This window comes from Musca vetustissima, unplaced genomic scaffold (assembly GCF_032173495.1).
Source record: "Musca vetustissima isolate MV318-11 ecotype Yass unplaced genomic scaffold, APGP_CSIRO_Mvet_v1 utg7802, whole genome shotgun sequence".
Taxonomy (NCBI): Eukaryota; Metazoa; Arthropoda; class Insecta; order Diptera; family Muscidae; genus Musca; species Musca vetustissima.
Window position 1 is genome coordinate 55140 of NW_026877668.1, and position 65921 is coordinate 121060.

Consider the following 65921-nt stretch of genomic DNA (forward strand, 5'->3'; position numbering starts at 1 on the left):
TCTACGAGCCCAATACTTGGCGTCGAAAGAGCTTATAAAGTTCAAAATCTTTCATCATGATACATACAGACGAATTACTTCAAACCCCTTGGCAAAAACCAGTCTCGGTCAAACATACATTAAATTTAAACACATCTTTGATAGTGTGGTGGTGAAAGACGCTGTTACACCCTCAAACAAAATTTCATTCCTCATGGACATTTTCAAGGCAAACAAAGGCAATAAACCCAAAGAGTTTTTCCGATCCATACTTCAAGAAACCCTAAGTGACATCAAATTTTTTGGCTGCTCGGTATGGGCAACAGATGCATCCATATCTGCACACAGTACCGGATGTGCAGTGTGTAACATATCTTGCAATCACAATTTTCTATTTAAAATTGAGGCAAAACTGTCTTCACTAATGGGTGAACTGACCGCCATTAACAAGGCTGTTGACGTTATTTTAGAGGATGGCATTGAAAAGGCCGTAATTTTAACCGACAGTAAAAATGCTCTTTCACTCTTAAGGAACAACACCTCACAGAACTACCTGGCCAATATTATTATCGAAAAGATAAATATGTCACCAATCACTCTACTCACGTTTATTTGGACTCCTTCGCACATTGGAATACAGGCCAATGAAAAAGCCGACCACTTCGCCAAACTTGCCGCAGATGTTGGATGCATTATTCATTCATATCATGCGGTAAAAGATGCACACACTTTAATATACAATACCCTGTGGGATGAATGGGTCACAATCTTCAAGGAGACTTCTATTTCCAAAGGTACTTACTTTTCACAATTCTTTCCCGAACCCCCAAAACAGCACTGGTTCGCCGGCTCATCAATATCACCTGGAAACATCAAATTAATTAACAGACTGTTTGCTGGGCACACGTATGGAAAAACTTACCTACACCGAATCAACATTGCAAACAACAACCTTTGCGACTCCTGCAACACACCCGAAACCGAAAACCACGTCATTTTCAATTGCTGCAAATACAACTCCCACAGAACTAATTATTCAATATTTAACAATTACACAAACTTACCCAGCTTACTACATAGCCGCTCGATTCCAGCTCTCGAAGAATTATGCAAATTCATTCACTCAATACACATTACCAAGGTAGATATACAAGGTAGCCGCATCGGCGAATTTCTACAACAAACATCGGTTGTTGTATTTTGATATGTCAAAAATATTTTGCCAAAACAAACAGATTGACAACATTTTTTTACACAAATTCTTGTAGAAAATGTTAATAAAAGTATTGCCAAAAAAGCTCTTCGAAATTCGGAGATTTTCATTCATAATTTTGTTTTTTAATTTTTTGGTTCAACATTACAACAACATTTTTGACATTTATTTGTCCAACAGCTGGGCCGATGCGGCTACCTTATTAAATATACCTTGCACATTACGCTATAATTAATGTTAATATAATCGATTATCATGTACACATTTATCGACACCAATAAACATCGATAGTAGTGGTGTATGGTTACTGCGGGTAACCGACCAACACAGCTGAGAATCGGCTACACTACCAAAATCCAAAAAAAAAAAAAAAAAGAGTGTCATTCAAAAATGCTAGTGTGTACACCGCATTACGGAGTACCAAATCAATGTCGAAGTGATGTCGACAAAGAAACGACGACGACATACTGAATAGGGTTGATGGTTCCTTTTTAGAATATGCATAGAAACACTTTCTGAATCGATTTATGCATGTCCGTCTGTCCATGTTGTAAACAAAGTACAGGTCGCATTTATGACCCGAATTGGATGAAATTTGGTAAAGCTCATATATTTCACTCAAGGACAAGCCCTATTGAAATTGGGAAAAATCGGTGCTCCCATATATATATATTCGCCCGATTTAATGTAAATGATGTACCAAAGTCCCTATATAAGTTTCGATTTGAACGAAATGCGTCGTCTGTTAGGATTCATCTGTTGAATATACCCAGTGGTGAAGGGTATCATATAGTCGTTCCGTCCGACTTTACTACTTTCCTTACTGGTTCTTTTTATGAAATTCGAAAACCGCTTTGGTTCTCTCCGCTGAAGAAAATGTACCGCTTGTTTGGGCGTTTAAACTTGACGATGGTGTACCAAAGTTCCTATATAAGTTTCGATTTGAACGAAATGCGTCGTCTGTTAAGATTCATCTGTTGAATATACCCAGTGGTGAAGGGTATCATATAGTCGTTCCGTCCGACTTTACTACTTTCCTTACTGGTTCTTTTTATGAAATTCGAAAACCGCTTTGGTTCTCTCCGCTGAAGAAAATGTACCGCTTGTTTGGGCGTTTAAACTTGACGACAGTTAACTTCAAAATGTCTGAAAAAAATTTATGCCAAAGATTTTTGGGTTCAAAAACATTTATTTCGATGAGAAATATTTTTTTGTCATATCATATTGTATACCTTCCATTATAATGATGTTGGGGTAACGTACAATTAAGTCGGATATATCGGTATCAAATGAATTCAGATCCCCATTACCCAAATAAACTATTCCGACCAGAACTTGACTTGCCCCTACCATAGTTTCGATCGACGATCTGTTTCTCTACAAAGTATATATGCATAGAATCACTTTCTGAGTCGATTTATGCATGTCCGTCCGTCTGTAGATGTTAAATTGTAAACAAAGTACAGGTCGCATTTATGATCCGATTTGGATGAAATTTGGCACAGCTCACTTTTTTTGGCTCAAGGGCGAACCCTATTGAAATTGAAAAAAAATCGGTTCAGATTTGGATATAACACCCATATATATTTTCGTCCGATTTAAGGTAAATGATGCGCTAAAGTCAAAGTCATTTCGATTTGCACGAAATTTAGCACAGCAGAATTAATTAGGTCTCGAATGATGTGTGTTAAGTTTCCTGAAAATCGGTTCAGATTTAGATATAGCTCCCATATATATTTTCGACCGATTTAACGTAAATGGTGCACCAAAGTCCCTAAATATCTTTCGATTTGTGGGAAATTTTGCATAGTGTACTGAATTGAGTCTGGAATGACGTGTGTCAAGTTTCATGAAAATCGGGTCAGATTAAGATATAGCTCCCATATACATTTTCGTCCGATTTAAGGTAAATGTGGCACCAAAGCACCTATTTATCTTTTGAATTGCACGAAATATGGCATAGGGTACTCAATTAGGTCCAGAATGACGTGTGTTAAGTTTCGAGATAATCGGTACAGATTTATGTAAATGATGCATTAAAGATCCTATATATTTTTCATTGTGCGGGAAATTTCGCATGGTGTACTGAATTGAGTCTAGAATGACGTGTATCAAATTTCGAGAAAATCGGGTCTGATTTGTCTATATCTCCTATATATATTTTCGTCCGATTTAAGGTTAATGTGGCTCCCAAGTCCCTATATATCTTTCGATTTGCACGAAATTTGGCATAAGGTACTGAATCAGTTCCAGAATGAAGTGCTAAGTTTCGTGAAAATCGGTTCAGAGCTATAGCTCCCATATATATTTTCGTCCGATTTAATGTAAATTGTGCACTAAAGACCCAAAGTTTGGCCGATCGGCACACAATTTTGTACAATGTACTGAACTAATTATAACTTGTCGTGTGTCAAGTTGTCTTGAAATTGGTTCAGATTTTATTTGAGTGTTTGACTGTTAAGCGGCTCATCAGGTAAATCTGGCTATGTGGTTTTTCCAAAAGTTTTAATATTTTTTTCAGAAGAGACAGATCCTCACACAAAATGTCTGTATTTCGCCTCCAAAATGCATCAAATTGGGCTTCATTCCTTATTGCCTTTATAAATTCCGTGGCAATATTTGATTGAGCATGCCTCGTTATCATTAGGATTCCCTATTGCATTTTTTGTTGTTTTTTTAGTTAAAAATATGCATAAAATCATTTATAATATTCTTAATCGTCATAGAATATGTATTGTGTAGATATTTTTCATAAAAATATTTATAACTTAAGTTTTTGTAGGCGACTTTGCGATTTCATCAAAAGTCGTTTTCGACTTGTTGACTATTCAATAAAAAAATCGATTAATCGATTAGTCAAAAGTCGATTTACTTATCCCTGAGCCAAACAGAGAAAAGACAGAGAATCCAAATAATCATTTCATTGAGAACGACGGTCAACGGTAGAACGAATCGTAAAAGATTAGCGCGCGCGATAAAATAACAACAAATACGAGTGAATAAAAATAAAAAACAACAATGTCATTTACACATACATGGTCATGCCAACATCCATTACAGAAAAAATAAAATTGCAATATTTATTTTGACAACCAACCAGAAGAAGTCCAATTGGAAAACAAAACACGCAGAGAGTTTGCAAAGAGAAAACAAAAATTATGCAAAACAATTTGTGTTTGTGCAAATAATACGTTTCTTCGAGAACAAAAACACATGTGAAGAAGCAAGAAAAAATATCGTTGTTGAAAAAAAAGAATATTTGCGAAATTGTGAAGAAGAAAAAAAGCCTCGAAACAATTATATTGGATGTCAATGTGCTTGCAAGCTAAATAGCTGCTCGTATTTGGTGGCCACACATAACGCAAATTGAGTAGTGAAGAAGAAGAACCACCCATCGTCCATCTGATTAACCAACAGACGACAAGACAGTGCACAACATTTGGTGTGAAGGTGTCAATGAAGAAAAAATACAAATTGTGTGCAAAAAAATTTCCGGGGTAACATCTAACGAAGAAAACGACTATTGTAAAAGATTTTTTTTCGACTATAAAAAAATTACATAACTCGTTGTTGATGATTTTTTTCTTGTTCGGTGAAAAAGAAAAACCAAAATTCTTCATCAGCAATTGAGATTTGTTTTGTTTCTATTTTTGGTGCTTTAAACATTCGAGTGGCGGCAGAATATCTTGCAAGAAAAAAATCATACCCTAACCAATCAACCAACCAACCTCTTGTGTAATAATTTTGAATTATAATCGGAATACTAAGGGTGACGTGCAAATAATAATTGAAACATCAAGTGCCAAACAATTTATGTCCGTTCGATTTGTCCCTCCCATGTAATTGGGAGTAAATTTTCATTTACTGTGCTGCTTTTACTTATTACTTGAACGAACGTGATTTAGCAGAAAACAACATACACACAGGCACAATAGTACTTATCTTGCCCTTTGCCTGCCGTCCCCGCGACTAAATCAGAGCATACAAGTGAATGACAGTTGTGTTATCAGAAAGAAAGGGGTTACTGCGTATTTCGGATAAAAACAAAACAACAAAAATAATCGTAACTCAGATTTTTTACTGTGCACACGAATAACAACAACAAAAATAAATTGTGCATTCAAACCCTCCTTACCTCGCCTGAGAAATCAATTAATTGAAGAAATAAATTTTTGCAATTTTTTTTTCTTTGAAAAAATATTAACAAAAAATTGTCATTTTTATTACGAAAATAAATTTAATAGAAAAAAACGCAGCTAAAAATAGCATCAGAGTGCAAAAAACGAAAACAAACACCCCCTTCGCTCGCTTGCACACCACACAACACCATAACTCGAAAAAATTTACCGGTTTTTTTACTGTGTGTTTTGATTGCATATTCTTCTACACTTTGTTCGTTTTTCATCGTTTCACTCGTTCCATATATTTTGTGCGGCGCAAAGAAGAAGAAGCAGAACACAAAAACAGCCGGTCGGTCGATTGTTTTTTTATTTTCTCGATTTTTGTTTTGCTAGTTGAAAACATAATAAAAATATTACGCATACCATCACCGTCCGCCGCTAAAAGTGCAAAACACACACACACGTAACGCGAACGCATTCATTTTTGACAATTCGTTGTATTTATATAGATTGCGCGTCGAAAAAAAGAAGTTATTAAACCCAGACAATAATAACTTGAGGAATTTTCATTTTGTGCTGGAATTTTTGAATATAAATAATTGATAATAACAAAAATCGTTGAGAATGTCCCAAGGACAAAAGGATACCATCATACATTTGGTAGCTGGCGGGTAAGTTGGAATAATAAAATAATTTAAATATTCTTAAGGAGTAATTTTAATCCAATTTGATTTTTTTAGAAATGAAGTAGGACAGTGGTGTGTAACAAAAAAATAAATCTAGGATATACTACTGAAAATTTTTACTTGTAGTTTCAGAATTCCACAGGCCTTCGAAGGATAAAAGCAGAATAGTGAAATATTTTTAATGTTATAGTTTTCGATTACAGCCTCGCCTTTGGCAAAAAAGGGTCTGTTTTCGGATATTTTGATGTGAAGCTTTTATAAATTAAATTTATTTATATTTGTCGATTCGATTTCGAAAACACATTATATTATTTATAGATACCGTCGATAGGCAAGAGATTAGCTATAGTGATTATTATTTCTCAGTAACACAGTCCAGATATATAATCAATCAATTGCACAAATGTTATCATACGTAGACGGATTTGTGCAATCTACAAGCAAGGACAAATTTCATTGAATGAATCAGAATAATTGGAGTAATGTGATTACATATTTATTTCAATTTAAATGGATTGTGAAAATAATATCAATGATATAATAAGTTTGTAATTTAGTGTAATTCCTAACACATGTAGACTTTTGTAGCCAAATGGAACAAAAAAAATTATGACTTTCCTGTAGTCGGCATATGGGTGAAAAATAAGCACATTTTTGCTAATTTTGGCTCAATTTTAAAAAAATGTTAAATTAGTATTCTAAAAGCCGATTCATTTATAAAAAATTGGTACACTTACCCTATAGGTAAATATTTTCACACAATCCCTATAAAAAGTACTGATTCATATTACTATTATTATAGTAATATATAATAATAGTAATATGAATCGGGACTTTTTTACTATTATTATATCTACTAGTTTTACAAGGAATGCCAACTTCTGATTGGCTGGTTATGCTGATTTTGAAGTATTGCCATCTAATTTTGACATATTTACTAAATTTGCGTTCCCATACTTTTCAAATTATTTTCTACTCACAGAGTGTTTTTGAAGCGATTCCCTTTTTTATTTTATTTTTATTTATTTCAAATTCCTACAAGTCGATTACGAACGAAACGATGTAATTCAAGGTCCTACGTATTAGTGACTCAGGAACGGTAACTATATTTGTTGACAATCAAACGACCCTAAGAGCAATTAAGTCATGGACTACCCCTTCTGTATATTCGTAATTTTGGTAGACTTTGTGGGGTTCCAAGTCACAGCGTCATAAAGGGAAAACCAAGTAGTAGGCGACGAACTTGTGATAAGTCTTACAATGGTCGATAATCTCTAAGCGTAAATCTAAAACATTGATTTCTATGAGTAGAGAAGAGCTAAAGATGCTGTAGAAGTTTATACACTTCTCCACACTATGGTACAGGGTATTATGTCTTTGTGCATATGTTTGCAACAGGCAAAAGGAATCGAAATAGACACATGGTTCCTTTTGAGAATATACATAGAATTACTTTCTGAGTCGATATATGCAAGTCCGCCCGTCTGTCCCGCTGCCCATGTAGTTTTGTGAGCAAAGTACAGGTCGCAATTATGATCCGATTTGAATGAAGGTTGATACAGGTCACTTACTTGGCCCAAGGACGAACCCTATTGAAATTGGAGAAAATCGTTTCAGATTTAGATATAGCTCCCATATATAGTTTCGTCCGATTTTATGTCAATGATGCACTAAACTCCCAATATTTGTTCGATTGAGACAATATTTTGCACAGAGTAATGAATTAGGTCCAGTCTGATGTCTGCACAGTTTTGTTAAAATCGATTCACATTTAGATACAACTCCCATATATAATTTCGTCCGATTTTATGTGAATGGTGCGCCAAACTCCCAATATTTGGCCGATTGAGACAAAATTTTGCTCAGAGTATTGAATTAGGTCCAGACTGATGTCTGCACAGTTTTGTTAAAATCGGTTCAGATTTAGATATAACTCCCATATATATAGTTTTGTCCGATTTTATGTGAATGATGCACCAAAATCCCAATATTTTTCTGATTGAGACAAAAATTTTGTTGGAATCGGTTCAAATTTAGATATAGCTCAAACATATAGTATCCTCCGATTTTATGTAAATGGTGCACCATACTATCGACGTTTGTTCGATTGAGACAAAATTGAGATATTTTGTAAATATTATTCTTGTATAGAAAATTCCAATTGGATTCGGATATATAATGAAGTTGCGATGGGGGTTTACTATTCAAAGGGAATTAAAATAAGCAAAAACTTTTGTGTTCCAGTTTTTTTACTTTCGAAAATGTTCAGTATCATTATGCGGTTTGGTTTTTTATTAAAAAATAAATTCAAATTCGTAAAATTCGATGCTATTTTGGTATGTTCTTACACATTTTTCCAACAGTATTTACCGAATTCGATTGTATTGGACACCATGATGGATGGAATCAATTTTATAGCAGCAATTTTACCGTGCATTACCCCTTACTTACTTATTACCCCGTCCTCCACAATTTTCCAATAAATGCAATGAGTATTCACAAATACCTAAACTTCCTGCCGCAATAATGTAGTTTAAATAGTCCATTCCAAATTACATAACATTTTGTAATTTCAATGATAATTCAGGAAATTTCTGCTGTCGACCGTTGTGTAATTTAAACAATTGTATGTGTTTTGTATAAACAACATTTCGTTTCGAGATATTTTGATATTTGTTTTTATATTTTTTCTTTACCTGAATTAGTTGCACTTTATTGAGACATTCTCTTATCTACATATTTATTTTTGTATTTCTTCTATGGTGGGTAAATATTTATATTAAGGGATTAAGATAAAAAGACATAGAAAATCCCAGGGGATTGAAATATTAACCTTAAATAACAAATAAGGCAATGGGGTAAATAAATATAAAATAAAATTTATCTAAGATAAGGCAATTGTTGTTTTTTGATTTGATTAATTTTTATTTGGTTTATTTTTTTAAAGATTTTCCTCTAAAAAGTAAAGTAAGCTATGATGGGAAATATTTAATGAAAAAGTTGGACGTTTTCAATATTGATGGGTCAACTAGAATGTTAATTTTTGATATATAAGGGACAATTTTAATCGATACTCTTTTTTTAGTCCCAATTGTGATGTATTGGATTTTTCTTTATTCGCAATATGTCGAAGCGTTCAAAGGCATTTCAGCTTTGTTCCCTGTAGACGAATGTTGTTACTGAGCATAATTTTAAAAAAGCTATAAACTGCGAATTCGTATCAGTAAAAATAAAAACAATTTCAAATACATTCAATATCGAATTCTTAAACCAACGAGATTGGTCTTTTCCGAGCATCTTTTCTGTGGGAATTTTAAATTTGTCCCAGTCCCAATTTGCTTACGACAGAGATCTATACTTACGTTTGTGAAATATACGAACTATTCACGTCATCATTAACATAATCTATCACCACCGTAATACCCCATGCGTTCTTCACGTGCGTTTTTCTTGCCATTATTGTTTTTGTTCTTTAGAGCATTCCGTCTGATAATAATCAACCTTTGTAGAATGAAAAAAACAAACAAAATAAAACGTCAACAAACGAAAACAAAACGAATGATCGAACAAGAAATAGAAAAACACTCATGAGATATAATACAAAACCAAAAAAAAAACAATAATTTCAAAAATAGAAAAAATCGATGCGAAACCTAATCATTTTTTCTGAGTTTTTGGCAATGAACTTTAGACAAATTCTTCTGGCTAATACCTGAAAGCGTTCTACATGCTACAAATGTTTTTGTAATACATCTTCGCAATACAAATGTTCATTCGATAACGAGATATTATTGTAATCTCTTTCTTCTTCATGTTTATATGTATGTATGTCAATATATACAAAACGTAAATTGTTGTGCATTGGGATCTGACTGGCTGAATGAACCTTTTGATAAATACTAGATATTTCTCTCGATGGAGATTGTAATTTCCAGAAACAAATAGAAGCGATTTGAAATTGTACGTTTTGTAATATTTGCTGCGTAATCGTTGCGTTACATGTTTGTCTTTTTGGAAATTTGTTCAGAGAGGTGTGGCAATTTCTTATGAATAAATTATAATAAATCAATCCATAGGGAGTAAAATGTAGTTTTTAAAAGAAACCTTGAGTTTGTAACATCCAAAGCTAATCTAATTGATCAAATCTAAAAGAAAAAGAAAATCCTTAGATATGGGTTGAAAAGAAGTATGAAAACAATTTTCTAAATTTTTAAGAACTCATAAGTATTGACACATATCTAAATACTGCAATGATGGCAGGTGCCTCCTTCAATTCTGCATGCGGTTGACAAAAGTGAAGAATGATTCTTCCCTTCTCATAGATAGTGACAGTACTACCTATGCCTTGGACTGTCGACAATTTTTACCAAAACAACACATTCATGGAGTATTTTTTTTATCGGTTCAGAAAATATATAGCTCCCATAAATGTCGGAAATATCATCAAATTTTAGAATAAGTTTAGATTTTTTCGCATTGGTCACCTTTGGCACGAATTATGCCCTTCAAACGGCCAATGAATGTTGCTGACCGAATGTTGCTCTGCGATATTTTGAGCCATTCCTGGCGAAACGCTTGCTTGAGGTGATCGAACTTTGCTTTCCAAAATACTACAGACACAATAGTCCAACGGATTGGAGATCTGAAATGTTGGTGGCCAATGTGCGACAATCGGCTGTTATGGCGGCCCACACCATCACCATGGCGCCGGCCAACCGAAGTTGCACATTTTCAGCTGACCTCTTTGGCAAGAAAACACGATCTCTCTTTTTTTTTTTTTTGTTTACCAACTGCTGGACAACGAATGTTTTCTTATCGGAGAAAACCAAATTCGGCAGTTCACTTTAGCTCTTTTGAGTCTATTTTCTTTCTGTTGAACAAGATAGAGCTTTGGCATACATTAAAACTGCCTAGTTTTTTAACCGAATTAGCTGTAATTCGGTATTTTGAGTTTTCATTGGGTATTGAAATAAATTCATACTAAAAATGTTTATTATTGGTCAACTGATAACCCCTATATAACGGTACTTTCCAAATTTCGGTATTTTGCAAGGTACAGGCATGGTTTTCAACCGAATTATGTGTAATTTTGTACTTTGGGTTCTCACTGGGTAACACATTTTCCTACGAAAAACATATTAATATAGGTCCACTTTTTAGAAGACTCCTCACAATACCAAACTTCGGTAATTTGGTAGTTTTAAGCAGGTTTCAGACTCGCAATTCCTAAGATATAGCTTTGCACATAGAATTGTTACTTCTACTAGGAGGTTTGGTATTGTAAATAGGATATATCGGTTCATGCTTTACTATATACCTCTTCATATAACGTTACCACCGAATATTCGTTATTTTGGGAATATTAGTAAAGACTCAGCTCTAAAAATATCAATATTAGCCCACTCTTTGGGGTGATATTATTTGGATTTTTAGTGTTTTTTGGGTCGTTTTTAAGTAAATTAACTCTAATTTAATATTTGTAAAATGAATAAAATTTAGGCGGTCTTTATTGTAGATTTACATATTGTAGAGAATGCTGCAGTAATGTCCATCATATATAAGTGCTCCCCTCTTATACACCTTGCAAAGCACATGGAACTTACTTTAGAAACATCCAATTTAAAATTTCCCAAAGCAATTCCCATTGACTTAGTCCACATTTCTAACTAAATTTCAAATCGGACTAAAAAAAACAATTCATTTGTTTATTTTATTCAATCACAAACAATTTTATATAATTCGCAATAGGCATACATATATTTTGTTGATTTGTTGTTGTTCCCATAAAAAATAAAAATAACAACAGCAAAAAATTGTTTGGTATTTTTTTATTTGTTTTCCCACCACATTATTGTTTATCATTGTCTGCTGTTTTGACGCCGACGCCAAGTGCATAGCCTATAAACAAAATTAAACATCACCAAAAAATAAAAAAACAAAAATACAAAAACAACAGCCAATAACCACTCAAAATAAATAAGAACAAATAAAAAATTAAATATTCGAATTAAAAATAACTTTAGAATGTCGTGGCATACAAAAAAATAAAATTAAATAAAAAATAACGACAAATAATGCAAAACCGTAATGCATATAGAAGCCATTAACAGTAGTCACTGAATAAAATTGAATACGAACGATTGATTTTATAACTTAATATGAAATTAATATTTAATAAACTTAGCTATTACGAATTATTTTCAGATTCACTTTACCATTTCCTTCATTTGCTGCTCCGCCATCCTGCCTCTAGTTGGTTATGTCTAATTCCAGGAATGTTGTTATTAATAAATAATACACCTACCAGACTTGTGTTAACGTTAAGTGGAAATTTTTTACGTTAATTGAATTGATTGGCTTGGCTAATGGTTTCGTTTGGGGATTATATAAAAAAATAGTAATAACAATAATTCCACTAATTGGATGGAAGAAGGATTCTTGTCGTACTCATCGTTTACAGAAATCCTTTATCACACACACACATCCACTCACATTTAGGACATACATTGTCTTGTTACTTATGTCATAATAGATACATTTGATAATTTCAACATTTATTATAGCCTTTATGTGTATTTTTTTATATAATGAATATTATATATTTTATAGTTATTACGGTCAGGGTTGCCAAAGCAACACATATTGTCACCAATATGAATTAACACAACTGTATCATCCTGAACTTAGTTAATCCAAAACCAGTAAGGAAAGCTCAAAAGTCGGACGGTTCCGACTATATGATACCCTTCACAACTTTGGATGCATACAAGACGTGCGAATATATACACTATCGTGTAGCTAGAACATACGTATAATCTTCAGATTAAAAAATCATGTAGATAGAACAGACATATAATCTTTAGATTAAAAAATCCATACACAACCCATGAAATCTATGAAAAATTTTATGTCAATCGGATTTGTCAATGATTGCCACTTTGTCAGCACCTACCTTGGTTTGTCTGTCGTATGGCTTACGCTGTCTCCGGCTACGAACCTTGGAGTTTGCCTTTCCAGAGGAGGTTGATGCCTTCTCTATACTAGGCTTTTTCTCCGCCGTTTGTTGCCCAGCCGACACAAGATGTGTTGTAGTCAGACTTTTAGTCGGTCGACATGCTCTACCCTTCCTTCGTTAATGCTACACCGTGGGATCACCGTGGTGTCCAGCTCATCATCAGTTAAAGTAAGATTCAGTAGCAGTTCCTCCGGAAGCGTATCCCCACATTGCTCTTACCGTATCAGTCTGTCTAACTGGTCGAAGATTTCTTTACTTTACTCCTCTAGACTATCGCGGATAGCATTTAGAGTCCCGTGTAGGTCGTCCCATCCCAGAACTACAGTCCTGTCAGGCAGAGACTGCTTTTCATCATTTATTCTTTTTGTTCCGTTTACCCATCGTAGTTATTTAATTTAAGGGCACTACCCCGATCCATTTTGGTCCACGGGGGATCCAAAGATCCCCAAAATTTCCATGAAGTGCGGAGAAAAATTGACCTAAATGACCTAGGTCAGTTTCACACTCTGTACATCATGGAGACCCCAAACCCATACGCTACCTGGGAAGACGCGTCTGGTAGGAGATTGGCAGCTTCTGCAGTACAGTATATCGAACAGACGTAGGCTCATCGGTGCATAATTTACAAAACTTCACGGATATCAAACTGGAATTAAGTCAGTACGCTGTGCAAAATTTTGTATCAATCGGACAAACATTGACATGTAAATGGTGCACTAATTTACATGAAATCGGAGGAAACTATATATGGGAGCTATATCTAAATTTAAACCGATTCCAACAAAACTTCGCTTACATTAATCTGGACCTAATTCAGTAACCTGTGCAAAACTTTGTCTCAATCGGACCAATATTGGAAGTATGGTATTCTGTGCTTATTCTCAATTCCTTTTGCGTGTTACAAACATATGCACAAAGACATAATGCCCTGTGATAGAGGGTATAACTATGGATTCCCTATACACTGACGTCCTATAGCTGTCCACAGATCACCTACCTATCGATCAAATTGCAAAAGACCTATAAGGCTTATTTGTCTGCGGCCATCAATACCTATGTGTAACATGTCCCGTTCTTACCTTAGTCTCGTCATACGTTTGACAAAAATAGTTTTCAATCAAAGCTATGAGTACAGCCGACCAAATATCTCTGACTGGAGCCAAAACATATTTGATGCGCTTCTTATAACCTTATCGAACATGTGAAGAGCGAATGACAAATGATGGTCGACTATATAAAAAATCAATTCACCGTAACTATTATCCATCCTCATTTCCGAATAGTCACAAATTGAGGATGGTCAAGCTTCTAAACAATAATTCTTGGGATTTTCCGAGCCTCAGATGCTAAAATTTTGCTTGTTGGCCTAGCCACCGAGGTTGACATAGACTGCATTAGTAAAGTTAACTTTTCAAATGAAAGTCCGGAAGATTTTTAAAGACCCGAGCAGTCACTTCTTCCATTTCCAAACTACACTGATATCACATATCTTACGTCTTGAAAATCTAAATGCTTTTAGTCAGCACAAACATGCTACATACAAACTTATGTATGTAGCGTCTGTCTGTAGCATCGATCAAAGATATTTTCCGATATATTGTCTATTATATCCCTCTAAATGGTAACCCTATTTTCCTGTTGACAAAAACAGATAAAATGTATACGAGTATTTGTTTGTTGTTTTACACATATATGTGAATAGTTTATTTATTTATTTGGTTTGGGCGTACTCACTGGCAGTACATTGCATGTCATTTTCATTTTTATCTCGTAATGCCAAAGAACATTTTTGCCCTTGAAACACTGCCAAGTAGCAAAAAAAAAATCAGCTCATTTGCCATTTAAGTTGTAATGAGGAAAGAAATTAATCTATTGTCGACGACAACATCAGTACCTACCACCAACCATTATTTTTACATCCGATATGTAAGGAAATGTGTGTGTCTGTCTGTGCGTTGAAGGTGGGTGCAAGGATATCTTATCGTTATTGTTAATAATAAATTTATAGATATTAAATAATGTGGTGTAATAAGCACTCTGAGACCGTTGGGACCATTGTGATCATCCATGATAGATATGGAGAGATTAGTAGGGGAGAAAGGGGGGATAGAAAAGATAAGAAGCTAACCAGAAGTATTAGGAGGTAGATGGGAAATAGTTTCGATGGCTATAGAAATTTGACAGAAAACATATTACGTGCGAAGGTTGCACTTTCCCAACCACTTTAGGTTTCTAATGATGCTGTAGATTAAAGAAGGTTCCATAGTTGAAAAGAAGCTTAGAAACCGTGAAAAGTGAGCACCAATTAGTCTGTGCCGTCTGTAGGCCAGGACTGGACAGCGACACAGAAGATGCTCAACGCAGAGTCTGCAGTAATCAATTGCAACAAGAACCCAGTTACTAGTAAAGGGCCTGATATTGCAATGACCAGTAATGACTCATGTCATTACTCTAATTTCAGTTTTGCTCAGATTCAACAGTGAATTTGTTCTCTTGGTTGGCAGAGTCGGCCAAATAGATCTTGACACATTGTATCTAGATTCGTTGTGCCAGAGTTCATTGGCTCGTTCGTCGAAGAACGCCTCAACGTTCCGAAAAAAGATGACACGTGGTTTGATTGAGTCATCGATTGCTAGATCTATAGATTGAGATCTTCGTCTAGTTAATTCATCTCCCTTTTCATTACCCATGATGTCGCGGTGTTTCCAAAACTTCTCCACACTCGAAGATGACCTCAGACTTGATATTACAGGATTTGATGGCTTTAAGAGCCGCTGGAATATCCACAAAGATAGTCACATTTGTATAAACAATCCGATCCATTACTTCATAAATTGTAACGTGGTTTTCTAGCCGGCTGAGGTTAACCCAGTCGTGTCCAAGGTCTCCATATGGACCTTATTGATTAAAAATACTAATGTCTCCCTTTCTGGGGTTAAAATCTGATGTTTATTGATTTTAATACTAGTGTGTTTATATATATAAATATGCGATACAAATAATTGTTTTCAGGTGACTTAATAACCCAAATGAAGGTAACATTGATTCCTTCCAATTGTATCCAAATTGTTGAGAATCGGTTAAGATATTGGTGTAGCTCCCGTATACAAGATGATGCGCCTGAAACCCGACTTTTTCCCAATTGAAGCGAAATTTTTCATTGGGTATCGAATAGAGTCTACAATGACTTTTCATGAGATACAGGCTTGAGATGAGAATAATCCGGATTTTGTTAAAATCGTCATAAATATTGAAATATTTGGACAAAAGCTTTTGCCAGATTTTAAAATTTGTAGGAACTGTCCATATATAATTTCATCAGATTCCATGTTAATATGTAGCAAAATAGTGTGCCACCTTTTTTGCCAACTTTTCAAAAGATTTGTGCCCCTTTTTTCAAAAATGCCACTTTTCGAAAAATGTCTGTATGCCTGGGTGTCAGTACGATGATCGGTAACGACGATTTAACGGTGATCGGGAACGATGTTAGTAGTTGCTTACTGACTAAGTTCTCATACAATCTACTATATCTAACTACGAACAGTAAGCCGAAGCCTTTGTGTGGAACAGTAGACCCAAGTCCCTGTGTGGAACAGTAGACCGAAGCCTCTGTGTGGATGTATTTATGTAGCCGCCAAAAAGAATTGTGAATGATCTAAGTGCAATGAACATCCACAACACAAAATAGCAAGCCTATGCAATGGCAAGCCGCCCTCAGTAGATGAAAGTGAAATACTTCTGTTTGCGGAGTCACAACGTGAATGAGAATTATATGATAGAGTAGCTGACGCGAGCAAATGCCTATGCACTCGTCCCTAGTACTTATGGGGTTGCTATGATAGGTGACGTTTTGTATGTATGTGGCTTTAGGCACGTTATAAAATCTCGTAAATAAATCGAATTCCGTAAAAAAATATGCCAATATCATCATTAACCTCCATGCTTCCCAGTACCTTTGTAATACTGAGACTTGAGCCTTTATTTATTTATTTATTTTTACCTTCACACGGTATTTTGTTTATGTCTGTGTCTTTAATATTAAACTTAATGCCATCTGAGGACATAATATTTTGTGGAAATCAGTTGAGATTTCATGCAAATTGATCGATCTTTAAAATGTTAATATTAACTAACAATCAAGTGTTTAGAGTCATTGGCATATTTTGTAAAATTGTTGGCACAAAATTTCAAGATTGTAGTTTCTACATACAAAACTAATTGTTATTAATTATATTTTCAACAATTTTTCCCGTGCATCATCATCATTCATGCTCATCGAGAAAACAAAAACAACAATTAACATAATCTTAAATTGTATCTACCTTTTGTTAATTAAATTGTTTTTTATATATAGAATATAACGCTTTCGAAATATTTACGAATACACGCAGCTGTTGATCTGCATACGATGGCGCGATGAAGGCTTCTTTGTCAAATTGTTTTTGTTTACATTTAGAAGATGAGGAAATGCCATATTTTATTTTTCCCAGTTTGGTTGTTGTTGTTGTCGTTGTTTTGTTAATTTTAACTCATCAGTGATAAATCGCACCAAGAAAAATGTTTGAAAAAAATACAATTTGCGTTTTAGAAAAAAAAAATAACGAAATATTCTTTTTTTTTCTCGTTCAAAGCAATGAAGTGGAGGATGGTTATCGGGGTGCCATTTTCATACAATAATTAAAATAAATTAAAAATTTTTATGTAATTTCAAAATGTACTTTCCAAACAAATTTGTTATAAATTGATGTTTTGTGTCAGAAATGTATGCTTCAAATGTTGTCAATGTATTTTCATTGCTATATGAAGAATGGTGCACCCAATTTTCGATATTTTGAGTATTTCCGATTACAAAATCTGGAAAAAATAGAGCTCCAGTTTCTTACTATATCCTTAACATAACTATCCCACCCGTTTTTAAATACATCTGAAGCATATGAATCTCAGTATACCTATGGGGTGGAGGTTATAACTATTTAACACCCTCCGAACTTAACACCAATTTATTACTTGTTTATTTTTTGTGATCACTTCCATTCGTTGAGATTTTTTTGTATTCTATATAATTAAATATAATACGTTATTCTTATTATTCATTATTTCCTCCACATCTTCTTCGTCTTCTTGATGCACATTGTTATCATTTCTTTTTTTCGTGAGTTTTTTTCTTGGCAATTGTTTGCATATTGGCTTAAATGTTTCATAGTTTTTATATCTGTTGTTGTTTTTGTTATTGTTTTATATAGTCGCTATTGAAGAAGGCAAGCAAATGCGACACGGCGGACAGCGGCTATAAAAAGAAAAGGTTTACAAACTTTTTCTGGCACACTGACTTATTTCAATGCAATCGATTTGACAGACAACAACATTGAAAGAAACAACAACAACGATAACAGCAGAGCAGCAGCCAAACAACCGCAATATTTGCGCCAACCGTTGGCACCATGTTGTTGCTGCAGCCATTGTCATTCCCCTCTCTCGCACTCTCTCTCCCCATCTCTTTGTGGTTGTTGTCTGTCGCTAATAGAAACAAATATAAAAATAAACAAAATATCGTATCACCATCAACAACAACACCACCAGCAGAAATTGTAAATAATACAATGTATAGTATATATGTATGTATGTACATATCTACATATACTCGTATGTATGTAAATAATAAAAACAAACAAAACAAAAAACAATGTCAACAACATATTTATTGTGTGCGTGTTTTGTTTAAATGAGAGCGGCGTAGGCTTATAACTGTCATTTTCTTCATCAATTACCGGCTAAGGAGAATTTTATACTCTTCAAGATGGAATCTAAAACATCTTTCGTTAACCCTTTGTGGCCCAAAGTTGTCCACAGGCAACAAAATGTTTTATAGCTTATATTTCATACACTGTTAGTATATGTATATTATTTGGATTACATATGTTAAGAGCTGATTATGTACCACACACATCAACAGAAAAATATACAAAATTCAAATTTTTGGCCAAGTTATAAGCATTTCAATATATAGATAAGTGCAAAAATGTGTACAGTACCAATTAGCGTATACAGTACAAATTATTTAAATCGTATCCTCCAAATGTAACCTCCAATTTATTGTTAAGCCTTGTAAAAAAGAACCTAACGAATAATTAAAAGTGATTTTTCGTCGATATTTCATTTGCTTTACTTGATATTGGACTTTTATTTTTCAGAAAGAAGGTACTGTATCTCCCGAATGCAAGAATGTAGCGACGTCAAATTTTGTGCATATCCTATTTAGGATAGATACTTAAAATCTGTGCACAGAAAATACTTCTATAGTCACGGAAAAAAATTCGGGGCTCAAATAGTTAAATATGTTTATACGATCAATGGTCCTAATGAATAACAAAATTTAGATCTATTTTTATGATAGGTCTATAAGAACCGAAGATTGGCAACTATTTAAAAACATTGAAAATCAGGATGCATAGGATGTAATGATCCGACCTTTTGATACTATATGTAACTAGTAGCTTGTACACCAAAAATTTTAGCTATCTGAACTGGATACAAATAAGCTATACAGTATGGGACAAAACATTTGCAACTAACATAAGTAATACATGTTTTGGTTCGTAAAATTAGAATCTTTTTGGCATTTAAACTGGTTTCGCAATTTCCAGTTTTTTGAATATGTCAGTAATAACTTAATAAACTTTTAGTTGCAAAAATATTTTATTTAAATTACTAATTGTATTAATAAGCCACAATTTCGATAAAGATGGCACCAGATAAGTTCGGTAAAGAGTTGCGAAGACGTGGTGTTCACGATTTCAATCAAGGAATTTCTCAAAAAGAACTGTCAATTAAATGCAATGTGCACAAATCATCAGTTTCTCGAATTTTATCACGTTTTAAAAAAACTAAGTCTGTGGAGGTTATCAGCATAGGCGGTCGGTCTCGAAAAACTGACAAAAGAACCGATGCATTACTTGTAAGAGCGAATAAAAAATGTACTTTTAAATCGTCTCCAGCATTGGTAAAAGAATTTAATATTCCAGTAAGCGCGATAACTGTTTAGCGACGTCTTATTGACGCCAATTTGTTAGCTTATCGACCAACTAAGAAGCATCTAATATCAAAGTGTAATCAATTGAAACAAATACAATTTGGTCAAGAACATATTAGCTGGACAGTGAACCAATGGAAAAAGAAGAATCGGTTTACACATTGGTATGCTATTCCACAGGATACTATTATTCATTTAAAACTACTATTATTCATTTCAAAAAATTTAATTTTGTATGTTGATTTAATTCGAACCTACACTAATTCAAGAATGTCCCTATAAATTTTCAAGTAAAAATCTCAACAATTTTTGAAGATATAGCCGATTTATTAGCATCAAATGGAAGCAAGAGGGCTTCTCAAACTTAAAACGCGTTTTTCACCAAACAGCGTTTTTGCGAATGGCGGGCACGAAAACTCAAAAACTAATAACCCAATCGATTTCAAATTTTGGGACGTTTCTCTGTGAGTGTATAGCTCTCGTATGAACCAATCTGTGAAGATCTTCCTTATTTTTTAACTTAGGTTGCGGTCAAAAATTGGCGATTTCCCAAAAAAAAAAATTTAAGTTCCGCCATTTTTGTAATTGTTGTGCGAAGACAATAATCCTAGTTCATACGAGAGCCAGACATGTACTCTTTCTAACATCGGAAAGAGTACATGTCTGTACATGTCACTGGAACATCGAAATTTTCGGATTCCGATGTTCCATTGAGGAGTTATCATGCCCGCCATCATTTTTTTTTTTTTTTTGTTTTTTTGTAAGTTATTTTTCTTTCTTTTTCAATCTTCAAATATATATGTGCAAAGTTACAAACCTTAACAAGCATTGGAATTCATTTACCAGCCCATTTAAAATCTTAAAAATAAAAAATACCCTTCTCTATTTTTGGGTGTTGTTCCCTTAATAGGGTCGATGCCACGAAGATGCAAAGCCGTAATAGATAGTAAGGGTTTCCCTACGAAATATTAATCAAATTAATACTGTACCCTGGAATATTTCTATGTTGCAATTGTTTTGTCTTACTGAAGAAGTGACTTTGTTTAGCTTAAGTTTAAAAATGTTTATCTATAGAAGAAATTATCATATTTTTTATTTAATATCGCAGAAGAGGTTCCTTTTGTTTTATTAGTAATAAAAAATGTTGAATTTGAATATGCCGTTTGTTTTATTTGAGCTTATTATCAAATCCTTATGCAAGTTGCCAATGTTTTGTCCAATACTGTATATATGGCGGATTCAGTGATTTACGTATTTTTAATTACGTAAAATAGAAATTATTTTTATTTTCTAAAGACCGCAGAACACTTTGATATGAACCAAATTGTGACTCATCCAAATATTGATTTTAGACCCTAAATTTTTGAGCAAAATCCATTTCAGCCCTTTTGGAACCCATCTGACCGCCAATTTATAATATCGTCCCAAATTTCCTCTGAAGTGACTGCTATTGGGAATATTTTCACTATGGGTTTATATTCAAGCCTCGATACTTTCCCATAATTTGATGGACCTCATGGCAAAATATTTGCCATATAGGTCATAGCCACCACATAGAGGTCCCTTTTCGCCTGACTATTTACTAATATTGGTTTATGTAATGATGAAACTTCATAAAGTATATATACACATTGAATAAATAACTTGCTTTTTAACTTGTAAACACTAATTGGCCACAATTATGGACCAATCTTCATAAAATTTTGCAAGAAGGATGGGTTCTGGTCGAAGAAGGTCCTTATTTTTATACCCTTCACCACACTGCTAGAGGGTATTATATCTATATACACATGTTTGTAATAGGCAAAAGAAATCGAGATAGACCCATGGTTGCTTTTGAGAATATGCATAGAATCATTTTCTGAGTCAATTTATGCATGTCCGTCCGTCCATGTATTTTTGTGAACAAAGTACAGGGCGCATTTATGATCCGATTTGTAAAAAATTTGTCACATGTCACTTATTTGGCCCAAGGACGAACCCTACTGAAATCGGTTCAGATTTAGATATAGCTCCCATATAATTTCGTCCGATTTTATGTAAATGGTGCACCAAACTTCCAGTATTGCTCTGATTAAGACAAAACTTTGCACAGAGTACTGAATTATGTCTAGATCGATGTATGCCAAGTTTAGTTGAAATCGGTAAAGATTCAGATATACCTCCCATTTATAGTTTCGTCCGACTTTATTTAAATCGTGCACCAAACTTCCAACATTGCTCCGATTAAGACAAAATTTTGCACAGAGTACTGAATTAGGTCTTGATTGATGTATGCAAAGTTTTGCTGAAATCGGTTCAGATTCAGATATACCTCCAATATATAGTTTCGCCCGATTTTATCTACATGGAACATATTGCCAATATTGCTCCGATTAAGACAAAATTTTGAACAGAGTACTAAATTAGGTCTAGATTGATGCATGCCAAGTTGTGTTGGCATCGGTTGAAATTTAGATTCAGCTCCCATATATAGTTTCCTCCGATTTTTTGTAAATGGAGCACCATACTGCCAATATTGGCAGTCCGATTGAGACAACATTTTGCACAGAGTACTGAATTAGGTCTAGATTGATGTATGCCAAGTTTTGTTCGAATCTATAAATTTATGGTGAATGCCATGGTAGTTGAAATACGTCCATTTATATATAGATCTTATATATATTTTGCTCAATGATTGACATTATATTTTTCATACATTTCGATTGGTATATGTATGTGTTGTTTTAATTTAGTTCAGTATCCATTAATTTTACGAAGTTAATCTCGTCCGATTCCATTTCAATGGTTCTCCAAAGATGTTATGTCTATTCAATCTAAAGAATATTATACATATGAGCATATCTTGTATGTACCCAAAGTGTCGAAGGGTATCATATAGTCGGCCCCGTCCGACTTTTGTATTTTCCTTACTGGTTCAATGTGTTTTTGGACTTCTTTTGCGTTGGCCGCCTTCGGTACTAAAAATACAATCCTTGATACTTTATAGGTTTATAGAATTGCTTCCTTGCAAAAGACACAACACATTTTAGAGCAATTCAACGTTGTCTTCAAAACGCATTTGAGTTGGTAAAGATTAAAATTTTTTTATTATTAAAAATTCGAACCCAATTAACTTTTCTTACTAATTTTCACGAGCTTGTTAAAATTATTGCTAAAAAACGTTCATACATTGTTTGCAAATATTCTATTATTGAAATAAGTGACTGAACCTAAACAATAAAATGACTCAATTTTGAAATCAGTGTTAATTACTGACAATATTCCATTTCCTCCTTTATATTAATTGAGAAAGCACAAAAATAAACATTTACAAAAGAAAGTAATCCATTATTTTCAATTTTTTTTCTTTTGTGTAAAAATAAAGATAATTTAAATCAGGAAGCAATGAACCTTTCACACCACCTGCACCTACCCTCCTCTTTATTGCATTCCCTTAATAACTGACTTCCTATACCTATCATCCACCCCATCCATCATCAATTGTAATCATATGATTTTTAACACACTCGTGTAAATTGAATTTTCTATTTAAGTTTACAATTATTGATATTAGAATACCTCGGCAGTAGCAGCAACAACAATAGCTAAGTAATTTAGTAAATTTATTGTGAAATTGCTCCAGTAATTTTATTTAAATTCTATTTTGACGTCATCTTTCATTTACACCATCCATCCACGATTACTACCAGACTTGACTTTATTTCCTACAAAAAAAAACACCAAACAAATATTAGTCACATGCCGCTGCTGCGCCCGGTCGATCACACCATTATCAAGAAAGAGAATTCGAAAACAGAATGCTACGGAAAAAATTAGCACAGTTTCTCTAATATAATACGCAAAAATGTGTCAAGGTTAGGAAAATGGGGGGACGGACGGGGGCAGGTGGGTTATATTGAATGAAGATAAAACAACAGAGCATAGCTTCTTGTTTTGTTACCAACCCATTAGGTGAAATTATTTGCCAGACATTATGGAATAGAAATATTTGATAATTCATTATTTTAATTGAGTTATCTGGTTAAGATATGCGCATACTCATGCATACAAAACATATGAATTAAATATGAGTTATATATACATGATTGTGTTTTTTTATTTTTTATTTATTTTTTATTTTTTTGACTACCTCACTATGGTGAACATTTTGACGCGTATTCGAGTCGTATAGTTAGTTGGAACTGACGAAGGATACATAACAGAACAATTGAAAAATCGTGGTGTTAACTTTTCACTTCCTCGACGCAAAATGTCAAGTTAACCTTCCTGTCGAAGATATTCACACTGTCCATAATGATTATGGATTAGGGCATAATCCATAAATTCTTGTAGTTATTTGCAATAAACTTAACCCTTTGAGTCCCGAATTTTTTCCGTAATCATTGAACAATTTTCTGTTTACAGATTTAATCCTAAAGATGATATGAAAAAAATTTGACATCGCTACATCCTCGCATTTGGGAGATACAGTACATTCTTTTTGAAAAATAAGAGTCCAATATCAGGAAACCCAAATGGAAAATCGACGAAAAATTCATTTTAAATTTTTCTCTATATACTTTTTTACTAGAATCAAAAATAATTCTGATGGCAGAAGTCGTACAATTCGAATATGAAGCGATTTAAATAATTTGGAATGCATACACAAATTAGTACTGTCCGCATTTTTGCCCTCTTCTCTATATTGAAAAGCTCATAACTTTGATACAAATTTGAATTTTTTAGATATTTCATTTGATATGTGTCGTTTATAATCAGGTCTTGACATATAAAATCCAGAGAATATATATCTACTATTAAATATAAGCTCTAAAGCAACTCCTGCAACATTTTCAATAACTTTAATGGCAAGAAAGTTCTAAAGCACCTCCTGGAACATTCATAAGAAAACGTGTGGTATAAAGTCATCGTTAGTTTGTCAGGCCATCGGAAAACTGTCCACAGCGGACTCTAGCATCAACAGGTAGTAACATCCTAAACTAAATATAATTCTTTCATATTTGGGAAGTAAGCGGCTTTTTCCTTGGCAAACTCGCTCTATTCTGACAGTACTAAGTTTCGAATGTTGAAATGCTCTTAATTATAATTCTACCTGCCTGCAAAGTCCTCACCACACACTTCATTTATTCAAGTGTCCATCCGAAACAACAAATCTTCATCGAATAGACTTACAGCTAAAGACAATTCCGTTCATACATAAATTAATGTAATTATCAAAAATATTAATTAATAGATTTATTTAAAATATTCAAGGTAGGATGACTATTGTCAGCTGAGATGCGGAACTGTCTTTGCCAAGAGACATTCATATTTTGAGAACCCGAAATTATCACTTCCACTTATGTAGATATGAATCGATGAATCGATTTCAGTGATGAGTTATTTTATGCTTTGAGAATCATATACGCTAAATTAGAACACTTCGGTCTGAAATGCGCCTAAAAACTTTACAAAAAGTTTCAATAGGAAATACACTGGTTTCAATGGGAAACACACTGGTGACCAAAACTAAAGCAACTGAAATGGCAAATTGAACAAATGACCTGTATTTTTTTTTTTTTTTTTGAATAAAGTAATATTAAATTATAAATATTCCATGCATCCTGAACCTGTGGGAAGAGTGTATATCTGTTTGTTTGCGAAGCTCTTTTGATTTTGCTATCATGATACTCCAAAGACTTTGTTCTATATGGTAAAGATCTGATGATTGTGTTGGCCATTATAAAACCTGGATTTTTGACTCCCACAACTAATTATGGACATGTTTTGGTGTATTTTTGGAGGTTATTGTTAAGCTGAAACACCCAAATAAGGGGTATAATTTTTTCAACGAATGGAACCATAGCATTTTATAACACAATCTGATCCATTACTTTATAAATCTCGCAAATATATCGAACTACATAAAAAGCTCAATAACATTATTGATCCTTCTCCTCGATGCTTTTAGTATCCTGAATTATTGTGCCATGAGCCTTTCATTTTTGGACTTTCTCACCGTGATTTTTTCATGTCCGAGCCTTTAATAATTTAATTTATCCGAGAGCATAATATTTCTCCAGCGAGTCGACTTCATTTATTCAAGTGTCCATCCGAAACAACAAATCTTCATCGAATAGACTTACAGCTAAAGACAATTCCGTTCATACATAAATTAATGTAATTATCAAAAATATTAATTAATAGATTTATTTAAAATATTCAAGGTAGGATGACTATTGTCAGCTGAGATGCGGAACTGTCTTTGCCAAGAGACATTCATATTTTGAGAACCCGAAATTATCACTTCCACTTATGTAGATATGAATCGATGAATCGATTTCAGTGATGAGTTATTTTATGCTTTGAGAATCATATACGCTAAATTAGAACACTTCGGTCTGAAATGCGCCTAAAAACTTTACAAAAAGTTTCAATAGGAAATACACTGGTTTCAATGGGAAACACACTGGTGACCAAAACTAAAGCAACTGAAATGGCAAATTGAACAAATGACCTGTATTTTTTTTTTTTTTTTTTGAATAAAGTAATATTAAATTATAAATATTCCATGCATCCTGAACCTGTGGGAAGAGTGTATATCTGTTTGTTTGCGAAGCTCTTTTGATTTTGCTATCATGATACTCCAAAGACTTTGTTCTATATGGTAAAGATCTGATGATTGTGTTGGCCATTATAAAACCTGGATTTTTGACTCCCACAACTAATTATGGACATGTTTTGGTGTATTTTTGGAGGTTATTGTTAAGCTGAAACACCCAAATAAGGGGTATAATTTTTTCAACGAATGGAACCATAGCATTTTATAACACAATCTGATCCATTACTTTATAAATCTCGCAAATATATCGAACTACATAAAAAGCTCAATAACATTATTGATCCTTCTCCTCGATGCTTTTAGTATCCTGAATTATTGTGCCATGAGCCTTTCATTTTTGGACTTTCTCACCGTGATTTTTTCATGTCCGAGCCTTTAATAATTTAATTTATCCGAGAGCATAATATTTCTCCAGCGAGTCGAATTCCAATTAACATGAGATTTTACGAAATGCAATCTGGCTTTCCGACTCTCTTCAGAAATTGAAGAACTTTCTTCATAGTTTCCGGGCACACGCAGAGAAGGATTATGGTTGCAGCAACTATATTCGAAGAGCATAATGTTATGGTAGGGATATGGCTGCGGCAAACATAGTACTATGTTGAAGCAACCATATTATATACAGAACATTTTTGGCATAAAATTTAAGTTTTTAACAATATAATGGTCACTGTAAAAATAATTGTTGTTCTCTTCCAAACATACTGTTGTTCCCAACTAACCATGTAATGGTTGCCCCCAACCATTTATTGTTCTTCAACTAATCATACCATGTTCATGCTAAACCATACTTTGGTTCCCATATAAACATAATATTGTTCTAAATAATCATACTATGACTATGAAATAACCATGTTATTGTTCAATGTAACCATACTGCCTAACCATGTTATAATACAGGATAACATAATATGGTTAAATGCATTACATTACCTGTGAATAAAATGCATTATTTATTTAGAACAAATTTTATTTTATTTAATACATATATATATATATATATACATTTTACGACAAATCAATTTAAAAAATAAATTATTTTCTTTATATACACAAACGTTACTTACATAAGTAGATACAAGGTATTTTATGTTAACCGGCAGAAAAATTTCCTCGTAATCGATAGGGAACGCATGGTAGTGAGCAGCAAAGCCGTGATTAAAAAAAGCCTTAAAAACCATTCTTAAAGAAAAGACTTACTTGCTTTGATGTAAGACTTTGCAAATTTCAACAGTGGTGAGAACAATTATGTCTTGTGAGGAATTTAAAAATGTTTCTTCTCCAATGCAGATTATTGCTTGGCGAGCAGCTGTGAAATGTTCTGTTGATGGCGTTTCTCTAATTCTACCAGAATCTGTAGATCCACCTTCAAAAGCGGAGTCCGTATTGGATACACAAACGTCAGCATCAATGAAAATTAGAATTAAAAAAATATTAAAATTTTATAATTTTAAATGAAGTTTCATTTTACCAATACTTACTTGATAGTTTAATATCTAGAACAAAATCGGTAGATCCAATAAATTGACTAACAAAATCGGAAAAAAGCTTGGTTTTATCTTAAATCCCTTAGAGAGTATATCTACACCAACATCTCCACCTAAACTGTAGCTTCTTCGAACTGCAATGAAAACACAACAAAAATAATAACGTAATAAAACAGACAATTTTGATTGCTTCCACATTTTGCGTTTGTTTTATCAATCTTCTTATATTTACCTTCATCCAAGAACAATTTGTAATTGTTAATTCCGTCAAAGCTAACACAAATAATCTCCTTTTTATTACCAAGAATTGTTTTAATAAACTTTAAACCTTTCATTTTTTGATTTTGTTAAACACACAACCTTCTCACACAAAAAGAACAGAACAACTGAAGTTAATTCTGTTCTTTTTTTTTCAAGCAAAAACATAACGGGACTCTCATCAAGGAATGCACACATTTGTATGCATGTATGTTTGAAAATGAAGAACTATTGCGTGCCAATAACCATTACATGGTTGCAATAAAAATATCGTGATTGATTTCAAAAAAGATATTGAAGACCAACGAATACACAAAATATGCATGAAAATACATGAATATGTATTGTATTTTAAAAAACATGCTATGATTGCATTAAAAAACTTATTGTTGTCACCGAATAGCAACATACCAAATGACAATGTTATTATTCCTTCTAATCATGTCATTTTTAATGCTCGTAAGATTCTGATAATTACATTATGGAAAACAAAAATCGGCCACAGTATCTTTGCATACAACTATGTAAATGGTTTGTAACCATAAAATACTTTTTTGATGCAAAAAAGTATTGTATCGGCAACTATGAAATAGTTTCTCTGATAATTGTATAGTTTTTCAAAGTAACCATACTTCAGATTTTTTAATGAACAACATTGTTGCGACAAAATATTGATCAGATTTTTGTTGTAGAAATAATGATGTGGTTGAAACAAATAAAAACATGCTTGAGGAAAGAATAGTATGACTGCAGCAAATATTGGGTGATTGCGGTGAAAATGTTCAACTATATTTTTTCTCTGCGTGCATGTAGGCAGGCTACCATAGCTCACCCACGCTCTGTTCTTGATTTTATATCCAACGATAATAGTCTCACAAATTCCGTTGAACTCTTATATGAGTATTTTTTACTAATATGACAATTTGTTTATCAGTAGTTACTGATGTTCTTTTGAAGCCTTCCTCCGAGCTGAACTGTCACTCCTGATATAGTTGCATAAAATCAACTTACAAATCGAGAAATCACTGATTTATGGAATATTTCTCCAAAATCATTTTCTGCGATAAATTATTTTGACAATCACTAGTAATTAGCTGTTTTATCAGAGTGCTGTATATGTTTCTAGTAATTTTTATATTTTTTTGGCAGTACGTTAAAATTGAAAACCAGATACGTGGTTAATGTAATAAAATCCATTTAAGGGAACCCCCCCCCCCCCCCCCCATTCTCGATTTAAAATTTTCAAGATTTTCAATGGGCTGGTAAATGAAAACAAATGCTTGTTAAGGTTTGTAACTTTGCACATATATAATTGAAGATTTAAAAGAGAAGAAAAATAATTTACAAAACATTTTTGTTATTGTTTTGTTGTTGTTTTTTGTAATTAAGGAAAAGTCCTTATTTTTGATGGCGGGCATGATAACTCCTCACTGGAACTTCGGAATCCGAAAATTCCAACGGTGTTAGAAAGAGTACATGTCTGGCTCTCGTATGAACTAGGATTATTGACTTCGCTCTAAAATTAACAAAATGGTGGATCTTTGAAAAAATATTTTTGGAAAATCGTCGATTTTTTACCAAAAACCAAGTTAAAAAATAAGGAAGATCTTGACCGATTGACTTTATCCTAGTTCATACGAGAGCTATACACTCCCAGAGAAACGTTGCAAAATTTGGAACCGATTGGATTATTAGTTTTTGAGTTATCGTGCCCGCCATTCGCAAAAAAATGTTTAGAGAAAAACGCGTTTAAAGTTTGAGAAGCCCTTCAGCCGTCACTTGATGCTGACACAATAAATCGGCTATATCTTCAAGAGTTCCTGAGATTTTCACTTGAAATTTTGTAGAGACATTCTTTAACCAGTGTAGATTCGAATTACATCAACAAAAATTTTGACCCCGAGAATGGGGGGGGGTCCCCTTAAAATTGATAAATTTTAGAGCTCATCTATTCGTACCGTAGAGTTGCTTTAGTTTTGTCCATGCAAATATTGAGGGAGTTCCCTCATCCATAAATAATTATTTATTTCATAATGAATTTTTCATAAATGCTATGGTTTTTTGAAGTGAATAAAATACCCGGTGTAAAACTAAAAAAAAACCAACACGATATATTTGTAGTTTTGGTTGCGTTAGTTTTGGCCACCAGTGTACGTCAAACCATATGGTAGTATAACATTTTTCTACACTGAGTTGCTTTATACTTTCGGAAACCTAAATGTCAAATCGTAGTGACTCAGCTTGGAAAATGCGTCAGTATTTTAATCTTTGAGAAATCGTAATGCCAATTTTAGACTTAAAATGGCCCTTGGATCTGTTATGTACCTCAAATTAGGCGGGTTGTGTATATGTAGTCTATGTCAAAACTATTGACAATTTTCTGAAAGAAACTCGAAATGCCAAATTTCAGATAAATGAAGGCTATCAAAGCATTGGCCAGCATATTTTCTCGCTGAGGGATTTGAATCATTTGAATTTGAAATCACCGGAAATGCAAACTCAGCTCATAAAATGTTGAAAACGAGGCGGATGGATGAAAAATGAGGTATTAAAGATTGTTGTCCAAACGTTATAATAAAGAGAGGTGCGGCGGCTACTCCAAAACGTTGTCCGATATAATATCCCTTTTCCAAACGCCTGTTAAATGCAATAGCAATTTAGTCTTTGAACTCAATTATATGTCAACTACATGGGGTTATTTGTTGAGGTTTGATCCAATTTTTTGGAACTTAAATTTATACTTTTGAACAGGTGAACAGGTGTATATTGTTCTCTATTTTTAGAAAATCATTTATTTAGATTTATTATGGCGTAGTAAGAATAATTTCAATTCCCTACATTACTTACCCTACACACCCCAATCTGATTCCTCTGAATCTGTTCTTCTTTTTATTTCTATATCGACATGTGTTTGAACTGCAATTATCACAATAATGATACTGATGCTGATTACTAATCATCAGCTAACAGCAACAACAACTACAACAAACCACATTTCTGTCTCGTCTGATGATATTTGAACACATGTTGAATGAATTAATTAGTAACATATTTATTTTGTTTGTTTTTTTTTTCATTGTATTTGTATAAAAATATAAATTCCGGTATTCCGCATATTGGTCAATTAAAAAAAACTCAAATCGTTCAGTCATCTGATACAAATTTTTATGCAATGTTAATTGATAACTCAGAGATTAGCATCAAATGGCTGAGATAGAATTTTTCACTTAAAACAGGAATATCCAAATCAAATCAGGGGTGTCTCTTTTGACTAAATTATCCAGTAATAGCTCCTAAAATCAACACATCATTCATCTCCAAAAACAGCACCGCCTGAAAAATGTTGTCCTCGAATTTAAGTTAATTCGGGATAATAGGTATAAAAGTCAGTTTACATCCGTGATTTAAAATGGGTTCTAAATAGGTTCCCACTAATTTTTTTTATTCAGAGTCGTGGTTCGGATTAGCAACCCATGTAAAGTCACGTCACATTTTAAGTAATTTAATATTTTTTCTCTTGGGAACTTCTACAAAGCATCGCCATCTAACTAGATTCGTGTCTGTGTTGTTTAATCATGTCATTGTTTTTATTACAGCTCTGTAGATGATTATTCTGCTGTAGCCTGTCTAAGGTGATAGGTCTGTCATCTATCGGTGCATAGAAACAGAGTCTCCTTGAATATTATGGAGTGGTTGGGGTCCTTGTTTATTTAGTGTTGCCATGTTACTCTGGATGGCGCTATCTCTTGTAATTCCTTGCTAGATATCATAGCTAAATTTATCAACCAAAGAATAAAAAATCTCCTAGTAGTCAATGCCAACCATTGTCCCTATATATTTTCCGCATATTTTAAGTATTTTGAAGGTCAAAAACCTGGTTCCACTGCACATAAGTTGGTTTATTTCAGAAGATGTAATGTAATCATTTTGATGTTATTCGTAGGATTTGAATTATTTTTTTTCATTTTTTGAGTGTGAAATTTATGTTTGTCATTAAATAGCGGCATGCAAAATAAACAATAATTAAAGCCAACAACCTTATAACACGTCAAAATATAAATTTTGTTTTAGTATAAAATGACAAAGAGATGAATAAACGCAAACCAACAATCGTGAGATGAATGCCCATTGTATATTTAATTTTTTTTTAAATTTCTTTCAAATGGTTTCAGATTATTTCCTTCTGTCATTGTTCTGTAATAAACATTTTATATACACGGCGGCTGCAGAATTTATATTTTGATAACTTGCATCTGGTCAATGCAAGGCGATTGAATAGAAAGGAATACATATATTTATAAAATATTTGTTCTGAATGAATTTCTAACGTTCAGTGCATTGTTCCCGAATTGGCAGAAACTTTTGTTTCTGAGTACCATTGAAGCAATTCACTAAAAGACAACGAGAAAGTAATGATGCTCCCACTTGTATCATAGAATTCAGTAAAATCACCATTTACCAATAAAAACTTAAATGTAAATTTCATTTGATCATCTGATCATAAATTCTATACAAGGGTCAATTTTGGGTCATTAACTGCTTTAAAATTATTATTAAGGTAACCAGATTGTGGATACCCATACCATTGCACATCCGTTGCAACATTCGTTCGCTTAATTTAGTCTTATGACATTTCAATTTAATTTAGTCTTATGGCATTTTTCTTAATGCTGATGCCCCTAAATTGTTTTTCTTAGTCATAACCTCTTGATTTGAAAATATTCAGCCTGGTTTAGGCACTCTAAATAAGAGAAACATACATAAATACAAGAGAGTCTTGCGCTTACATACATAAAGTATAGTACAAATAACAATTATAGTTTACTACCCGTATAAAGCAGAAATTCAACTTCGGAAGTTACTCGAATTACCAAGGCTGCTGATATATAAATATACATTATAATTATAAGATATCTAATACGATTTCTGTATTATTACCTTCCCGAGTTGGGTAATTAACGCACGTGCTACATACCTTAAGTGCATATCCCGTTTCTCAGATTCCTCTCCGGAATTGAGCCCTGATTCTACTTTACCCTTTGAAACCATGGTATTCCTAGATACTGCCATCAAAAACTGATAGGGCACACATTTAAAAGATCTGTCGTCGGTACAATGAAATACAATTTGCAAGTGATCTACAAAAACGATCAGACATCACTTGGTTTTACCTAGAGATGGACAATTGTCGTTAATTAAACGGTACGACATTTTCCGGTTCGCAAAAAAAAAAAAAAAACTAGACTCTTTGTATAGTTCTGCAGACTTCTCCAAGTTCCTTTTGATCCATTTTTTTTTAAATTTGACGAACTATGTCAAATTAAAAAAAAATGGATCAAAAGGAACTTAGAGATGGAACCGGGTCTAAATCTGATCGTTCCTGGTTCGGAATAGTTCCTTTGAACTAGTTCGTTCCTGAACGACACAACTCTTATATTAGCCTAATAAACAGGTTATCAAGAAAAGCAAATGCAATATCGACGAAAATTCTCTTTCAATTATACATTAGGTCCTTTTTTTACAAGAATCAAAAATAGTTTGGAGAGTACAATACGTACATTTCGAATACAAAGCTATTTTGTGCCCCGATTTTTTTTCTGTAATCATAGAACAATTTTCTGTTTACAGATTTAATGCAACTATCCTAAATAGATGAACAAAATTTGGCACCGCTACATCATTCGGGAGATACAGTCCTGAAAAATAAAAGTTCAATATCAAGAAAACCAAATGCTAAATCGACGGGAACATTTATGAATTTTGATTTATTCTCTATAATTTTTTTATACAAAAATCAAAAATAATTATGATGGCAGAAATCGTCAAATTCGAATTCGAAGCGATTTAAATAGTTTGCACTGTATACACAAATTAGTACTGTACACTTTACCGAATATTTGATTGTTTTAGATTTTTCTTTTGATATGTGTCGTCCATCATAAGGTCTTGACATATGAAATATAAAGAATATATATCTACCAGCTACATATTAAGTATAAGTTCAGGGCAACATTGGGCCATAAAGGGTTCTTAAAAATGTACAGCTTATTTGCCCAGTTTGCAATTACAGTTGCTTTAGTTTTGGCCACCAGTATAAATAAATATAGTACAAATAACAATTATAGTTATACTGCCTGGATAAACTACAGATTCACTACAGAAGCTATTGGAATTACCACGGCTACTGACACCAGAGATGCCCTCCAACAGGATAAAGTTAATATTCATTCTAATTACGCGCTTACTGATAGGACAGCTATTTGAAAGATCTTTCGTCTCTAGGAAGCCATGTTATCTGCAAGTTCTCTAGAATTGAACCAACGATCAAACATCGCTTGGTTGTAGCCCTCCAAAAAGGTCATTGCTAATTATGCATGTATTAACTCTAGAATTACATACATATGTACCACCATTATATAGGGTAGAATTTAGAAGACCTTTCATCGGTATTACATTATACGATCTGCTAATTATCTAGAGTTCAACTATATAAACCTATCAGAGGTCGCTTGGTATTAGCCTAATAAATGCAAACGCCCCATAGAGCTGTGTTTATAATGCACATTTATAAAAATAACTCTTAACGATCTAAAGAACCATAACTGATATAATAAGCCTTTCGCCAAAATTGTATGAATGAAATAACGTGTAGGTCTGAACTAAATGAAACATTGGGACTAAATAAATGACGGCATTTCTGTTGCTACAATAGGTTCGTTTTAAGGGATAGAAATTTAAAGATCTGTCGGTGGCATGATGCCTTACGATCTACCAATTATCTAGATTTCCATATAACCGATCAAAGATAGCTTGGTTTTAGCCTAAAGGTTCATGTTTATAATGCATATATTAGCCCTAAAATTACCACAGATAGCCAAGTAACTGTTAACGATCTAAGGAACCATAACTAATACAATGATATTTATATTATACTATTTTCAACATATCAACCTGAACTCTTGTTTCGCGCGTATAATATAATTTTGTGTACGCAGACTTCTTTGTCTGAGTGTATAATACTCTTCATTGTTTTGTCCATATTTTATCAAATTAAATCAGTATTCACATTCCAAAATCCATTTTTTATTTACATGTCTACTATAAACGAAAAAATGTCTGGACTTTGCGTCTCAATAAATCCAATCAATATAAAATTTGCGTATCATAACACTGTGCGACACGAAAATTTTTCAGGGGTTCTAATGTACCAATTTTGTTTAGTTGAAGTCCCTGGACCACGAAAATACCTTTGGTTTTTCCGGGTCACTTCGAAAATTAATTTTATAACGGTAAATATAGAGAAAAACGTGGTTTCATAGATTTCCCATTTGGAACTTGAATAACTTATTTACTTTATAACGGATTTATATTATTCTTTTTTTCATTCGAAGAGTACAATTTTTCCTTTCAAACAAGATATATATTTGGTAAATCGGTTGAGGATTGGCTGAGTTACAGCGGTTGAAATGTGAAAAAAGACGCATAAAATGACAAAATTTATTTTTCTTCGTACTGTACGATGAAATTATAATATCAAGCCATATAAGTTTTATTGTATTACGGGAAATAAATTAGCTTTCGAAAATGATAAAAATCAAAAAAATCGGTTAAAAAATGGATGACTTATACACATTTTTGTATTGATTCTATGCATATTCTCTAAAGGAAATATGGGTCTATCTCGTTTCCTTTTGCCTGTTACAAACATAACGGTTTGTAACAGGAAACGATACAGACCCATATTTCCTTTAGAGAATATGCATAGAATCAATACAAAAATGTGTATAAGTCATCCATTTTTTAACCGATTTTTTTGATTTTTATCATTTTCGAAAGCTAATTTAATGTTCTTCCCCGTAATACAATAAAACTTATATGGCTTGATATCATAATTTCATCGTACAGTACGAAGAAAAATAAATTTTGTCATTTTATGCGTATTTTTTCACATTTCAACCGCTGTAACTCAGCCAATCCTCAACCGATTTACCAAATATATATCTTGTTTGAAAGGAAAAATTGTACTCTTCGAATGAAAAAAAGAATAATATAAATCCGTTATAAAGTAAATAAGTTATTCAAGTTCCAAATGGAAAATCTATGAAACCACGTTTTTCTCTATATTTACCGTTATAAAATTAATTTTCGAAGTGACCCAGAAAAACCAAAGGTATTTTTGTGATCCAGGGACTCCAACTAAACAGAATTGGTACATTAGAATTCTTGAAAAAAAAAATTTTGTTATTTTGTAGCACAGTGTAATTTTTGTTTTATTTACCATGCGTCACATAATTTCGCCTTTTCGCCCAGATAATGCTATCAAGCTGTCTACCATTAAAATACATATATACTCAAGGCCTCTTACTTCTTTACACATCACCTTATCTCATAATTGGCCAAATTTTTAATTTGTCAACAATCAAAATAATAGCTTCAGGTTTCTTTTTTGCAATGGCTGCAAAATAATACGAAAAATGCGTTTTTATTTCTCACGCCCTCCTTCTCTCTTTCTCTTGGTTAAAAACAAACTTTTCCATAACCATTTTAATGATTTACTATTTGCTTATCAATTCCACTATTGTGATATTCGAAATGTATTAATTACCGTAATTTGTTTAATATCTAGACATTTCTGGATTAGAACTGGGAATATTTGGCATAGTTTTCGATAATCCACATTGAGTTTGTCATTTTTTCGATAATGTTTTATTGATATTGTACAAAGTCCTGTTTACTGAATAAATATGAAGTTTTAAGGGCTTTTTCATCTAAATTTTGGAGGTGTTTTTGGGTATCCCACTGCCTGACAATCTTTAACATAAAGGGTACTTTCAAATTATGATGCAAATCAAACCCAAATTGCTTAACAAATTCTGAACCTTTTAAAATTTTCATTACAAACGATGACTATTTTCTTACTCTCCGCAATACCGGTTAGTTATTTCTACCAGTCTTTAGATGGCCCCCATTACAACTTCTAAGCAAAATGGGGAACATATTGTAAGTTTTAAATATGATCTCTTCTAGGGTATTAATAGCGAAAAAGCATTTCGCACTCGATGATGGGAAAGGAAGCCGATTTAAATAGGAGGAACATACATAAATACAACTACCTATGTAAGAACTCCACCATTTACATACATAATGCATAGTACAAACTATAATTATCGTTCTACAACACATATGAATCACAAGTTCAACTACGAACATTTTAATCACAACAACATTAATATACGCTAATGAATCTGGAATTAATTCGACTGCTAACACCAGATATGTCCTTCAATAGGTTCATTTTATGGGACATAAAGTGCTATACTGTTATTTTGTATCATTTCCCGAGCTGGAAGGAGAAGGTAATTTACGTACCTGCTGCCTCAGACTCTCTCCGGAATCGAACCCTGATTCCCCTTACAAGTTGCAATCATCGCAGTCCTAGATACTATCATCAAAAGTTGACAGGTCAGACATTGAAATATCTGTCGCTATAAGGAGAGCATACGATCTGCAAGTTATCAAGGGATGAAATATGACTGGTTTTTAGCCTTTTAATCTTAACTACTTTAATACACGATATTGGTTCTGGAACTACCACGACTATGTCCTTCAATAGGTTTATTTTATGGGACATAAAGTGTTGTATTATTATTTTGCATCATTTCCGGAGCTGGAAGGAGGAGGTAATTTACGTACCTGCTGCCTTCTTTCTATGTGTTTCTCAGTTTCTTCCCTGAAATCGAACCCTGATACCCATTCCAAGTTGCAACCATTGCAGTCCTAGATACTATCATCAAAAGTTGAGAGGTCAGACATTGAATGATATGTCGCCATCAGTAGAACATAAATCTGCAAGTTATCAAGAGCTTAACCATATAAAGGATGATATATGGCTCGGCTTTAGCCTTATAAAAACACACATTCCAACGGTCCATGTTTATAATGCATGTATTAGCTCTCGAATTACAACAATTATGTATTTTTTAAAAATCTTAGGCATGTTTTGCAAAAGAATTGACTGGATGTTGATATGTTTAACTCTTATTCGGTAGAAAATCTTTCCGCCCTCCAAACTATTACGTGATATATTTAAAAATATATCAGAACCCTATTTAAAACAGACCACTTATTCTATACAAGTCTTAAAATTTCAGAAAAAAATCAGCTTTCCTACAAAAAGGTTACTAGTCCACAAATCATTGACCCCCGATGTGATTAATGCAACACAACATCTCTGTCATAGAAGTTTAAATTCATTTGATTAAAATGTATACATTTATTTTCTCGAAAACTCGTTATTACCGGTTCCGTCACTTCGATTCCATTGTCTGTGGTTAATCAATCATAAAATACTGCTTATTTTTTCTACATCCCAACAAAATGTTTTTTTTTTTTTTTTTGTTTTGAAAAATCGTGTGTATTAAGCTTCACAACCATTTGTTATGACTCGAAACTATTTCATTCCGATTCTCTGGCCCTAGCCTAACAACAGCGACAGAGATTCACAATTTCATGATTTCAATATTATTTTTCACAATAATATAATTATTTTCAATGATTGCAAAGGTCTTCAGAGGTTATCATCAATATTATTACCCGATGTGTTTTGTGTCAAATAAACCGGTTCCAACTGGTTTCAAGAGCGTGAGGGATGTACAATTCAAACTGAATTTTTATATAGAATAAAATAAGTAACAGCTTCATAAAATATTATTTTGTCAATTCAGCCCCTAGTAGCGAAGCGGTTCTTTTTTATTTATTAGAAAAAAAACAACACAAAGGGATCTACGTATTTCGCAAGAATTGTGGAAACAAAATATGGACCTGCTAGCTCTAAAATTGGTGCAGTGACGAACCACGTTGAAATTGGAAAGTATGGATGGAGGCTAGAATGACAATCGGATTTTGGATATAAAATCTGAAATGGATCAAACACATACGTTTTATTAATCATTTGAATGCAACTCTTATTTAAATATTTGAAATTAACGGTTAACTATGTAAATATTTTGTAAATAGTACCAAAAACTACAACACTGATATTACTACATTATTACACAACTCATACTAGATACGAATCTTGCTTCTCATAAGTAGTCTATCAATCTAATTTCAATAAAATCGCTCCACTCCGAGTCCGGACTCTCCGACTCTAATTCGTTTAGCGAACAAGGATGGGTTCAGATCATTAACCACGCTGGCCCAATTTGATGGACTCAGATCATCAGCTGAAAGCAACATGAAGCCTGCTTTCTTGGCACACAACGTAGAGTTTGCTTTAAATCCTATTTTCATTTCAATTAATTTTGGCTTTTAATGTCTGAATCGCAGAAGTGCCTTCCACATATTTCCAAAGAGGTATTGAAGGATAATGCAGTGGATAGTGTTTCATACTATAAACCGATGGCTCTCGGGTTTGAATCCCAGCCGGGGGGAAATAAATTCTATCGCAGCCCACTCTAGATTAATTCAATTGAATCCGCCTGACATACCAATATCCAAACTGTAAAAGAACACATAAGGATAACACAAAATAGGAGTGACAATAGATAATGCCACCCAGAGGAAGATAGCAGCACTAAATAAGCACGGACCCAAACCACTGCACAAAATTCACGAAGACGTTGTTTCTAGAATACGATAGATGACACTTCCATCATAGAGGACAAACTACAGCAAACCCATTATCTATTTAGTTAGATTACAAAATATTAATAAATATTGCGAGTTCAACAACCCGTATAAATCGACATAGAATTTTATTCCACTCAAGAATAATTAGATCAGAAATATATAATTAAATAGTAGACCTCGTATGAAAATAGCGATTTAAATGTATTCGTTTTCAAAAGATGTATACCTACAATCAATATATATATTTTTATGCATTTATTGCAATGAAATCTATAGCCATACTATTCCTCCCAACTGTATTTAATGATTGGACGTCGTCGTCACCCACCTCTCCCTCTAGATTTATTGTTATTATTCAGTACAGCTAGCTACTTGTCATCAATAAAACAAAATTATAAATAATTTTTTTTTATTGCTCAAATTACAACGTGCAGTTATCATTTTCTGTTGTTGTTGGATTTTTTTTTCATTTACGCTTGAGACACAATCGACATATTGAATATCACAATAATCGCTTAACTTGTAATACGTTGTATACCTTTTTACAATATATGTACGAGTATATATTGTATATGAATTCCCTTCCACCTCCTTATAGGAGCGTGTCTGTGACAATTACTCTATTATCTAAACGAATTAAAATTGATTGCAGAAATGAGTATTTTGTTTTGTCTGACAATCTTATGAAATTAAATATAATTACAATATTTCCGATGTCGGAGTACTAATATACTAAATATATTAAAAAAAATAAATTTTCACAATTTTGATTAAAATCTGTAATTTAATTTAATTAATTTATTTGACGTAATATGACAATAAGCTATAATATTAAAATCAATGAAATTGACAATCTAAACCTACTAGGTTTACTAAATCCAGTAAAATGTAAATGTACCATAATTTGAAATCTAAAATTAAAATAAAAAATCATGCAAAAACTCTTGTATATTTCTGGATTGCAGTTTCCCAACAAACTTTTTTTTTATCACTGAAAGGAATAATGTAGGAAATTGTTGTTTAAACTGCTGCCGATGTCATTAGAAACGGGATCGTAGGGGATATACGAAAAAGTGGACAGTTCTTCCATAGAGATTTTATAACCCATTGGGCACAATAAATGCAAAATCTCAAAATCGTGCAACATCGTTTAAAGACTTTTTATCCAACCATGGACTAATACTAATAAGGACTATATTGAATATTTATTTTAAAATATTTTAGAATAAATATTGAATATTTCTACCCCACAATAATCAAAATGACAAAAATACCAAAAATATACCCTCCATTTTTGGTATTTTTATCATTTTGGTTACGGATTGATTCAATATATGGTAGTGAGATTTGAACCCAATCAGAATACTATATAATACCCTTCACCACTATGGGTATATTAAAAAGATGCATCCTAACAGAAGGGCCATTAACATGAAATTGAATGAACTAAAATATGAGCTATATCTACATCTGGACGGATTCCAACAAAACTCGACAGACGTTTTTATGTCAATCAGCCTAACTTTGAGTCTTTGGTGCACCATTTATTTAAAATCGGAAGAAAATATATATGGGAGCTATATCTAAATTTGATCCGATTTTCAGAAACTTACTACTCATCATTCTAGACTGAAGTCAGTACGCTATACCAAATTTCCTGCAAATCGATAGATATTTAGGGACTTTGGTGCACCATTTACATTAAATGGGACGAAAATATATATGGGAGCTATATCTAAATCTGAACCGAGGATCACGAAACTTAACACTCGTCGTTCTAGACATAATTCAGTACCTTATGTTGAATTTCTTTCAAATCGAAAGATATATAGGGACTTTGGTAAACTATTTACCTAAAATCGAACGAAAATATATATATGGGAGGTATGTCTAAATTTTAATCGATATTTCCTAATTTCAATAGGGTTCGTCCTTGGGCCAAATAAGTGACTTATGCCAAATTTCATCCAATTCGGATCATAAATGCGACCTGTACTTTCTATGCATATTCTCAAAGGGAACCATGTGTCTATCTCGTATCCTTTTACATGTTACAAACATATGCACAAAGACATAATACCCTCCCTGTACCACAGTGTGGTGAAGGGTATAAGAATAGTTGGAGTTAAGACCAATTTTCGAAGAAATCAGATAAATTTTTTACGTATCTAAATCTTATTTTTAGAATATTGTTTATCAACCATAAACAACAAAAAACAGAAACTCGTCGTATTTTTTTTTTTGTTATTTATTGATCAAACTGCGCACAACTGTCAATTACGTTTGTACATACCTAAAGGCATATTTAATTTCATTGTTCATTTTGTTTACAAATCCAATTTATTAATATAGAATGACAATTATTAAAGGTTGTTTGTCATGCTAATCTTATAAATGCCATTTTTCCGCAACTCTTTGAGAGTTTTTTATTTATTTATTTTTTTATTATTATTTTTATTTTTGGCAGATCAAGGGAATAACTTCGATATATATTGTTCTGCTATTTAACTAAAATACTTAATAAGAATAGGATATTGATAAACTATAAAATAAATATATTTTGTATAGAGGACCTATAAAGGTCTTCCTTCTGAAAAGTTATATGTCGATATATAAAAGGTCTCCTTCTATAGATGACATATAAAGAGGTTCTTATAAATGTTCTTCTATCTGCAGGATACCTATACAAAATTATTCTATTTTCAAAGGACCAATATGTAGAATTCTATCTATAAAAGTCCTATAAAATATCTTCTATATATGGAGGATCCTTAAAGGCCCTCTTTTTTATAGAGGATCTACAAATCTATAGAAGCCCTATAAAGGGTTTTATAAAAGTTCTAGCCTGAGAGAAAGAAAGAGATCATACATCTATTGATCTGTTTTACATCTGTCGAGAGCCTCAACATTTCTTCTATGAACAGAAAATCCGATAATATCTATATCCAATAAATGTTTTTCATTATTATTATTATTTTTTTTTTTTTCAATCAAACAATTTAATTAATATATCATAGAAAAATACCTTGAAGAAAACAAGAAATATATATATTTATATTGTGGCATTTCTATTATTTCACATTTCTACGACGACCAAGACCATGACCTTGTTCAATATACACTTTAGTTTCCTCTTCAATTCTAGTCGTTGTGGTGTTGGTGATTTAACGATATATATTTTTTATTTTATTCCTATAAATTACTGAAATAGAAAAAACAGGCCTTACTCGAACGAACAAAAACAACGTCTAACAAATTGTAGGCAATATGAATATGTATTTCGGTATGTATTTTTTTGTTTTTATTCACATTGAACTTGCTACTAGAAAGAAAGTTCGCCGGCAGCAGCATATGTGATTCTGTGTGATTCACAGAAACTTGCAGAACAACAATTCTACACACCGCTTATCGATAACCAACCGAATTTGGTCAATGGAAATTTACAAAAAGAAAAAAAATAAATAGAAGCAGACATATGTTTTGGCATTTGCCAAACTAAATAAACATACATATGTTTGTATGACTGATAAAATTATTTTTGTTGTTGTTGTTTTTTTTCTTTTGGTTTGTTATTGCACAATTTTTCTAACATATTCGATTTTGATTAATTACCCTAGTTGTGGGAATTTTGTTATCATGTGATATGACCTAAGGGACCGAACTTTTAATTTTTTTAATGTTGTAGATGACAGATCTGAGCAGAAAAAAAACAGCAGCAAAAATTCTCGGCCGAACTACTCTAATTCTGTGCTGAGGACGGCGGACAGTTTTCAAACGCCCTTTCAATGCATTTTTCCTTTCTTAATGGCAATAAATTGATTTAGACCCCCAAAGCATATTGCAAGCAATCCATACATTTTTCTATTGACGTTAACAATTTTAATTGCATAATTCAATTTTGCAAATGTTTCTGATGACATAAAACATTATTTAGAATTTTCTTTTATTTTGTTGTTGTTTTTTTGTTTTTGCAATACACGCGTGCCTAAAGATGATAATTTATTTTTAAAACACTTAAATAATCTTCTTTTTTGGTACTACGTATGGACATTAGGTTGGGTACAACAAAACCAATTTCGATTTGTATTAGTTTCAAACGAATTCAACCACAGATTCCGAAAAAAAACACAAAGAAAAATTACCAATTAATTAGAGGAGAAGTGAATTATTTGATATCGAAAAAGAGTCAAACTTTTTTCCTAAATAATTTTAATGACATCTCACAGGAAAATTAACATTTTAATATTCATGTCCTGATTTTTTGATATTGAAAATTTTATTGTCTTACACCACCCTAATATACTCTTGACGTTAGCACGTAAACATTCTTAACAAAATATTCTTTTTAATTCACATAACAATTTTTTTTCGTCGGATGCTGCTGATGTATATAAATTTTTCAACAAATAGATTTTAAGTGCAAGTATAAAAGTAATTCAATGGAAAAATACCCAAAATAAACTATTTAAATTTTTAGTCGAATATCGTATCGTAAATGTAAAATATAAATTCTTTTAATTTTGATAAAAAAAATCAATTACAAGGAATGAATTACACAACGTTTATTTATATCGGACGAAACTATGGAAGCTATAACTAAACATACATAAATTTGGACTTAATTCAGCACGCATTATCGAAATTTTTGTTTCAATCGGCTGGTAAATCAATACCAACGCTTGTTAAGGTTTGTAACTTTGCACATATATATTTAAGAAAAGAGAAGAAAAATAACTTACAAAAAATATTTTATTGCTTTGTTGTTGTTTTTTGTAATTAAAACTGTCTTTATTTTTAATGGCGGGCAAAACTTCGCATACAAAAATCAACGGTGTTAGACCTACATTCTGTCTCTGTGAAAAATTTTGTGCCAATATTAACAAAATCAGATTGAAAACAAATCGATTTTTGACCAAAATCCAAATTAAAAAATAAGGAAGATCTTCACCGATTGGCTTTATCCTAGTTCATACGAAATACATGGAAACGTGTAAAAATTGGGAATCGATTGGGTTATTAGTGAGTTATCGCGCCCGCCATTCGCAAGAGAAAAACGCGTTTAAAGTTTGATGAACCCTTTAGCCGTCACTTGATACTGACACAAATAAACGTTCCGATTTTCACTTGAAATTTTGTAGAGACATTCTTGAATTAGTGTGCAATTACATATCGGCCTACGCTATACAAATATTTAAAATCCGAAACTATCAGCTATTAAAAATGGCATCGATTTAACAAAACTCGGCGTCAAATTAGACCTAATTCAGTAATGTGCAAAATTTTGTTTAATCTACTCAATATTGCTCAGTATGGTGCTGTTACATACAAAATTTCAAGTGAAAATCTCAATAACTCTTGCGTCAATATAGCCGATTTATTGTGTGCAAAATTTTGTCTTAAAGGGACAATATTGCCAAGAGTGATTTACATAAAATTGGACGAAACTATATTTATATCGAAGCAAATGACGATTTCCACAAAACTTCGCACATATCAATCTAGACCTAATTCTGTAAACTGTGCCAAAATTTTCAACGACATATATTGGGACTATGGTGCACCATTTATATAAAATCGGACGAAACTATATATGGAAGCTATATCTAAATCTGAAACGATTTTCTCCAATTTCAATGGGGTTCGTCCTTGTGCCAAATAAGTGACATGTGCCAAATTTCTTCCAAATCGGATCATAAATGCGACCTGTACTTTGTTCACAAAAATACATGGACTGACGGACAGTGAGGTGAAGTGATTCTATGCATATTCTCAAAAGAAAATAAGTTTTTTGTAACATATGCGGCTATATTAGCTTGTTTACCAAAATATGAAATAAAATAAACGTTCCGATCGAATTTAGGTTTTTTTCTTTGATGAATAAATTCGGCCATCTGAACTTTACGAAAATATTTTAAAATTTTGCTTGAAAATGTCAATTTTGAATTTGGTTTTTAGCTTCTTTATGCACACCTTGCATGATTTTATTTTGGTTTGTAAAATTTCAACATTTCCTCTTTTCAAATCTATGACCTTTTGACTTTATTTTTTTCAGTGTGAAATTACATATGGACGCTATACAAATATATGATCAGAACTCAATTAAACTTTATACATGCATTCCCATATTAAATTCGGTTCTAACCCAGTTCAAATTTTTGGTTTATTCCAGTGATTGGAAATCATGATTTTTACAAATGACATTTTTTTCATTTTCAACATTTCCAGATTTGTTTTTAAAATTTTTTATTAATTTGTTGTAAATAAATTATTTAGACTGTTAACCACTTCCAAAATTATTATTCTTCAACATTTTTCCTATTTGCCATAACTCCCTAAACCACCATTAACATTCATACCCTCATTGAGGTCATAAATGTAAAGGTTCACATATTAAAATGCCAACTGAACGAACATGCTGTGAATATCTAATTTTGTTCTCCTACATTATAATCGGAATATCCCATAGCACGTGTTAGTTCACCTAAATAACAGGTGACCGACACACTCACTTGACTGTTAATCACGGAAGTTTGTGTGTGCCGAACACTTGAGATTAAAATGAGGAGGGTAGCCAATAAATGTATACAAGTTTACACCATGTAATAGCGTATAATACCGGTACTTTGTACTTGATACATCTTCCACTTCGTACATAACATATATATTTTTTATTTAAATTGTAATGTTATTACAATTGTTTTAGATAAGATTTTGAAAAACTTGATAACAATTCACAGAGGGAATTATTTGCATATATGATGTTTTAAATCCAAAAGGGAATTTATTCGAATATCTAAACACTTAGGGAAAAAAGGGAAAAGAAATGTAATCAAATTAAAAAAAAATACTTTTCAAATTTCATACGAAGGCTACTAGCCAGGCCTAATATATCATCGACAATAGTTTTATTGGTTTTCAAAGTATTCTCCAGCATTATTTATACACTTTGTTATGCACTCAAAACAAATTTCGATTAATTTTTTTCCACTCCGATTGAAACACCTCCTCAAAAGCATGGATTTTGAACGCTTCAACCGGATCTCCTGGCCATGAAAATCTTTGGCGCCATAAAATGTGCATAATGATTCGTAAGATATTGTTTTGATTCGTCTTCTCTTGATTGCTATTTTATTTTTCGCTCAAAAGCATAGATCCATAATTCGCTACTTGTCCCGATCTCTCTTAAACTGCGATTGCATCTTTTATAAATATATTTTAACTAATCGACAAAACATTTTTGAGCCATTTATAAATTGTGCGGAAAACCTTTTTACGGTCATGTGTTCAAACAATTTTAAACTTATGCTGGTATTAACCAGTGAGCGGAGCAGTATAGTCGGACGGGACCGACCATATGATACCCTACACTACTTCGATGAAAATCTAACTTTCTGTGGTTCTATATTCTGAGCTTGGGCAATATTTCGCGATATTTGCACCCTTTTGACCGGCGAGATGTCAACAAATAGGAATAATACCTGTCCAGATTCCCTTGTGTTGTGATGTTCGGCTTTCAACTGTGGCCTCGAAAAACACAAAAAATTAAGTTTTCGGTCCCAAAATTATTATCTGATCATCAGCGAAAATTATAGGCGTTGTCCTTGACCATAACCAAAAAAACGTTGGCAACCCTATGCCTGAGTAGACGTGTGTTTAGTTTGCAGCTGATCGCAAAATTGTTTTTTCCTTAAATATCAACTGTTGGCTTTTGTAAAGATCGAAGTGTTTTTGCGGAGAAGTTTTTTTTTTACGGAAGTGTGAAATAAAATTAAATGCAATTCTATATACAGTGATTGAAAACATAATTTCATCCCGTGTTACGCAATTACCATATTTTGCTTTCTTGCCATTTTTCCATTTTTTGACTGGAAGCGCCTTATTGTTGTTGCTGTTTGTTCCTGTCATTTCTCAACTGCTGTTGTTGTTATTAACATAAACAATATGCCTACTACGAAGAAACAAATATTGTGTGGCTCTTGTAATGAACCAGTGACAAAGACCCAGGGATCCGTGAAATGTAGAGTTTGCGACAAATGGTTGCATGGATCTTGTGCTAACTTGAGTGAAAAAGACCTAGCTGCACTTAAATCAATTAGAGTCAGTGCCTTTATTTGTACTGCTTGTGAAACCAACTTAAGTAATAGCCATTGTGGAACCGCTGATGACTTACAAAACCTCTCTAAGAAACTGGATTCTTTCACTGCAACCCATCAGGAAGAATTAAATTCTATTAAAGCTGCCATTGACAACATGAATGCACAGTTAACGTCCTGCCTCACTGATTTAAAGGCTGATATTTTAAAGTGTCATGAAAAAGTTACTGCTGTTGAAGAATCCGTTGCTGCCATTGAAAATGAAAATAAAGCTCTAAAAGCGGAAAATAATGCTTTGCATCGCAGATTAAATCGTGCAGATTTTTTGATTAGTGGTCTGCCTGATGGTTTGAACGATTTGGTCGCAATTGTCATTTCTGTTGCTGCTTTTTTCAATGTGGAACTAGTACGTCGTGATGTTGCATTGGCCTGTTACATTAATAATAAGAAACACATTTTGGTGAAGCTTAATTGTGCAGAACTTAGAGATGAAATCATGCGTCAATATTTTAAGAGTCGGTCATTGAAGGTTTCTGATATCCTGTCTGGTTCTGGGGGTGATGTTACGAGAAGGGTGTACTTAAATGACCACTTTTCCCCTGAAGCTAGTAATTTGAATGCCGTTTGTAACAAGCTTCGTCGACTCAACCTGATTTCAAAGTACAGAATCATCAATGGAGATAAAGCTAAAGCTAAAATTGTACTGCCTGATGGTAAAATCGTTGAACGTGATGCTGCTGGTTGTTCTCTACTACTTCCTGGCCATATATAATCTTACCATACACATTTATTTTTTCCCATTGTCTTTAATTGCTTATTAATGTGAAATCAAGATACAACTCTATGCGTATAGTTCAAATTTTTCATATTGACCTCTGTGAGGTATTTTCTTGTTGTATCCTGGTTCTAATTTTTTATTCGCAATATAATTTGCATAAGTTGATATTTTTTATTCGACCTCATTTTATATCTCTAATTTGCGAAACGCTGTGTTAAAGTGATTTTTTGATTAAATGAATTTAATTTTTTGTGCATATATATCGCATTTATATTTCTTTTCTTGGCTCCCACCCTATGCTTGTTATGCAATCAATGTCTTTTGATAATAATCTTGGTCCTATAGTGAGTGGTAACTCCCATCTCAAGCTACTGTTACATCCATATAGTAACAATTTGAACATTGCTCACCTAAATTGTAGGAGCATTAAACCTAGTACTAAATTGGATGAAATAAAATCTATTTTAAAGGACAATACTTTTGACATTCTTGCTATTTCAGAAACGTGGCTTTCTTCTAATATTTTGAATTCTGCTCTTTCTATTCCAAGTTTCAATATTTGCCGCAATGACCGTCAAATACCCAGTAGAGGTGGTGGTATTTGCATATATGTTTCCAGGGGACTTCGATATAAATGCGTTTTTAAAATATCCGTTCATCATTGTGAATCTCTCTTTATTGAGCTACAATTTTCAAGTATCAAAATTCTTTTTGGTGTTGTATATTTGCCTTCGGGTAATATAGATATATTCGAACATGCTCATTCAGAACTTTTTGCTCAATATAGTAATATTTTGTTGGTTGGTGATTTTAATTGCAATTTATTTAATCCTTCGAGGGCAAATATGTTTCGGTCACTTTGTACTAGATTAAATCTATGCATTATTCATAATTCTAAACCTACACATTTTGATCTAAGCAATCGTTCTACATCTCTCATTGATTTCATGCTTGTCAGTGACTGTAGTCTCGTAAGTTATACAAATCAGGTTCAGTGCCCACCGATTTCTGACCATGCACTTATATTTGCATCACTCTCATTAAATTATAACCCTTTACCTGATTTTATAGAGTTCCGAGATTACAGCAACATTGATTGGATTGGTTTATATTCCTTTCTTGATACCTTTGACAAGGATTTAATAATAGGAAATGCTGATGTTGATACAAAATTCTCACTTGTTTGTTCTCTTCTTAATCGTCTTTTTACGTTTGTTCCTATTGTTAGGAAAAAACTGAAGTACACTGGTGAGCCTTGGATGGATTCTAGTGAAGTCAGATTTGCAAGATCATTAAGGGATTTGGCTTTCTTGGCATTCCAAAGAGACCAATCTCAAATAAGTTGGCAAATCTATTGCAAATATAGAAATAAGGCGAAATCTTTAATACGCAAAAAGAGGAGACTTCATTTCGCTAGGGTTTTTGGCAATATGGACCCAAATAGGCTCTGGAATGTTCTTAGAAGTTCTGGATGTGTAGGGAATGATAATGATACTATCAATATTGATGTTAATGATATTAACGAGTACTTTGTGAATACTTGTAATACCAATACTGACGTGTTTTTTAATGTTGATGAATTCCCTGATTTGGATTCGTCATTTTCATTTCGTTGTGTAGATGAAGAAGAGCTAATAGAGGCAATGGGTAAAGTGAAATCTAAATCTGTTGGAATCGATGGCATACCTATATATTTTATCAAACTTATATTTCCTTGCATCTCTGATATAATTTTAAATCTTTTCAACACTATATTAACTTCTTCTGTTTTCCCATCTGCGTGGAAGACTGCTCGTGTGGTGCCCATTCCCAAATCTCGCACTGTACGTGGTCCGGATGACTTGAGACCAATTTCAATTTTATCGGCATTATCAAAAATAATGGAACATATTATTAAAAAGCAAATGCTTACGTCTTGTGTTAATCGAATAAATGAATGCCAATATGCTTTTCGCCATGGACATAATACTACTCACTTGCTGCTTCAACTAACTGACTCGATTCGTAAAACTATTAATGATGGCGGGATTAGTATTATGGTATCCTTAGATTTGTCTAAAGCCTTCAATTCTCTTGATTACATACGCCTTGTAAGCAAGTTAAGAGATCAATTTAACTTTTCAAGATCTGCGTGCAAATTAATTTTTTCCTATTTATGCAAAAGGAGTCAATTTGTCGTGTTAAATGGTGCTGAATCCAGTATTCTGAATTTGTTCTCCGGGGTACCACAGGGATCTGTCCTTGGCCCACTATTGTTTATTTTATATATAAATGACCTTCCTTCCTATACAAACACTCCTTATTGCTCAACATTTGTTTTTGCAGATGACATATATCTACTTTTTAGTGGTAGGCGTGCTGACTTGGATATACTTGAAGGTAATATAAACGCAAACTTAAATCGTTTTGTTGATTGGGCTAATATAAATTCACTAATGGTTAACCCATCCAAGACTAAGGCAATATCATTTTGTAATAATAATCGTGTTTTGCCTTCTTTTAACATTTTCATGAACCAAATTCGAATAGATTTTGTACAGCAGCATAAGTGTCTTGGTGTAATTATTGACTGTGATCTTTCGTTTAGAAGTCACATTGATGCTTTGTTCGGCAAAGTATGGAGCATGTTACGCAGGATCTATGGGTCAAATTTATACCTTCCTCACCGAATAAAATTAATGCTAGCTAATTCTCTTTTACTATCTCAGGTTTTGTACGGACTGGAGGTCTATTCGGGTACAATCGGTGTTAATATTGATAAATTGAAGCGTATTGTGAATACTATTATACGTTTTGTATACAATCTTCGCCGAGATGATCATACTTCTGCCTATGTTATTCGTTTCCTGGGATGTTCTTTTGAAATGTACATAAACTATCGTTGCATTTTGATTTTTTATAATCTCATTAAGAATGGTATACCTTGCGCCTTTAGACGTTTATTTCAGTTTTCACATTCAACAAGGAATCCTCAGATTTATATTCCTAGAATTTGGAAAAATATATATTCTAGGTCATTCTTGGTAAGAGTTGCGCGTTTTTGGAATTTTTTGCCATTAGAACTGCGTATTTTTTCTCATAGCAATAATGCCTTTCGTCTGAAAATGATGGAGTATTTTCAAGAATTAATGGAATAGCATATTTTATATACTTTTTTATGTTTATATTAACCAGTCGGATTGTGCTACCACTCATTGGACTGTTTTCTTTCTTATTTTTCCATTTTGTTTTCTTTTTTATTGGCTTGGGAGCCATGAACTTTGAACTTATGTTAAATTTAATTTAATTTTAAAAATTAATATAGTTACATAGTTTTTTATTTGTATAATATAACTCAGGTTTAAATTGTCATGAGATACACTAAATTGGCCACTGAAGGCTTAGTATTATATATGAATCTTAAATAAATAAATAAATAACTGGAACCTCATGGAACATTTCAAAGCGATCATGGTAATGGGTTACTAAATAATATATGAATACGTAAGCATCTGTAAATATTTAACTGTAACTCCCACGCCCGAGTACATACGACAATATAATTGGTATCAATTTAAAGGTCAACCACTCCTCTTGGATATATTATCAACTTCTGGGGTCAATGTCCTTCTTCAGGTGTAAATATATATGCCATAGAATACAAATTTTGTCATTTTCACACAAAAGTCGGGGTCCATTTGACCCGCTAAATATTGACTGATTATTATCAATACAGGCATGCTTCTTCTTTGGCCTGATTCCCTTCTCCATGCAAAATTTCGCGATGTTTGGGCCATAATTGCGGCCTCTAAACCTGACAAAAATGAAGTTTTTGGTCAATTTCATCCGCTAAATATTAACCGATCTTTATAAAAAACAATAGGGGTCTTCTTTGGACAGAACCCATCCTACATGCAAAATTTCGAGATTTGTCCATAAATGTGGCCTGTATCGTGTTTACACATGTCTAGATCGACTCAGCTATTCGAGATATGACGATCGGTATACTTAAAGATGTGTCTAGGACCAATATTTCGCGTTGTTACAAACTCTTGGGGCTGCACAAAGCTATAATACCCTGACAAAATAGTTGTGTAAGGTATAAAAATGTCTATAGATGTCACTATCTCATAGTATATCATATTCTATGGGAGGACCAGAAGGTATTCTCTTAGAATACTAGAAAATTCATAGAAGCCCAATAAGTCCACTACGGAAGATCAGTAGGTCTTCTCAGAAAAGATCAATAGGCCTTGTCATAGAAGGACTTTAAATATCAAGGAAGACCTCTAGATTTCCTCATAGATCACATCTTGAAATCTTTTCATAGAATACATCTAAATGTTTACATAGATCAAGAACTCTAAAACTTTTTAAAAGAAGACTTCTTATAGAAGACCATTAGGTCTTCTCCAAGATATCATAATCATTACATCTTCTTCTCGAAAACCATGATATATTTATCTAGAATATCATATGGGTTTCTCCTGAAAACCATGAAATCTTCTGATAGAAAAACCTTAGGTATTTTCACTGAAGACTTTTATATAGAAGACAACTTGGTCTTCTCATAGAAGACCTCGCGAACTTCTCATAGAATGCCTCTGGTTCTACTTACTAGGTCTTCTCATAGAAGGCTATGAGCTCTTCTCCTAGAATACCATTAAATCTTATCATAGAAAGCAATGAAATTTTGTCCCAGAATAAGATTTCTTTCACGAAGATAATATAATACCATACTTATATATTTTCAGAAATTGCAGTAGAATAGGCCAATTTGATAAGTTAAAGATCTTATTTTCAAATAAATATTAATTTAAAATAATTAGTTTATGTTTTGTTAACTAATTCATTATATATTCCATATTAATTATTTTCGCTCTTCTTTTGCTCCCTTTTCAGAACTGCTGGTACAGTTGGTGCTGTGGTAACATGTCCATTAGAAGTCGTCAAAACCCGTCTACAAAGTTCAACAGCATTTTTAACACCGCCACGGATAGAACACAATTCAACGACAAATGCATCCTCCGAATTGCTGCGACCTGAACAGAGACGTAAACTTAGTACGACAATATTACGTAACAGGTCCCAACCACAGGTGATTGGGGGTGTTCGTAGGGTAGTACCACCATATTACATTACATTATCTATACACTATTACTATTCTAAAAAAACATCTTATCTACTTTTCTTGTATAAAATTCTTGACATACTTTCTTCAGGTCCTCTTTGGGTCTCTATTTTTTTAATCTTTGAAAATAATTTTCTATTTACTATTTTTATCTCTACATATTTCTTATTTTATAAAATTGGTATTAATTTTTTTTATTTCTTATAGATAATGGCAATATCACACTGCGGCATCTCATCGACATCCACCAAAAGTATGAGCATAATACAGTGTTTGAGGTAGGTCATGGTCCAAACAAAATAGAACTAACCAAAAGGGAAACGGCAATGTCATCGTCTCTCCTCCTCTGGAATTTTAATCTAAAACCACAAAGACCCATTTGCAATGGTTTAATGGCCTCATAACCTACACCATTTCTGTTGTATGGCATTTTGGCTAATGTGGTTTAAGGTTATGTAGTTATTACCCCCAATTTAGATTTGTATCTAATTTTTAATTTTTTTCTCTCTCCCTTTTAGACACATAGTACAAAATGAAGGGCCTAGAGCATTGTTTAAAGGTTTAGGACCGAATCTCGTTGGCGTGGCGCCATCACGTGCAATTTATTTTTGCACATATTCAGAAACCAAAAATTTCCTTAATAAGTTAGGGTAAGTATGAACCAGTATCCTTTTTCAGCATTCCAAAATATGATTTTTTATAAGCCTATAAATTACTTATTTTTGACTTCTCTTGCCCACCATAGATTAGTACAACCCGATTCTCCACAAGTTCATATAATGAGTGCAGCTAGTGCCGGTTTTGTTTCCTCTTCCCTAACCAATCCAATTTGGTTTGTTAAAACACGTTTACAATTGGACTATAATTCAAAAGTGAAAATGACCGTCAGACAGTGTATACAACGTGTTTATGCCAGCGGTGGCATAGCAGCCTTCTACAAGGGTATTACGGCGAGTTATTTTGGTATCTGTGAAACGATGATACATTTTGTTATCTATGAATTCATCAAATCCAAATTGGTAAGTTATTTTTTCTCTACTTGCCACATTTATAACAATTATATTAATGTGTTTGTTGTTGTTCTTCTTCTTTTATTATTATTTTAGATTGAACGACAAAATAAACGTTCAACGGATACCACAAAATCTTCTCGAGATTTCCTTGAATTCATGATGGCTGGTGCCATATCAAAGACTGTTGCCTCCTGTATTGCATATCCCCATGAAGTTGCACGAACACGACTGCGTGAAGAAGGCAATAAATATAACACATTTTGGCAAACATTACATACTGTCTGGAAGGAAGAGGGTCGACCTGGTTTATATAGGTAAGAATAAATTAAATTGTTGAAATCTAGAAAAGGAAAGTAATGGGGACGATATCTATCTGTAAATCTGTAAAGCTTAGATTACTAAAAGTCGTTGTAAAAAGAGAAAGGTGGAAAGAACAAGTGAAAAAGCGTTAAGTTCGGCCGGGCCGAACTTTAGATATACTGACAGGTACTAGAAATGAAAATATTGGGAACATACCAAAAAGTGGACCTATGCCGACATTTCTGAAAACGGATTATGTAAACCATAATATAAATTTCAGAATTTTTTAATGGATCTTGATACCCACAGCCTTATGGCTAATGAGGGTGTATAAATATTGGTTCTAGATCCCATGTTTCTTTGGACCAAATCCGTTTTAGAAAACTTAGATTTCATCCATACATTGCTCGAAAATTCGAAAATGGGGAATATCGGTCCACTCCTTCTGGAATCTCTACACAGGGGCTAGGTCTAAATGCGGGCTATACTTCATTATCGAACCTTATGTTCTATTTTTTATCTCGATATCCTCCGCAGGTGAAATGATTACAACAGAGTATTAGAACCAAACTCAAAACGCGTAACAAATCTGATAACTAGTTTAATATAAACCAGTAAAGAAAGTTCAAAAGTTCACCACTTTGGGTACATACAAGAGCTGTTAATATCTACAATATCCACTTTGGGTACATACAAGAGATGTTAATATCAACAATATCCTGTAGATAGAACAGACATAAAATCATTGGAGGACCATTGAGATGGAATTGGGCGAAATTATTAGATTTTTTTACCTATTAGGAACTCAAAATACTAAATTACAGAAAATTCGGCGGAAAAATACTATCATAACTCCCAAAAATACTGAAAATTAGGAGGTTCCGTTATATGGGGGGTACCAGAAAAAGTGGACCGATATTTATAATTTTTAGTGGAGATATTTGGTATCCAAAAAGAACCCAATGTAGCAAATTTCGGCAAATTCGGTTGAAAAACGCGCTCAAGAACCCCAAAATACCGAAAATTGGGGGGTACCCTTATATGCGAGCCATCTTCGAACTTGACCTGCCTGCAGACAAAAGACGACTCTATGCAAAATTTTGGCGATCTATCTCAATTCCTTTAGACGCTAGAGTGATTACAACAGACAGACAGGGCTATATTGTCATAGAATTTTACGCTGATCAAGAATATATACTTTATATGATCGGAAATGATTATTTCGTACCATACTATGGTGGAGGGTATAACAAATGCGAAGGAAAAGGTAATGATTAGGGTTGATAGCTGACCCAAGATAAATTGTTGGCAAAGCTGTAATTGATTTTGTGGTATATCTCGGAGAAAATTTTTAGAGTCTGTCTCATGTCTGCCAAACATTTAATTCCTTCTGTATCGAAGCATAGGGCATTGACAGAGTGGATATTGGATCCTCTTCATCCTCACATAGACGGCCGTATTCCACTTCATTAATGTTCCATTTTGAAAAGATAGACCTGATTCAGCAATTTCATGTGATGATCCCCACATTCTTTAAGTCTTTCCTACCCATAAAAAACAATGTTTTAGAAATGTTCCAGAAAATAACCTGCTTTGAGGTTACACATACTCAAAATAGGTTTACATAAATTCTATTAAAATTCTGAACTCTTCTAATATTAAAAATTATTAATATTTTATATTATTATTTTCCTTACAGAGGCTTAGCTACACAACTTGTGAGACAAATACCAAATACCGCTATACTGATGGCGACATATGAAGCTGTGGTTTATGTATTAACGCGACGTTTTAATAGTAAAAGTAATGAATTCTATGACTTTTAAGAAGAAGGATTATATTTAAGTCAACCACCACTACTACTACTACTATCTACATCTTCCTCCTCCTCCCACTTCGACCTAGCCGCCACCCATCTTCTTAATACTGTAGTTAGGTTTATACATATACATAGTTATAGTTAACTAAAAGAAAAGAGAAAAAACAACAACACCACAAAACAAATTGTTTATGTTTTAATTTTGTTTGTGTGTTTTTCAAAACATAATAATAAAAACAAACAAACTTTTAAAGTTTGTTCTTTTTGTTTAGAAGCTAAGCTAATGTTTTTTTGTAAAGAAGATTTAAATACTCTTCTACTTTGATATCTTGTTACTCTTTTTTTGGCCTAATTATAGGCTTTTCGAAACCAAAAATAAATTGAAAAAACATTACAAATTAAACAAACAAAAAACCCTACCATGTAAAAACAAGGAAAAATGAGCGCTTTGTAGTTTTAACCAAAGTTGCTATGCAACTTTAAAATTGATAAACAAAAATATATATAAATTATTTATTATAAATAAAAAAACATTTTGAAAATTGTTAATTTCTAAACAGAGAAAAACTACTGAACAACAATAAAACTAATATACCAACGAAAAACTATTAAAAAAATTGAAAAAAAGTAAAACATTTGATTTAGGGCAGCACAAAAAGTAAAAGGCTTTTTTATGAACAATAACAAAAACAACATCAGCTATAAAACGCACGAATTATTTTCTAAGCTCAAATCAAGGAATATAATCACATTTTTATTTAAGTTTCTCAGCAGCAGCATACATGCCATATTCAATTTGCAAATATTCTTTTAATGCGCGCTCTAATAACAAAATAAAACAACAAATCAAATTTGAACATTTTGTGATTTTATCGATCTTTAGTCTTTATGTTATTATTTTTTTGTTTAATTATTCATTATTTCTAAATAAAAAATAAATTATGTTTTTTTAGAAATATAGAAAGGCGGTCATTTTTTTTAAATCATAATTTAGTTAAAAAATTTGATTTAAATACTTTGTAATAACACTATGTAAAGGAAAAAATATGCCCCAAGTGAATACACAGAATTTTGCAATACTTACACTTAAATCAGTTTTTGTTCTCAAAATATAAGGCTTTAACACTAGAACGCCGAGGGCGGTCATTTTGACCGTTTTCCAATTTCAAGTACAAAAGCAACTGTGCATTTAATGACACTTTTTTTTTAAATTTGGTTAATTTTTTATAATAAACGTAATTCTATGAGCTGTACTTTTTTGCATATGGAAATCGAACCATATTTGAAACAAAAAAAAGTGTCATTAATATGCAATTGCATATGTATTTTTTGTACGCGCTCTGAAATTGTGAAACATAAGGAAATCAGCTGTTTGAATGAAACACATTGTTAAAGAAAATATTTCAATTGCAAGTCAAAGAAAAGGAAAAAAAAATTACAAAATTTGCGTTTGTAGGTGATCCCACACTTAAGAAAAAATTTTTTTTTGGATAGGTTATGTCATATGTAAAATTTAATGGAATAACACAAAAAAGATTTGTGTGAAGCTAATTTTGACACACATAAAAACATTCTGTAAAGTTATTTTATATTCAGTTGCATCTAAACTGGTATATTTCAAAATCTTGAACTCGCATTTGGAACCTAAATTTGGTGCATAATCTTTTCCTAACTTTCGACATGCTCATGGATTTGAAACCTCATTAAATACAGTAATTAAATATTCAGTTTATAATTTACAATTGAAGTCAAGGAATTTCAAGAAATTTTTTTAATCCAAAACATAATAAAATATCACCTCTGATTTCGAGTTACATAGTGTTATTTTCATTACATAAATAATTTCGCCTTCTGTAAAATAATCTTCTTTATAGTATTTCAAGTTCCTTTTAATTTTAAATCTTGTAAAATTGAAATACAATATTTAAAATGGATAAATTGATGCAGAGCTATTTTGGGTATTAAAATAAGAAAACTATTTGAAATTACATACTTCGATTTTATTTTAATTTATCCAAACAAAATGTATTTCGAGGCTGTCAAAATCAACATCCAACACATTTCAGTCATTAATTTTCATTAGTTTGTTATCTTTCTATTTCAAACAAACTTTTGAAGTGAAGAATTACTCTTATGTGTAATTATTTCTATACCATAGAAAAAAACGAATATTTAAAAATACGTTATGCTTTATTTAGATTATAGGCTTTGTTTTATTTTTTCATTATAATAATTAATTACTATTATGTGTATATGTTGTTAAGTTACTATACATACGAACATAATTTTTCCATATTCCTTAAATCATCAACTACATATATTGAACTTGTTTTTTTGTTAAGGGAATAAACAAATACATAAAATTCACCATTGAAGAAAATATATTTATTTGTTTTATTAATTGTTTCCAAGGAATTGTAAAGAAAAATACACTTGTTTATCTAATTATCTTATTTAATATTGTAAATGAAAATGATTCACATTATTTTTTTGTCATGTTAAATTCAAATAATTACAAATGTGAAAAAGAGAAATAAAATACACATTATTGAAATTAATAAATAATCGTTTTATTTAAATATGCCGTTAGTAGTTATAATATATTAAATACGCAAGTATGGAAGAATCATTGGGTTTGCATGAAATTGGATGATTCCTTCGAGAGTTATGGACAGCACCAATCGCCCAGTTTAATTATTTTGCGATAATTGTACATTGGGCTAAGAAAAACACTTGGCGAACTAAACAATTGCCTTTTTACGCTAAACAGAGTTGCTGAATTTGCATCATCAAAGAGTGACTGTGCATTTACTGCTAAATGGCTCTTATACAAAATGTTCGCACTTCAATATATAAAAACTTATATCAGCTTTATAGTTATACATGGTACATATATTCAAATTCCATGTCATAGTTAAAAATTGTTTCACGCAAAAAACATTGTTCAAAAATTATGTACAATTTAATATGTTACCCTTGTAATTCAAATTTTTGGAACCATCCGCGTTTTTCAGACCTATATATTAAGAGTAATAATACGCCAAACCCTACTATTCTAGGTTGGGTTAAGGAATGTACAGTTGTCATTTACTGTCTGTGTCTTCTGCTACTTAGCGATGGCCACCTACAGAGTATAGGTTAAGTTAGTGATGTACGGATGTACAGACCGGTGACTATCTATGTCGATAGTCAGACGGCCCTTAAATCACTCAAGTCGTGTACTATTAACTCAAAAGCGGTTCGAGACTTCAAGGGTGCTTTTCATAATATACGACAGATAGTTAAAATATATTGGGTTCCAGGACATAGTAAAATAGAAGGCAAGGGGATATAAGGACCTCCTTTTACTTTATGGCAAAATCCAAAAACAACCAACGGATTTTTGCAGATTTCAAAAACAATTTGACCAGAATTAATTAATTTTTGTACGAATTCCTAAAATCCTCGATATTAATTATACTTAATTTACTACTTTTCGTATATATAGTACTTTTAGCCAACATACCCACACAGTCGACCTAAACACAGTGACTCTGAAAACTGAATTCCAACATTTAGCACAACTAGCTGCAATTTTAATCATTTTCGAAGTGTTGTAGTTGGAACTAAAAAAATGCATCCAAAAAAATCATATTTGGAGTTTCAGCCGTTATACACAAAATTTTACTATTGATGTTATTATTTAAAATCTAGAAGGGGGGATGTCGCCTTAATAGGTTGTGTAAGATAGTCAACTATGAGATCAATGCAAGATGGATTTTTATAAGGACTCTTATTGAACATTTTTAAAAACAATAAAAGAGCTTGTTGCGTTTTGAAACTTTTGGGGAACAACAACAACCAAATTTTGCAAATTATTTTTCTTCTCTGTTAAATTTAAAATTATATATGTATGTTTAAAATAAATAAAATATAATATTCTTATCAAATAAGTTCACACATTCATGGGTCTCCAAAATTCCACTGGATCCTTCTTTAATTTTGTAAAACATTGTGGATGTTTGTCGGTAGCGGGCCTTCGGCCGGGATTTAATATTTTCTCCTATGGACAGATGGTAACTGCGGCTACACGACCGAATCTCCTTTTAATTAGAAAAGTGCCGGCCTTCGGCAGGGGATTTAAGAGATTCTCCTATGGACAGATGGCAGCTCCGGCTACGCGATCGCATCTCCTTTTAATTCGAATAGTGTTTTTGTAATCAGAATTTCAAGCGCTTTAAATTTATATCCACATTGGCTCAGTAAATTTTAAAAAAAAATTCCCGGAAATACCGATTTCCACAAAAAACGTAAAACGTGGATGCCCTAAACTAGACTTGAATCCACAGATAAAAAATTATTTCAATTCAAATATTTAACCATGAATAATATCCAGCATTTTTGGACCAAATAGATAATAACTAAATAAATACCGTAAACTGTAATTTTCTTTCTAATCAAATGTGATATACTACATTCGCAACACTTTATGAATACATTTTACATTTTTAATTATACTTTTATTTAACATTTTAACAATAACACGTAAATCTATCTAAACTTCATCTACCAAACGAAAACGTTGATGTTGTTTTTCCGGCACCACATTGAAGAATTTCTTGTGAATTGGTTGACCTTCACGACCGGCATAGTGACGTTGTACCCATGTATGATCCCAGTTTGGATCTAAAGGTTCGCAGGTGACATATACCTTACCATGATCCATGGCAAATAGGGTACCATTGCGACCGAAACCAACCTGTAAATAAAGAAGACAATCGTTATAAAGTCATTCCAACAACAACAACAATATAATAATACAAACATTTAAACCAGGATGAAATCTTGTTGTTAATTGTGTGGCCAATATTGTGCCCTGTGAAACCCAATGACCATCTTGTACACGCCATCCACGATGCTTAGGTCTGGGATGGCCTTTCTTGTTGCGAGTACTACCGCCGGTCTTTTTACTGGCGTTACGTATTGTAGCTAAAAAACACACACAGAAAATACATTTGTATCGAAAATCAATAAAATTAAATAAAAACGTTCGGATACTTACTTAACAATGGCTGTTCTGCCTTCAGACAGCCCAGGGAAAGTTTTTGCATTATTGTAAAGGACATTTTTCAGTTAGAATTTCCCTTTTCCCAAATTTACGAGAATTAAATGATGGGCACACTTCTAAAAAAATAATGAATGTTGTTCAATAATTCACTTGAACGATTCACTGAAATGACCGACTGAACTAGCCCAAAAACATTAATTTTAGTTCATGTAGAGATGTGTGTCGATAAATTTGGCTGGTATGAAATTTTTATAAACTCGTGGAATACAAAAAAGGATGATACCGCCATATAGGCGGTATCAGAATGTCCGATATACGCCAAGACCTATATTAATTCATGATTTTTTAAAACCTCAATGCCTATAATGCAACTTGAGAAAAAATTATTTAAAAATTGAGGCCTAAGAAGGGCTTCGAAAAAAAATTATATAAACTTTGCACGTCTTTGAAGTACCTTAAAAATATATTAAAGTCTACTATTTTAAAAGATTTTTAAAAAAATATTCATTAAAACTCCAAGCCTAAAAAATACCACGAAGAAATTATTTAAATCGCCAAACCTTATGACGATCATTAGAAAATATGTGTTAATAACTCCACGACTAGGTAGATTTTCATTAGAAATGGTCCTGAAAAATTATTCGTTAAAACGGCACTCATTAGAAATCTTAAAATCTACTCGCCTAGAAGCAGCTTGAAAAAATATTCTTAAAAACTCGAGGCCTAAGAAGTATCTCGAAGCAATTATTAAAAACTTCAAGTCTGCTGAAGACCCTTAAAAATCCATCCTACTAGAAAAACGTTATAAACAAGTATTTATAAAAAATTAAGCACTCTGGTGTGGGTCCTGAAAAAACTCCGCCCCTTTAGAAATACCACGCCACCATTCACACCCTTGAATGGTCCCTAAAATATTATTTTACTTGTTGCCTATTAAAGATATTTCAAAGTGCACCCACCGCAGACTAAAAACTTAGTATATTGGCCAGCCACATTTGAAAATGTACCAGCCCAAATAAAATTTCTAATACTGTTGCCAGCTCAAACAAACATGACATTTCGCAAACTTTGCTAAAAACTGACAGCATAGATCAATTGTTTACGGTCAGTGGGAACAAACATTTGACAATATTTTGGAACAAATATGGACGCTGCATCGTCAACATCGCCAGAAACCACCTCAACATCACCGGAACCCAAAACATCCACGGTTCCAACTCAATTATTACGTGAGAAAATACGTGATTACACCAAAAAACATAGGGAAGCAATACGCGCTGAAGTTTCCGACTCCTTAAGATTTCAATTGGGTGAAATAAAGGAACGCATTCAGGAATTAGATAATGTCACTGAGAAGGATGTTACCGGCCTGGCAGCTCGTATTAAACGCCGAAAACATGCCACCATTGAAGATATGTACCGACTATCTCATGCTTTCCTGCAGGATGTTACAAACATACAGGCATTTAATAAAATTCCCGGCGCCATTCAGGTTTTAATCAAGGAACTAACCGGAAATGATTCGGAACGGCAAATGTCTGCTGCCGAATGTCTATGTAATCTTTCACTTGGCGAGGCACCGGTGTGTGAAAAGATTGCATCGTTGGCGGGAAGTTACCTCGTAACCTATCTACATAGCAATGAATCTCAATTGGTACGCCTGTGTTTGTGGATAGTTGCAAATATCTTGACAACTGGGCAGAAGAGTGCATCTGTGCTAATGAAAATGCATTTACTGCCACAACTGTGGAAAATGTATTGTGACGATGACATTGCCGATCCCGTACTCGATTATCGTGAAGATGCTGCAATCTGTTTACAACTCATCGCCTTAAATGCTGAACATCTAATGACACAGGAAGATCGTAATTTTGTACTGGAACAAATGGCTGATAAAAATCCAACATGTGTTGCAGCGGAATATCATCTTGCCATAGTATTCCATTGTCTCTTCAGCCAACAGGATTTAATTTCGAAACTAAATCCTGCTGATTCTTTGTATCTATTGAATTTTTCATTAATCAATCTAAACAACACAAATAACTTCCTTACTCAACCACAACGCCTTAAGATTTTATATTCCATACGCATCTTGGGTAATCTTCTAGTTGCCCAACCGTTAATCTATTCAACATTATTGCTGCAAGTGTCTTGTGTTTGGAAATCAAGTATAACATCGGTATTAAATAAATTATTTGCTTTCCACGATTCACACTTGACCCAGGAGGCATTGTGGCTGTTGAAAATTGTTTTACAACTGGAAGAGGAAAATGCATTTATGCAACCAAATATTTTAGAAAAAATACATATATTTGAAGAATGTATGCCATTTGCAGAGAATATACCAATTGAAGAGGAAATGCCAACAGCAATGGCTGTTTGAATATGAAATCATGTTTTTATATTAATTTGTAAATATTTATATATTTAGTTTTAAATGGAAAAAATTTTTTTTTATACTACTGAACAGAATTAAATTATTGAATTTGAAATTGATTTGAATAAAATAATTTTTAATCCTAAGGTTCCTGGACTTTGACAATTTTCAATATCTGTCGATATTGTGATATAGCCGCCATATTTTAAGAATTTTTTATAGTCTAGGCCAATTTTTCAAACAATGTGGCTGTAATTTGCCATTCAGGAGATTTATTTTATATTTTATGAACTGGTCTTAATGCCAGCTATCGAATCTGTTTTTTTAATTGACAACTTACCGAAAATTGGATGCTTATTTCTCGAAAAGAAATGGAGTAGTTTATATAAATAAACCAGTAAGGAAAGTAGTGAAATCGGACGGGCCGACTATACTTCACCACTTTGGCTGTATTCAACAGATGAATCCTAACAGACGTCACATTTTTGAAGGACCATTAACATGAAAATGGATCCATAAACATGTCATTCTGTAACCTATACTAAATTTTTCATTTGGGGCAAAAGTATGTAAATCAATTTAAAGCAAATATCAATTTGTTTTAAATTATTGTTTTAAATAAATCCGGATGTCAGATTTGATAAACATGAGTAGTTTGGTGCACCATTTACTAAAAATCGGACGAAAATATATACAAAAGCTATATCGAAATCTAAACCAATTTCATCGAAACTTGTCACAGGTTAAGTTATTCTAATTTCAGTATGTTTTGTGCATATCGGCCACAATGTGAGCTCTTGGTGCATCATGTACTTAAAATCGAGAGAAAAAATATATAGAGCTCTATCCAATTCTGAACTGATTTCAAAACTTATCACACGCTAGGTTTTATTAACTTCAGTACATTGGGTCTTTGGTGCACCATTTACTTAAAATTGGACGAAACTATATTTGGGAGCTATATCTAAATCTGAACCGATTCCTACAAAACTTAGGACGCGGTAGGCTATACTAATTTCAGTACAGCGCGCAAAATTTTGTTGCAAACTACCTAACTTATGTTATAGTAACTTCAGTACGTTGTGCAAAATTTTGTGCCAATCGGACCCACCTTGGTGCAGCATTTATATCCAACTTCTATGTCATACTAACTTCAATACGTTGTGCAAAATTTGTGTAAATTTTGTGTAAAATCGGACAAAAATATATATGTAGAAGCTATATATATATGAGAGTAGAAATTAAGTTACATTAACTACAGATCATTGTACAAAATTGTGTGGCAATCGAACAAACTTTGGGTCTTTAGTGCACAATTTAAATAAAATCAGAAAAAAATATATAGGAGCTATATCTAAAT

At 32.8% G+C, this 65921-nt stretch overlaps 3 protein-coding genes across 4 annotated transcripts; 2 read left to right on the plus strand and 1 right to left on the minus strand.

The window, feature by feature from the left end:
* Positions 1–5929: 5929 nt before the first annotated feature.
* LOC133322337 (mitochondrial carrier protein Rim2) lies at positions 5930–57151 on the plus strand. 2 transcript variants are annotated; one of them, XM_061531331.1, is made up of 7 exons: positions 5930–5984; positions 53777–53993; positions 54213–54283; positions 54524–54655; positions 54751–55024; positions 55112–55332; positions 57018–57151. In XM_061531331.1, exons 1-7 carry the CDS (start codon positions 5938–5940, stop codon positions 57142–57144), a joined length of 1089 nt encoding a protein of 362 aa, XP_061387315.1. In that variant the 5' UTR covers positions 5930–5937; the 3' UTR covers positions 57145–57151. The 2 variants fall into 2 exon arrangements, with proteins under 2 accessions (XP_061387315.1, XP_061387316.1); XM_061531332.1 differs by having other exon boundaries at positions 53777–53972.
* A 4520-nt stretch (positions 57152–61671) lies between these two features.
* Positions 61672–62242, minus strand: LOC133322341 (large ribosomal subunit protein bL27m). The gene is made up of 3 exons (XM_061531337.1): positions 62179–62242; positions 61942–62105; positions 61672–61875 (listed from the first exon to the last, which is right to left on the minus strand). Exons 1-3 carry the CDS (start codon positions 62240–62242, stop codon positions 61672–61674), a joined length of 432 nt encoding a protein of 143 aa, XP_061387321.1.
* Positions 62243–63328: 1086 nt separating this feature from the next.
* LOC133322332 (uncharacterized) lies at positions 63329–64567 on the plus strand. Its single transcript, XM_061531326.1, has one exon. It carries the CDS (start codon positions 63329–63331, stop codon positions 64565–64567), a length of 1239 nt encoding a protein of 412 aa, XP_061387310.1.
* The last annotated feature ends 1354 nt before the right edge of the window (positions 64568–65921 follow it).

Bases quoted from the DNA above. Each gene is read 5' to 3' on its own strand.
- LOC133322341 (XM_061531337.1), bottom strand. From the start codon at position 62,242: ATGTCCTTTACAATAATGCAAAAACTTTCCCTGGGCTGTCTGAAGGCA. The intron at 62,106-62,178 runs GTAAGTATCCGA...TGTGTTTTTTAG, and splicing joins GGCAGAACAGCCATTGTTAA to CTACAATACGTAACGCCAGT. The intron at 61,876-61,941 runs GTTTGTATTATT...CTTTATTTACAG, and splicing joins GATTTCATCCTGGTTTAAAT to GTTGGTTTCGGTCGCAATGG.
- LOC133322337 (XM_061531331.1), top strand. From the start codon at position 5,938: ATGTCCCAAGGACAAAAGGATACCATCATACATTTGGTAGCTGGCGG. The intron at 54,284-54,523 runs GTAGGTCATGGT...TCTCCCTTTTAG, and splicing joins AGCATAATACAGTGTTTGAG to ACACATAGTACAAAATGAAG. The intron at 55,333-57,017 runs GTAAGAATAAAT...TTTTCCTTACAG, and splicing joins GGTCGACCTGGTTTATATAG to AGGCTTAGCTACACAACTTG.
- LOC133322332 (XM_061531326.1), top strand. From the start codon at position 63,329: ATGGACGCTGCATCGTCAACATCGCCAGAAACCACCTCAACATCACCG.